Source organism: Lolium perenne, chromosome 4 (assembly GCF_019359855.2).
Source record: "Lolium perenne isolate Kyuss_39 chromosome 4, Kyuss_2.0, whole genome shotgun sequence".
Lineage (NCBI taxonomy): Eukaryota > Viridiplantae > Streptophyta > Magnoliopsida > Poales > Poaceae > Lolium > Lolium perenne.
This window is the reverse complement of record NC_067247.2, coordinates 332,574,487-332,646,575: the sequence shown is the minus strand read 5'-3', so window position 1 is coordinate 332,646,575 and position 72,089 is coordinate 332,574,487. Positions and strand designations below refer to the sequence as shown.

The 72,089-nt window shown below is 42.7% G+C and overlaps 1 protein-coding gene across 1 annotated transcript; it reads right to left on the bottom strand.

Moving 5' to 3' along the window:
- Positions 1 to 33,246: 33,246 nt before the first annotated feature.
- LOC127296490 (MADS-box transcription factor 1) lies at positions 33,247 to 42,560 on the bottom strand. Its single transcript, XM_051326583.2, has 8 exons — positions 41,996 to 42,560; positions 35,373 to 35,445; positions 34,808 to 34,869; positions 34,632 to 34,731; positions 34,153 to 34,194; positions 34,016 to 34,057; positions 33,661 to 33,803; positions 33,247 to 33,524 (listed from the first exon to the last, which is right to left on the bottom strand). Exons 1-8 carry the CDS (start codon positions 42,178 to 42,180, stop codon positions 33,428 to 33,430), a joined length of 744 nt encoding a protein of 247 aa, XP_051182543.1. The 5' UTR covers positions 42,181 to 42,560; the 3' UTR covers positions 33,247 to 33,427.
- Positions 42,561 to 72,089: the final 29,529 nt, after the last annotated feature.

Sequence of the window (72,089 nt, the reverse complement as noted above, 5' to 3'; positions counted from 1 at the left end):
GCCGGCCTATGGTCCAGGGCCCACGACCCTTTTCGCCTCCTTTTCTTCGCCAAACCCTTCGTCCCGAAGACCTAAGCCACGAGGGTACCTCGCGAAGAGTTCTGACCGCCTGCGGGGCGGAGAACACCAGAGAGAAAAGAGCTCTCCGGCGGGCAGGAATCCGCCGGGGAAATTCCCTCCGGGAGGGGGAAATCGACGCCATCGTCACCGTCATCGAGCTGGACATCATCGCCATCACCATCATCATCATCTCCACCATCATCACCGCCGTCATCACCGCTGGACACCGTCACCGCCGTAGCAATTTGGGTTTGATCTTGATTGTTTGATAGGGGAAACTCTCCCGGTATCGATTCCTACTTGTTGTTGATGCTATTGAGTGAAACCATTGAACCAAGTTTATGTTCAGATTGTTATTCATCATCATATCACCTCTGATCATGTTCCGTATGATGTCTTGTGAGTAGTTCGTTTAGTTCTTGAGGACATGGGTGAAGTCTAAATGTTAGTAGTGAACTATGGTTGAGTAATATTCAATGGTGTGATATTTAAGTTGTGGTGTTATTCTTCTAGTGGTGTCATGTGAACGTCGACTACATGACACTTCACCATTTATGGGCCTAGGGGAATGCATCTTGTATTCGTTTGCTAATTGCGGGGTTGCCGGAGTGACAGAAACCTAAACCCCCGTTGGTATATCGATGCAGGAGGGATCGCAGGATCTCAGAGTTTAAGGCTGTGGTTAGATTTATTCTTAATTACTTTCTTGTAGTTGCGGATGCTTGCAAGGGGTATAATCACAAGTATGTATTAGTCCTAGGAAGGGCGGTACATTAGCATAGGTTCACCCACACAACACTTATCATAACAATGAAGATTATTTAGCCGTATGTAGCGAAAGCATTAGACTAAAATCCCGTGTGTCCTCGAGAACGTTTGGTCATTATAAGTAAACAAACCGGCTTGTCCTTTGTGCTAAAAAGGATTGGGCCACTCGCTGCAATTATTACTCTCGCACTTTACATACTCGTACTTTATTCAACTATTACATCAAACCCCCCTGAATACTTGTCTGTGAGCATTTACAGTAAATTCTTCATCGAAACTGCTTGTCAACACCTTCTGCTCCTCGTTGGGATCGACATTCTTACTTATCGAAGATACTACGATACACCCCCTATACTTGTGGGTCATCAGATATCAAAGGCATTGTTCGTCATTACAGTTACACCACTATGAATGAGTTGCTACATCATGCAAAAAAGCTGAATCACAGTTGGCTGACAAAGCTATGGTTGAAGGTTGTGCTACGGGAGCTAGGCATTTCACGCCTCGGGCGCCCCCATCTACGGCGCCGGCGCCATCTACGCGTTCCGCACCTTATTCTACTCCGCCTAGCAAACCGGTCTCCAATGTGCCCAACACAAAGAAGTCCGAATCTGCTGCGAGTACGAGTGGTTATAGCATGTCTACTGCACGCAATCGCGATATGAATTGCCATATGATACGTCTCCGACGTATCGATAATTTCTTGTGTTCCATGCCACATTATTGATGATATCTACATGTTTTATGCACACTTTATGTCATATTCGTGCATTTTCTGGAACTAACCTATTAACAAGATGCCGAAGTGCCAGTTGCTGTTTTCTGCTGTTTTTGGTTTCAGAAATCCTAGTAAAGAAATATTCTCGGAATTGGACGAAATCAACGCCTAGGTTCCTATTTTGCCCGGAAGCATCCAGAACACACGAGAACCGCTAGAGAGGGGGCACAGGCCCACCAAACCCTAGGCCGGCGCGGCCAAGGGGGGGCCCGCGCCCCCCTATAGTGTCGTCACCTCGTTGACCTTCTGACGCCGCCTCTTCGCCTATAAGAAGCCCCTCGACCTAAAACCTCGAGACGGAAAAGCCACGGTACGAGAAACCATCCAGAGCCGCCGCCATCGCGAAGCCAAGATCTGGGGGACAGGACTCTCTGTTCCGGCACGCCGCCGGGACGGGGAAGTGCCCCCGGAAGGCTCCTCCATCGACACCACCGCCATCTCCATCAACGCTGCTGTCTCCCATGAGGAGGGAGTAGTTCTCCCCCGAGGCTGAGGGCTCCGCTGTAGCTATGTGGTTTATCTCTCTCCCATGTACCTCAATACAATAATCTCATGAGCTGCTTTACATGATTGAGATTCATATGAGTTTTGTATCACTATTCATCTATGTGCTACTCTAGTGATGTTATTAAAGTATTCTATTCCTCCTGCACGGTGTAATGGTGACAGTGTGTGCATCCGTGTTAGTACTTGGCGTAGGCTATGATTATGATCTCTTGTAGATTATGAAGTTAACTATTGCTATGATAGTATTGATATTATCTATGCCTCCTTTCTTAGCATGAAGGTGACCGTGTGCATGCTATGTTAGTACTTGGTTTAGTCGTATTGATCTATCTTACACTCTAAGGTTATTTAAATATGAACATTGAATTGTGGAGCTTGTTAACTCCGGCATTGAGGGTTCGTGTAATCCTACGCAATGTGTTCATCATCCAACAAGAGAGTGTAGAGTATGCATTTATCTATTCTGTTATGTGATCAATGTTGAGAGTGTCCACTAGTGAAAGTATGATCCCTAGGCCTTGTTCCTAAATACTGCTATCGCTGCTTGTTTACTGTTTTACTGCGTTACTCTTTGCGTTATTACTGCTTGTTTACTGTCCTGGGCAAAGCACTTTTCTGGTGCCGTTGCTACTACTTATTTATACCACCTGTATTTCACTATCTCTTCGCCGAACTAGTGCACCTATTAGGTGTGTTGGGGACACAAGAGACTTCTTGCTTTGTGGTTGCAGGGTTGCATGAGAGGGATATCTTTGACCTCTTCCTCCCTGAGTTCGATAAACCTTGGGTGATCCACTTAAGGGAAACTTGCTGCTGTTCTACAAACCTCTGCTCTTGGAGGCCCAACACTGTCTACAGGAAAAGGAGGGGGGCGTAGACATCAAGCTATTTTCTGGCGCCGTTGCCGGGGAGGAAAGGTAAAAGGTACTCACACTCCGGATCTCGGCTACTAAGCTATTTTCCGGCGCCGTTGTAAGTACTCGAAGCTATTTCCTTTAGATTCTGCAATTGCATCTTTTTGTTTCTTGTTTTTATTTTCACTAGTTAGGCATAATGGAAAACAACAAAAAAATTGGTGAGCTTTTTAATCTTTTTCCTGATTTAGAATTGTTTGATGCGAAAATTAAAAAACCTATGGAACCTTATTTGCATGCTAGTAGCGATGTTATTAGTATGAATGCAATTACTGCTAATACTCTGGATAAGTCTAAGCTTGGGGAAGCTAGTTTATATAAAAATAATCTTTTTTGCTCCTCAGCTGTGGAAGAAATATTTTGCTCTGATAATGCTTTATCTCCCATATGCGATAACTCTAATGATGCTTCTGATATTTTAAATCCACCTGCTGAAAGTATTCCGTATAAAATACCTATGAAAATTATTGAACGTGTTATGGACAACCACTATAAAGGGGATGGAACTGTCCATCCTAGAGATCATTTACTGTTTTTGCACGAATTATGCGGGTTATTCAAGTGTGCAGGTATCTCTATGGATGAAGTGAGGAAGAAGCTATTCTCTGTTTATTTGTACGGTAAAGCGGCGCATTGGTATAAATTGTTGGAGAATAGACGTTCTCTTGGTTGGGAGGAAATTGCATCTCTCTTTTATTCTAAATTTTATCCTCCTCATGAAGTGCATATTGATAGGAATTATATTTATAACTTTTATCCTCGTGATGGAGAGAGTATTTCTCAAGCGTGGGGGAGACTGAAGTTACTAATGCTCAAATGTCCCATTCATGAGCTCCCCCGTAATGTTATTGTTAACAATTTTTATGCAAGGCTTTCAGGACAACACAAGGACTATCTGGACGCGTGTTCGGAGGGATCTTTCACAAGCAAGGAGGTTGAAGCTAGGTGGGATCTTCTTGATCGGATTAAGGAGAACGCTGAAGGATGGGAGAACAATGAAGGTAAAGAGTCAGGTATAAATTATGATTATGAATGCATTGAAGCTTTTATGGATACCGATAAATTTCGAAATATGAGTGCTACTTATGGTCTTGACTCTCAAGTTGCTGCAAATCTTTATAGAGCCTTTGCTTCTCATTTTGAATTGCCTAAAAAGAATTTTGATAAGTATCATGAACCTTTTAAAGAGGCTTGCATGAAGAATGAAATTGTTGTTAATTATTGCAATAAGCATGCTCAAACTCCTAAGAATGCTATTTCCTATAAGCATGTTAATTTTTGTGGAATACATAGACCTTGTGGAATTAATCAAATCAAAGATGAATATTGTATCCATCATACTACTGAAAAAACTAGAAAGTGGCTTAGGGCTCTAGATGATCTTGGTAAAAAAGTTTGTGCCCTCTATCCTTTTATTTGTGAAGTTTGCCATGAAGTGGGTCATTTTAATTTTCAATGCTCCTCCAATGATAATTTGAACCCAATGAGTGCTGCAAATTTGTATTGTGATGGTGAAATTACTCCTAATCAGCATGATGAACTTACTTTATTTTTGGGGTGTGAAGAACTGTCGAGAAAATCTCTTTGTTACATATGAGTGATCTTGATATTGATGATGTCCTGCAAGGGTGTTTTTCTTATTGCATTGATAATAGCCATACAAATACTTACATACAAAATATTTTAGAAGATGACACCTTACCAAAATATGATAGGACCGCTGTGTGTTTTCAACTAATTAATGAAAAGGAGGGATCCTCCCAAGTTTCTTCTATTGTTTCTGAAAGTAAATCAGGTTATGCGGACAAGCCACCCTTCAAGCCTCTTCCTCCTAAAGAAGGAAATGAGGAGAAGGAAGAGAAGAAGAAGAAGAAGAAGAAGAAGAAGAAGAAGAAGGGAACGAAGAAGAAGAAGAAGAAGGAGAATAAAAAGAAAGAGGTAACGGCGTATCCCCGCGTGAATGAGATAACGCTAAGTAACCGTAAGTATGTTGCTCCTAATGATTATTGTGATAATGAATCTAAATATGATGATCTTCCTATGCCCTTTACATACATTAGAGATCATGATTTGAATGAGCACACTACTTTTGATATTGCAAATCTCTGGGAAACTAATTCTGAAAATGATGATGATAATAATTGCTATAGTGTCAGTGCTATCCATGCTTCCTCCCATAATGATATAGAAAGCTCTAAGCTTGGGGAAGAGGTGTTTGAAAATCCTTTTGCTACTGATCATTATGTGTTTGATACATCTATTTCTAATAACAACGATGGTATGGTCATAGATAAACCGACTGTGAAAGATAACTATTCTATTTCTTATGATGACACTGTGCCTCCGATCTTTGATGATTATTATAAAGAATGCTATGATATAGGTTATAACTACCCTTATGAAACTTGTCATATTCATGATTGGGTTACCAAAAACAATTCCCTTAATATGCAACTTGTTTACCATGTTCAAATTCTTGATAATAATCCTGCTCCAATTACTATTAATGAAAAGAACTCTCCTTATGCCAAAATTAATGATACTTCTATGCATATGAATCATGATAAGAATGTTTTAAGTGATGGGTATATTGTGGATTTCATCAATGATGCTACTGAAAGTTATTATGAGAGAGGGAAATATGGTTATATGCATCTTAATAATATTAAGTTTCCCCTCTTTATGTTGAGAATCTTGAAGTTACTCGTGTTTTATCCTCTTATGCTTGTCACTTTGTTCTTCATGAATTTATTTGTGTACAAGATTCCTCTTCATAGGAAGCATGTTAGACTTAAATTTGTTTTGAATTTGCCTCTTGAAGCTCTCTTTTGCTTCAAATACTATTTGCCGCGAATGGATTATTAAAACTGCTGAGCCCATCTTAATGGCTATAAAGAAAGAACTTCTTGGGAGATAACCCATGTGTTATTTTGCTACAGAACTTTGTTTTATATTTGTGTCTTGGAAGTTGTTTACTACTGTAGCAACCTCTCCTTATCTTAGTTTAGTGTTTAATTGTGCCAAGTAAAGTCGTTGATAGAAAAGTTCATACTAGATTTGGATTACTGCACAGAAACAGATTTCTTTGCTGTCACGAATCTGGGCAAAATTCTCTGTAGGTAACTCAGAAAATTATGCCAATTTACGTGAGTGATCCTCAGATATGTACGCAACTTTCATTCAATTTGAGCATTTTCATTTAAGCAAGTCTGGTGCCTCAATAAAATTCGTCTTTACGGACTGTTCTGTTTTGACAGGTTCCGCATTTTATTTCGCATTGCCTCTTTTGCTATGTGGGATGGATTTCTTTGTTCCATTGACTTCCAGTAGCTTTGGGCAATGTCCAGAAGTGTTAAGAATGATTGTGTCACCTCTGAACATGTGAATTTTTGATTATGCACTAACCCTCTAATGAGTTGTTTTGAGTTTGGTGTGAAGGAAGTTTTCAAGGGTCAAGAGAGGAGGATGATACAATGTGATCAAGAAGAGTGAAAAGTCTAAGCTTGGGGATGCCCCGGTGGTTCATCCCTGCATATTTCAAGAAGACTCAAGCATCTAAGCTTGGGGATGCCCAAGGCATCCCCTTCTTCATCGACAAATTATCAGGTTCCTTCTCTTGAAACTATATTTTTATTCGGTCACATCTTATGTACTTTACTTGGAGCGTCTGTATGTTTCTTGTTTTTGTTTTTGTTTGAATAAATACTTGTGTGGGAGAGAGACACGCTCCGCTGGTTCGTATGAACACATGTGTTCTTAGCTTTTAATGTTCATGGCGAAGGTTGAAACTGCTTCGTTAATTGTTATATGGTTGGAAACGGAAAATGCTACATGTAGTAATTGGTATGATGTCTTGAAAAACTTGATACTTGGCAATTGTTGTGCTCTTGTTTAAGCTCTTGCATCATATACTTTGCACCTATTAGTGAAGAAATACATAGAGCTTGTTAAAATTTGGATTGCATGAGTGGTTTCTCTAGAGTCTAGATATTTTCTAGTGAGGTGTTTGAACAACAAGGAAGACGATGTATAGTCTTATAATGCTTGTAAAATGTCTTTTATGTAAGTTTTGATGTACTAGTTTATGCTTGTGTTTGCTTCAAACAACCTTGCTAGCCTAAGCCTTGTATCGAGAAGGATTACTTCTCATGCATCCGAAACCCTTGAGCCAACCACTATGCCATTCGAGTCCACCATACCTACCTACTACATGGTATTTCTCCGCCATTCCAAAGTAAATTGCTTGAAGTGCTACCTTTAAATTTCTTGAAGGAGATATGCCCAAGAGGCAATAATAAAAGTGGTTATTATATATCTTTATGTTTATGATAAATGTTTATATATCATGCTATAATTGTATTAACCGAAACATTAGTACATGTGTGATATGTAGACAACAAAGAGTCCCTAGTATGCCTCTTAACTAGCTTGTTGATTAATGGATGATTAGTTTCATAATCATGAACATTGGATGTTATTAATAACAAGATTATATCATTATATGAATGATGTAATGGACACACCCAATTAAGCATAGCATAAGATCACGTCATTGAGTTATTTGCTATAAGCTTTCGATACATAGTTACCTAGTCCTTATGACCATGAGATCATGTAAATCACTTATACCGGAAAGGTACTTTGATTACACCAAACGCCACTGCGTAAATGGGTGGTTATAAAGGTGGGATTAAGTATCTGGAAAGTATGAGTTGAGGCATATGGATCAACAGTGGGATTTGTCCATCCCGATGACGGATAGATATACTCTGGGCCCTCTCGGTGGAATGTCGTCTAATGTCTTGCAAGCATATGAATAAGTTCATAAGAGACCACATACCACGGTACGAGTAAAGAGTACTTGTCAGGAGACGAGGTTGAACAAGGTATAGAGTGATACCGAAGATCAAACCTCGGACAAGTAAAATATCGCGAGACAAAGGGAATTGGTATTGTATGTGAATGGTTCATTCGATCACTAAAGTCATCATTGAATATGTGGGAGCCATTATGGATCTCCAGATCCCGCTATTGGTTATTGGTCGGAGTGAGTACTCAACCATGTCCGCATAGTTCACGAACCGTAGGGTGACACACTTAAAGTTGGATGTTGAAATGGTAGTACTTGAATATGGAATGGAGTTCGAATATTTGTTCGGAGTCCCGGATGAGATCCCGGACATCACGAGGAGTTCCGGAATGGTCCGGAGAATAAGATTCATATATAGGATGTCATTTTATGTGAATTAAATTGACGCGGAAGGTTCTATGGAAGGTTCTAGAAGGTTCTAGAAAAGTCCGGAAGAAACCACCAAGGAAGGTGGAGTCCACATGGGACTCCACCTCCATGGCCGGCCAACCCCAGTGGGGGAGGAGTCCCAAGTGGACTCCCCCTTAGGGGGCCGGCCACCCCCCCATATGGGAGGTGGAACTCCCACCTCTAGTGGGAGTCCTAGCTTGGCTAGGTTTCCCCTCCATATGGAAGGTTTTTGGTTCGGGTCTTATTCGAAGACTTGGAGACCAACTCTTGGGGTTCCACCTATATAATGAGAGCCAAGGGGAGGGGGCCGGCCACCCCAAGCACCACAAGGTGGCCGCACCACTAGATGGCCGGCGCCCCCCTCTCCCCAAACCCTAGCGGCCTCTCTCCTCCACCGCATCCCGCACGCTTAGCGAAGCTCCGCCGGATTTCTCCACCACCACCGACACCACGCCGTCGTGCTGTCGGATTCAAGAGGAGCTACTACTTCCGCTGCCCGCTGGAACGGGGAGGTGGACGTCGTCTTCATCAACAACCGAACGTGTGACCGAGTACGGAAGTGCTGCCCGTTCGTGGCGCCGGAACCGATCGTGATCAAGATCTTCTACGCGCTTTTGCAAGCGGCAAGTGAATGTCTACCGCAGCAACAAGAGCCTCCTCTTGTAGGCTTTGAAATCTCTTCAAGGGTGAGACTCGATAAACCCCTCGTTGCTACCGTCTTCTAGATTGCATCTTGGCTTGGATTGCGTGTTCGCGGTAGGAAATTTTTTGTTTTCTATGCAACGTTATCCTACAGTGGTATCAGAGCCGTGTCTATGCATAGATGGTTGCATGAGTAGAACACAATGGTTTTGTGGGCGTTGATGCTCTTGTTATCTTTAGTTTGAGTACTTTGCATCTTTGTGGCATAGTGGGATGAAGCGGCTCGGACTAACTTTACATGACCGCGTTCATGAGACTTGTTCCTCGTTCGACATGCAACTTGTATTGCATAAGAGGCTTTGCGGGTGTCTGTCTCTCCTACTATAGTGAAGATTCAATTTACTCTTCTATTGACAACACTAGTATCACCGTTGTGGTTCATGTTCGTAGGTAGATTAGATCTTACTCGAAAACCCTAAACCACGTAAAATATGCAAACCAAATTAGAGACATCTAACTTGTTTTTGCAGGGTTTGGTGATGTGATATGGCCATGATATGATGATGAATATGTATGAGATGATCATTATTGTATTGTGGCAACCGGCAGGAGCCTTATGGTTGTCTTTAAATTTCATGTTGAGTAGTATTTCAAAGTAGTTGTAATAGTTGCTACATGAGGTGAACAACCATGAAGACGGCGCCATGAACCTTGACGCTACACCGACGATGATGGAGATCATGCCCGAAGATGATGGAAATCATGTCCGTGCTTTGGAGATGAAGATCAAAGGCGCAAAGACAAAAGGGCCATATCATATCACATATGAACTGCATGTGATGTTAATCCTTTATGCATCTTATTTTGCTTAGATCGCGACGGTAGCATTATAAGATGATCCCTCACATTAATATCAAGATAATAAAGTGTTCTCCCCTCGTATGCACCGTTGTAACAGTTCGTCGTTTCGAAGCATCTCGTGATGATCGGATGTGATAGACTCAACGTTCACATACAACGGGTGTAAGCCATGTTGCACACGCGGAATACTTGGTTTTGCTTGACGAGCCTAGCATGTACAGACATGGCCTCGGGACAACGGAAACCGAAAGGTTGAACACGAGTCATATGGATGATATGATCAACATGATGATGTTCACCATTGAAGCTACATCATCTCACGTGATGATCGGTTTTGGTGTAGTGGATTTGGATCATGCACCACTTAACAACTATGAGGGATGTTGTATTAAGTGGGAGTTCATTAGTAATTAGATTAAAACATGAACTAATTATCATAAACATAGTCTGAGTAGTATTTTGAATTAATTTTGTAGTGTTGGCATCCGTTTTCTACCATGCGTTAGTCTTGTTATTGAGATAGAAATACTGTTAAAATCTGACAAGAAACTTTACGGATTGGTACCGTATTGTTAAAGAATCAAGAATTGATTAAGTCCTATTGCAAACTTTTAGTAAACCTCACATTGTTGATTCAAAGAACTATGGTTTCAATTAGTACCTAAAGTTATCTTGTCTCCGTGAAACTTGAAGTTCAAATTTGTTTGAAAAGTAAGGAGCTGAAAATTTAGTTTTCAGAAATAATCAAGGTATGAGATATATGTGATATCTAAGACCTTATTGCAAGATGATAGAATATAAATTTGGTGAGACTACATAAACTCATAAGTTTTATGGGAATGTATGAAGGTTGAAGACGCCAGGCGTCACAATCCTCCAACTATTGGGGCACTAATAATATTCGCATATCCATGAAGTTATCATCCTTAGTATGCACCGTTGCTAAGACTCGTCGTTTCGAAGCATCACGTGATGATCGGGTGTGATAGATTCTACGTGTGCATACAACGGGTGCAAGCCAGATTTGCACATACGAATACCAAGGTTAAAACTTTACGAGCCTAGCATGTACAGACATGGTCTCGGAAAGTCGTCATGATATAATGGATAAAATTATGAGTGAAATTGTTCATCATATTACAAAGTTACTAATAGTGAAATCTGAAACACTTGTCATATGATGATCAACTTAAAGTAAGAACCTCAAGGTTATTCGTATTTGACCAACAAACCTAGAAGTTAATAATGTTAAAGTGTTTTTCTGAATAATGAGGAAAGCTAAAAGAGAAACTGCAAAAAATTATTTTGGCAAAAAGAAAAGAAAAGACTAGAAAGTCTAGCCCAGGTGTATATAAATGATATACATGTTATGGTTGTATTCCTAGTTAAGTCACACTATGAAATTCTTGGGTATTAGTACTATATTGGTTGGTATGAAGTGTCATACAAAACAACGCAATACAAGAATACAATGGCCTAAGTGACTGACAAGGAATATGATAGTAATGCACGTCTGGAACAAAATAAAGTGTTATTATGTTCGTCATTAGCATTCTATCTAACCCTTAGAATTTATAATAAAGAACTTAATAATTGTTATTTTGCTCTGGTCAAATGAAAACAATGAGTTGTTTAAATTATGACATTACTCCATGTACAATGGATACATTATTATAAATCTTAATGGTGAAACACACATACATAACACCGACGCTGAAATGCCATAAGGCAAATGATTTGAATTCCACTTATTTGTGTAACCGCCATTTAGGTCATGTTAGAAAGGAACGCATGAAGGAACTCCATGCAAATGGATTTTTGGAGTCATTTGATTTTTGAATCATTTGGCGCTTGCAAATCTTTTCTAAAGAGAATGACTAAAATACCGTTTATAGGCCAAGAGTTGAACGGGCAACTAACTTAGTGAAAACATACATGATGATGTATGTGGTTCACTGGACATAGTTGTGTGCGGGAGATTCTTCTACTTCATGAAAACTTCAAACAATGAATTGAATATATATATGTGGATATATTCGATAAGGAAGAAGTTTGAAACATTTGAATAGATTCAAATAAATTTCAGCATGAAGTGGAAATCATCGTAATAGAAAAGTCAAATATCTATGATTGGATCATGGTGGAAATATTTGAATTACGAGTTTTAGCGAACATCTAAGAGAGTTATGAAGTTGTTCTACAACTCACGTTTCTTGGAGTATCATAGTGATGATGAAGTATCCAAAAGACGTATCCAAACCTTGTTGGATCAATGATGAGATAAAATATTGATGCCATTATATTTTTTGTGGATTATGCTTTAGTGACTACCGCTTTTACACTTAATAGAGCATCATCATGATCCGTTGAAATGACACCATACGAGTTATGGCATGGGTATGAATCCTAATAGTCTTTTCTTAAAATTTTGGTATGCATAGCATAAGTAAATAAGTTTACACCCAAAATCGGATGAATGTCTTTGTTGGTTATTCCAGAGAATTGATTGGGAATTCTTTCCACTATGTAGACAAAGACAAAAAGTGTTTGTCAATGTTTCTTATTTCCAAGAAATTGTTTCTAGCGAAGTATTTGAGTGGGAGGACAATAGAACTTGATAAGGTTTATGAACCTGAGCATAATGATCAGAGTAGCGCAGCATCGGAATTGGTTCCGGAAGCGGCCACGACGATCATGGCTCCCATGACTACAAAGTGTTTTAGCCATGGAGATCGAAGTACATATTGAACCTTGTAGGTATGGTTTACTTTGTGATCAAATAAATGATTTGTGGACAAAGGATTGTTTTTGAACAATGATAAACCAACTACAAACAAAGAAGTTATGATGGGCCCTGACTCCGTTAAAATGGCTATACGCCATGAAATCCAAGATAGATGAATACTTTTTGAAAGTAAATAGATCTATAAAATTGATGGACTTGGATGAAATATCCTTGAAGAAGCTTGACTTGTCGAAAAGTTGTTTACGACAAAGTTCAAAGAGTTGACTACGACAAGATTAGATCTTCCGTAGCAATGCTTAAAGTCTATATGGATTATTCTAGTAATCACTACATATTTCCTTTATGAGATATGTTAGTAGGATGGCAAAATACATTACTTATCAGAAGTGTGTATTAAAGGTGTATACAAGATACAACCAAGAGTTTTGCTGGTCCGTGAAATACTAGATAGGTATACGAACTTCAATTGGATGAAGTAAGTATCACGGAGTTGGAATCTTCACTAGATGAAATAGTCAAAGAGTTTTTGATCTCATCAGAGACGATGAAGAGGCTTGCATTTGCAAGAAATTAAGTGGGAGCGCTAAGACACATTTATAATACTTTATGTAGAAGACATATAGTTGGTTATAAATAATGTAATTATATACTTGATTAAAAGGTTTCATTGAAAAATTAACTTCAATGAAAGGATATGGACTGAAACAAATTTTGTGTCAAGATCTATTAAGATAGATTGAAACACATAATATGTTCAAGTCAAAGTACATAGAATGGATATTGAAATAGTTCAATATGGAAATATTAAGAAAATATTCTTGTCATGTGAAGGTTTAACAAGACTTGAGTGTATCTGACACTCGATGAGTAAAAACACATGAGTGATTTTAGATCATGAATAATATGTACAAAATCAGATATCTTGTGCTCTAAAAGGTTAGGAGCATATACCAGAATGATTCATGTGATGATCATTGAAAAACAGTAATAATATTCTTGAAGTACTTAAGAAGAACCAAGAATATATATATATATTTTTGTATGGAGAAATGACAAACAAATCACTGTAAGATGTTGCACCGATATTTGTTTTGTCACATATCAAAATAGAATTTCAATCTCAAATTAGACTAAGTGTTGTTTTAAAGGTAGCACAATGAGCTAGAAGTTGTCTATGTTAGATTTAGAAGAGTTCTAAATATTGTGACGGATTCTACAAACGAAGGCAGAGTATGTCATTGTTTTGACAAATGACTGAGGATGTTGAGTCAAGAAGTTCTTTGAGAACTTGGTGTAGTTCCGATAGTGTCAGAACTTTGAAGCTATATTGTATGTGACAATATTAGTGACTTATTTCAGACCGCGGAATTAAGGTTCCACCAGAAGATCAAACATATTTAATGCCAACTCATTTGGAAATGAGTGATGCGTTGAGACGCAAATGAATTACAAAATACATACGTTTCTGAGCGTGTCAGATCCGTTGACTAAAACCTATCCCGTGAGCAAAACATGATAAAACACCAGAAGGCCAAGGTGTTATATCTTTACAAATGTAAACTAGATTATTGACTCTAGTGCAAGTGGGAGACTGAAGGAGATATGCCCAAGAGGCAATAATAAAAGTGGTTATTATATATCTTTATGTTTATGATAAATGTTTATATATCATGCTATAATTGTATTAACCGAAACATTAGTACATGTGTGATATGTAGACAACAAAGAGTCCCTAGTATGCCTCTTAACTAGCTTGTTGATTAATGGATGATTAGTTTCATAATCATGAACATTGGATGTTATTAATAACAAGATTATATCATTATATGAATGATGTAATGGACACACCCAATTAAGCATAGCATAAGATCACGTCATTGAGTTATTTGCTATAAGCTTTCGATACATAGTTACCTAGTCCTTATGACCATGAGATCATGTAAATCACTTATACCGGAAAGGTACTTTGATTACACCAAACGCCACTGCGTAAATGGGTGGTTATAAAGGTGGGATTAAGTATCTGGAAAGTATGAGTTGAGGCATATGGATCAACAGTGGGATTTGTCCATCCCGATGACGGATAGATATACTCTGGGCCCTCTCGGTGGAATGTCGTCTAATGTCTTGCAAGCATATGAATAAGTCCATAAGAGACCACATACCACGGTACGAGTAAAGAGTACTTGTCAGGAGACGAGGTTGAACAAGGTATAGAGTGATACCGAAGATCAAACCTCGGACAAGTAAAATATCGCAAGACAAAGGGAATTGGTATTGTATGTGAATGGTTCATTCGATCACTAAAGTCATCGTTGAATATGTGGGAGCCATTATGGATCTCCAGATCCCGCTATTGGTTATTGGTCGGAGTGAGTACTCAACCATGTCCGCATAGTTCACGAACCGTAGGGTGACACACTTAAAGTTGGATGTTGAAATGGTAGTACTTGAATATGGAATGGAGTTCGAATATTTGTTCGGAGTCCCGGATGAGATCCCGGACATCACGAGGAGTTCCGGAATGGTCCGGAGAATAAGATTCATATATAGGATGTCATTTTATGTGAATTAAATTGACGCGGAAGGTTCTATGGAAGGTTCTAGAAGGTTCTAGAAAAGTCCGGAAGAAACCACCAAGGAAGGTGGAGTCCACATGGGACTCCACCTCCATGGCCGGCCAACCCTAGTGGGGGAGGAGTCCCAAGTGGACTCCCCCTTAGGGGGCCGGCCACCCCCCCATATGGGAGGTGGAACTCCCACCTCTAGTGGGAGTCCTAGCTTGGCTAGGTTTCCCCTCCATATGGAAGGTTTTTGGTTCGGGTCTTATTCGAAGACTTGGAGACCAACTCTTGGGGTTCCACCTATATAATGAGAGCCAAGGGGAGGGGGCCGGCCACCCCAAGCACCACAAGGTGGCCGCACCACTAGATGGCCGGCGCCCCCCTCTCCCCAAACCCTAGCGGCCTCTCTCCTCCACCGCATCCCGCACGCTTAGCGAAGCTCCGCCGGATTTCTCCACCACCACCGACACCACACCGTCGTGCTGTCGGATTCAAGAGGAGCTACTACTTCCGCTGCCCGCTGGAACGGGGAGGTGGACGTCGTCTTCATCAACAACCGAACGTGTGACCGAGTACGGAGGTGCTGCCCGTTCGTGGCGCCGGAACCGATCGTGATCAAGATCTTCTACGCGCTTTTGCAAGCTGTTATCACCAGAATTTGACCGAGTCAGAGGTGGGCCGCGATCAAGATGGACTTGAAGATTATATACGGAGGAAATACGTGAATCGGCCTTATGTGCAACGTTTGGGCTAGTGTGCCCGTGTATCTGTAATACAGTAGATCGCATCTTAGATTAAAAGATAGAGTTTAACCCGTGCACGGTTAGGTGCACGCCTAAATTAGAAAGTCCCTTGGACTATAAATATGTATCTAGGGTTTATGGAATAAACAACAACCAACGTTCAACCACAAATCAATCTCGGCGCATCGCCAACTCCTTCGTCTCGAGGGTTTCTACCGGTAAGCATCATGCTGCCTAGATCGCATCTTGCGATCTAGGCAGCACAATCTTTTTCGTTGTTCATGCGTTGCTCGTACTGAAGCCTTTTTGATGGCGAGCAACGTAGTTATCTTAGATGTGTTAGGGTTAGCATTGTTCTTCGTATCATATGCTGTCGTAGTGCAACCCTTATACATCTAGCCGCCCTTATACCTATTTTAGGTGTAGGGGCGGCACCCCGCTTGATCATTATTTAGTAGATCCGATCCGTTACGGTTGCTCCTTGTTCTTCAAGGATTAGTTTAATATCTACAATAGTTAGGCCTTACAAAGGGTTGGAGGATCCAGCGACGCGTAGGGTGTCGTTTGCTAGCCCTAGACAGGATGTTCCGAGGATCAACCTCGTGTTGGTTTTTAGGCCTTGTCTAGGACCGGCTTACGATCACTGTACGTGACCGCGAGGCCCAATCGTGAGTAGGATGATCCGATTATGCGGTGAAAACCCTAAATTGTCGTAGATCGCTTTAGCTTTATCTTGATCAAGCAGGACCACCATATATTCGTGCACCTCGTACGAATCATGGGTGGATCGGCTCCTTGAGCCGATTCACAGGACAACCTGAGAGCCGATCGAGGCTCGTATTTAATGTTTACGTGTATGCCATGCAGGAAACTAAGCGAGGCATCTCCATCACCTTCCTGACCAGGTATAGGTCAGGTGGCACGCCCTTGCACCAGCATCGGACGTGTGTACCAGAGGCTTTGCGGGCCGTCGCTCGGAGGGACCAGGGCCAGCCGCAGCCCTAAGTTGTTCCCGGCTCTACTGTGTTGCCCGTCGCTGCCCGCCGGTGGGTTTCTGACCGCAACACATTCTGGCACGCCCGGTGAGACAAGCTTCGACATCAACCACATCGCCATCTACATCTGAGATGGCGAACGGCACTCCAGTCACGTACGAGGATCTGACCGACGAGCTCAAGAAGAAGTATGACGAGGTCAAAGCAATCCTCGAAGCCGACCTCATCGGCTCTTTTCACAGAACCCGTTCACATGGCATCAGGTGGAAGGGGTTCTCGCCTGATGGTGCACTCGATGGGATAGACCTCTCTGCCCCGTCAGAAGAACGCACCAGGTCCCTACGTCAGGAGATCAACTACATGGTGGCTCACTCGCTACACCGCCACTCTGAGAACCTGGTGAACACTTTGGAGCGTGTCGCTCTCCGGGTGATCCAGGAGATCATGAGGTACCAGTACTCTCCATTAGGACCAGCTCTCGGGACACACCAAGGAGAGATGCCACTCCAGTCCCGTCCACCGCTGCCATTTGCGTTGGCAGCACCGGAAGTGCCGAATTCACCGGCATTCGTCGTCTACAAGATCGGTGGTGACCCTAGTGACTGCCAGTTCTTGCATGAGGCGCCTAAGGAGATCCCTCACGGGTACATGTGCACATACGTGCCAGACTGCGGTAACTGGGCGCTCACAAACCAGGCCGCGGCAGCAGGGACTTCTGGGAAAGCAGGAGGAACGTCAGCAACAGATCTTGAGAAGCAGACGTGGCTAGCTAAATATGCCACCCCTACGAACCTCCAGAGCTTAGCTCCTGCAGTTGGCTCAGAGCTGGAAAAGCAAGCATGGCTGGCTAAGTACGCCATCCCGGCGAATCTTCAGAGTTCGACTCCTGCAGCCAGCACCGCGGATCAGATCAGTACGATCCTGAGGGACCAGTTCGGCATGGTGCCGAAAAGGAGGACAATCGGCTATTCCAAGCCGTACCCCGATGAATACGAGTTGGTCCCGCTACCACCCAAGTATCGGCTCCCTGACTTCTCCAAGTTCAGTGGATCAGATGGTTCCAGCTCCATCGAGCATGTGAGCCGATATTTGGCACAGCTAGGAACGGCCTCAGCGTCGGATCCACTACGCGTGAGGTTCTTCGCACAGTCCCTCACGGGATCGGCTTTCGGGTGGTACACTTCGTTGCCACCGGACTCGATCCGGACTTGGAAGCAGTTGGAAGAACAGTTCCACATGCAGTTTCACTCAGAAGCTTCCGAGTCTGGCCTTGCCGATCTAGCACAGATACGTCAGAAGCGTGGAGAAACTGTGGCAGAATACATCCAGCGCTTCAGAAATCTAAGGAACCGATGCTATTCGGCTCGTGTGACTGAAAAAGAAGCAGTCGAGTTGGCAGTGGTGGGCCTTGCCTCACAAATCAAGGATATGGCTTCCCAAGCAGACTACCCTTCACTGGCGCACATGGTTCAGAAACTGTCAGCATATGAACAGCGCCACCCGGACTTGTACCAGGACAAATTCAAGCGTGCGGTAGTCCTGGTTGAGGCAGATGAAGATGAAGGCTTTGCGGGAGACCAAGAGGTAGCAGTGGCTGAATGGACTCGGGGGGCAACCCCCGTGTCCTGCAAATGGGTTAAGCCACCAGGTCCGCCCAGAGGGTTTGATTTTGACGTGACCAAAACTGAGCAAATCTTCGACCTCCTACTCAAGGAGAAGCAGTTGAAGATACCCGAAGGCCTCAAATTCCCCACGGTACAGGAGCTGAACGGAAAGCCATACTGCAAATGGCATAACTCGCTCTCCCATGCCACCAATGACTGCAGGGTGTGGCGTCAGCAGATCCAAATGGCGATAGAACAAGGACGTCTGATTTTCAACCAGTACGCAATGAAGGTCGACACCCACCCCTTTCCCGTCGTTAACATGGTGGAGTGCACTTACCCTGAAGGTTGCCAGCCAGGATCCTCGTTCAGCATCAACATGATAGGACCTGGGCACCACTCTGGCAAGGATGGAGACGAGGGCAGCTGCTCTCGTAGCAAGGACACAGAGGAGGCCGCTCCACGCGATCGGCTCCGTCATGATGGCAAGCGCTACGTCACGGAGGGAGAAGTGAAGAACATAAGATATCAGCGACCCCTCTCTGATCACCTCCTCAGTAAGTATGTGAGTCAATATAGCCAACGCCGACGATCCAGCGACGATGATGATAGAGACCGTCTGGCTAGGGACGCCAGGAGACATCGTCGGCATGATCGCAATGAGGAGGAGTACGAGCGCCGTGCCAAGGAAAAGTCGAGGGAGCAGGACGACGAAGATAGGCACTGGGACTGCCCCTTCTTCGCATTAATCGCTGGGATTCAGGAATGAGCCGATTGCCTACAATCGGCAATTGCCCAGAATGCAACTAGAAGAAGAAGGAGGCAGCCAACGTGTCCGTGTTCAAACGTCTAGGGCCTCTCCCACCACAAAGCAAACGCGCTGAGTCCCCTCGGATGGAAAATCTCGAGGATTCGGAAGACGAGGGAGAAGAAGAAGAAGACAGGTACCACCGTCCAAGGTGGTGCCCTGATGGACTCAGCCGTTCCCAAAAGCGTAGGGTTCAGCGATTGCGCGGCTTGGAGGAAGCCGAAAGGTTATATCTGCACACGCTAAGAAAGGCGCGGCCTGATCTGGCCGCGAAAATTCAGCGAACCCTGGATGAGGAGGGTCGACCACGGAAAATGGAGTGGCGCCCCAAGCAAAGGAAAGCCGATGATGAAACATCGGCTGGCACAAACATGGTGTTCATCCTTCCTTCGGAGTTCAGTGCTCCAGGATTAGACGAGGCACCTGTGGCACAACTTGACTGCGGCCCACGGCCGGTTATCTTTGAGAAGCCACGAGAAAGAAGCTACAGACATCTGAAGGCCCTGTACTTGCGAGGTTATATCGACGGGAGGCCTGTCAATAAGATGCTGGTGGACACCGGAGCGGCAGTCAACATTATGCCATACTCTATGCTATGTCGGTTGGGACGCTCTAGCTCGGATCTAATCAAGACCAACGTGACATTGAGCGATTTCAACGGCCAAGCGTCTGAAGCACAAGGTGTTCTGAACGTGGATCTGACCGTAGGAAGGAAAACTACCCCTACGACGTTCTTCATCGTCGATAGCAAGAGCACCTATGCTGTTCTGCTAGGAAGAGATTGGATCCACGCCAACTGTTGCATTCCCTCCACGATGCACCAATGCATAATACAGTGGGATGGAGATGCGGTAGAGGTCGTCCAGGCCGATGACTCAGCCGAAATTTCAACGGCTGGCATGAACGCGTGGGAAGCAGCAGGCCAAGAGCCCCTCTCAGGTATCAATTTGGACGACTGCGAGCGCATCGACGTGACGAAGGGCAGGGTTAGGCTGGTCTTATCCACTGGCCTGACCGAGTAGCAAGAACAAAACGATGAGAAACGTGGCAAGGCCGATCCTTTGGATCGGCCCCAAAGATCTATGAAGGAACATTACGAAGACTTCATTGAGCGCTTCGATCAATATGGAGGCCGATTCCAGCAATCGGCCAAAATTATCCTCACCACATGTTCTGCTTGTGTTCAGCATCAATCTACTTGGCAGCGGTTTTACATCGGCTGATGAGTTAAGAAGAATCAACATTGGTCCTACCGAAGCCGACGTGCAAACATGGTGCCTTGGCTGAACTACAGAGCCGATATCTGCAGTTACCTGACAGATTCGGCTCGGGGGGCACCTAAACCAGATGAACATGTGAACATGTGCAGGTGAACATGTGCAGGTGAACATGTGTGCAGTGAAATATTGGAGGCCGATAGAAAAATCGGCCAGTAAAAAAAAATTTTTTATGACATACAGCCGATGCAAGGGCATCGACTTTAGAACTAAGAGACAAAGCCGATGCACAACCATCGACTCTAGTAAAACTACTGGTTATGTGTTCAAAGCGCGGATCTTCACCAAGTCCAGTTCAGCTGTGGGGCCTTCTGCTTCCTCGAGGGAGTAAAACAATGAGAGCTTCCTCAGCTGCCTTGAGCCGATTCTGGTGCCTGAACCTTCTTGTCGAGGATTTTCAACCCCTTGTGCTAGTCCAGCAATGCTATCAGGGGAAATATATCGGCTTTCGAGGGAAGAAAGGTGATCGGCTTTGGCGCATCCTCACCGATATTCTCGCCTTGAGTAAGGCTCGGGGGGCAGCAGGCCTGTTAGTTGCTCTGTTTAGGAGCCGATTGGGGTACCATCGGCTGATCCTTCGTAGCAACCTTCTTCACAAAATGATGAGTGCTTGAAGAAGACCATTGGGCCTGGTTGGAGGAATTCAAAGGCTCTCTTGAAGACTCTACAGTGTCCACCAGATCTCAAGGTCATCAGTTGAAGAATTGAAGGATGAATTGTAAAGGACCGATGCGCTGCTATCGGCTCATTACGCATTGGCTAAGGGGACAAATCGGCAGAATCAGTATGAGAGGAAATCGGCTAAATTAAGCTCAAAGGAAATCGGCAAAATCAAATTGGGAGAAGTTCTTCATTGATAAGCAAGATTTCTTACATAAAGAGCTGATTGCTCTCAAAAGGAAGTACTAGGGGATACATTGCCCCATCTACTACTACTGATCCTATGCTAAAGGTCCTATCTACGGGCCGTCGCTGCCCTCGTCGTCGCCGTCGTCGCCGCTGTCGGCGCTGCTCCCGGCGGGCTCGTCGTCGCTGCTCCAGTGGCCGCCGACCGGGCCCTCATTGTCCTCATCCTCCTCGTCAGCGTCGTCGTCGTCGAAGTCGCTGAGGTTCCCCGGCCAGGGGCAGAACCGTTTGGCCGGCGGCTCATCGGAGGAGTCGTCGTCCTCCTCCTCCTCCTCCTCGGGAGAGGTGAAGTCGTCGCAGGAGAAGCGATCGTCATCGCTCTCCTCCTCCGTTTCCCCGTCGGCGAGGAAGCGGAGGTCGCTTTCCCCGTCGGTCAAGGACTTGTCGTCCTCAGACCAGACGGAGAAGTCATGGCTGGGCTCCTCCCCGGCCTCGATGGCGCGGCGGGTATTGGCTACGTGGACCTCCGCCGGGTTCGGCTCCGGCGTCGGCTCGCGGGAAGAGGAGGACTGGGTGGAAAGATCCGATGGGGCAGAGGAGGAAGAAGACATGGTGGCGCAGGAGGGTTTTTGGAGTGCTAATGCGAAGGGGATGCGGAAGTAAACTATTCGGAGCGGTTAAATAAAAGGGGATATAGTGGAAATTCAATGCCACAGTAGTTTCCGAGGAAGTGGTGCCTAAAAGAAAAAAAAACTGCCAGGTCACGCGGAGAAGTTGAGAAGGCAAGGCATCATGATGAAGGATACTGCGACGGTTCTGCCACGACATGACCCAACGAAGAAAAAGCAGAGTGATTTTGGAATTATCAATTCCAAAACCAGGGGGGCATGTGTTATCACCAGAATTTGACCGAGTCAGAGGTGGGCCGCGATCAAGATGGACTTGAAGATTATATACGGAGGAAATACGTGAATCGGCCTTATGTGCAACGTTTGGGCTAGTGTGCCCGTGTATCTGTAATACAGTAGATCGCATCTTAGATTAAAAGATAGAGTTTAACCCGTGCACGGTTAGGTGCACGCCTAAATTAGAAAGTCCCTTGGACTATAAATATGTATCTAGGGTTTATGGAATAAACAACAACCAATGTTCAACCACAAATCAATCTCGGCGCATCGCCAACTCCTTCGTCTCGAGGGTTTCTACCGGTAAGCATCATGCTGCATAGATCGCATCTTGCGATCTAGGCAGCACAAGCTTTTTCGTTGTTCATGCGTTGCTCGTACTGAAGCCTTTTTGATGGCGAGCAACGTAGTTATCTTAGATGTGTTAGGGTTAGCATTGTTCTTCGTATCATATGCTGTCGTAGTGCAACCCTTATACATCTAGCCGCCCTTATACCTATTTTAGGTGTAGGGGCGGCACCCCGCTTGATCATTATTTAGTAGATCCGATCCGTTACGGTTGCTCCTTGTTCTTCAAGGATTAGTTTAATATCTACAATAGTTAGGCCTTACAAAGGGTTGGAGGATCCAGCGACGCGTAGGGTGTCGTTTGCTAGCCCTAGACAGGATGTTCCGAGGATCAACCTCGTGTTGGTTTTTAGGCCTTGTCTAGGACCGGCTTACGATCACCGTACGTGACCGCGAGGCCCAATCGTGAGTAGGATGATCCGATTATGCGGTGAAAACCCTAAATCGTCGTAGATCGCTTTAGCTTTATCTTGATCAAGCAGGACCACCATATATTCATGCACCTCGTATGAATCATGGGTGGATCGGCTCCTTGAGACGATTCACAGGACAACCTGAGAGCCGATCGAGGCTCGTATTTAATGTTTACGTGTATGCCATGCAGGAAACTAAGCGAGGCATCTCCATCACCTTCCTGACCAGGTATAGGTCAGGTGGCACGCCCTTGCACCAGCATCGGACGTGTGTACCAGAGGCTTTGCGGGCCGTCGCTCGGAGGGACCAGGGCCAGCCGCAGCCCTAAGTTGTTCCCGGCTCTACTGTGTTGCCCGTCGCTGCCCGCCGGTGGGTTTCTGACCGCAACAGCAAGTGAACGTCTACCGCAGCAACAAGAGCCTCCTCTTGTAGGCTTTGAAATCTCTTCAAGGGTGAGACTCGATAAACCCCTCGTTGCTACCGTCTTCTAGATTGCATCTTGGCTTGGATTGCGTGTTCGCGGTAGGAAAATTTTTGTTTTCTATGCAACGTTATCCTACATTTCTATCCTCTACCTTTGCAATATATAGCTCATGGGACAAATAGCTTAAAAACTATTGTGGTATTGAATATGTACTTATGCACTTTATCTCTTATTAAGTTGCTTGTTGTGCGATAACCATGTTCCTGGGGACGCCATCAACTACCTTTTGTTGAATTTCATGTGAGTTGCTATGCATGTTCGTCTTGTCTGAAGTAAGAGCGATCTACCACCTTATGATTAGAGCGTGCATATTGTTAGAGAAGAACATTGGGCCGCTAACTAAAGCCATGATCCATGGTGGAAGTTTCAGTTTTGGACATATATCCTCAATCTCAAATGAGAAAATTAATTGTTGCTACATGCGTATGCATAAAAGAGGAGTCCATTATCTGTTGTCTATGTTGTCCCGGTATGGATGTCTAAGTTGAGAATAATCAATAGCGAGAAATCCGATGCGAGCTTTCTCCTTAGACCTTTGTACAGGCGGCATAGAGGTACCCCATTGTGACACTTGGTTAAAACATGTGCATTGTGATGATCCGGTAGTCCAAGCTAATTAGGACAAGGTGCGGGCACTATTAGTATACTATGCATGAGGCTTGCAACTTGTAAGATATAATTTACATGATACATATGCTTTATTACTACCGTTGACAAAATTGTTTCTTGTTTTCAAAATAAAAAGCTCTAGCACAAATATAGCAATCGATGCTTTCCTCTTTGAAGGACCATTCTTTTACTTTTATTGTTGAGTCAGTTCACCTATTTCTCTCCACCTCAAGAAGCAAACACTTGTGTGAACTGTGCATTGATTCCTACATACTTGCATATTGCACTTATTATATTGCTTTGCATTGACAACTATCCATGAGATATACATGTTACGAGTTGAAAGCAACCGCTGAAACTTCATCTTCCTTTATGTTGCTTCAATACCTCTACTTTGAATTATTGCTTTATGAGTTAACTCTTATGCAAGACTTATTGATGCTTGTCTTTAAGTACTACTCATGAAAAGTCTTTGCTTTATGATTCAGTTGTTTACTCATGTCATTACCATTGTTTTGATCGCTGCATTCATTACATATGCTTACAATATTATGATCAAGGTTATGATGGCATGTCACTCCAGAAATTATCTTTGTTATCGTTTACCTGCTCGGGACGAGCAGGAACTAAGCTTGGGGATGCTGATACGTCTCCGACGTATCGATAATTTCTTGTGTTCCATGCCACATTATTGATGATATCTACATGTTTTATGCACACTTTATGTCATATTCGTGCATTTTCTGGAACTAACCTATTAACAAGATGCCGAAGTGCCAGTTGCTATTTTCTGCTATTTTTGGTTTCAGAAATCCTAGTAAAGAAATATTCTCGGAATTGGACGAAATCAACGCCCAGGTTCCTATTTTGCCCGGAAGCATCCAGAACACACGAGAACCGCCAGAGAGGGGGCACAGGCCCACCAAACCCTAGGCCGGCGCGGCCAAGGGGGGGCCCGCGCCCCCCTATAGTGTCGTCGCCTCGTTGACCTTCTGACGCCGCCTCTTCGCCTATAAGAAGCCCCTCGACCTAAAACCTCGAGACGGAAAAGCCACGGTACGAGAAACCATCCAGAGCCGCCGCCATCGCGAAGCCAAGATCTGGGGGACAGGACTCTCTGTTCCGGCACGCCGCCGGGACGGGGAAGTGCCCCGGAAGGCTCCTCCATCGACACCACCGCCATCTCCATCAACGCTGCTGTCTCCCATGAGGAGGGAGTAGTTCTCCCCCGAGGCTGAGGGCTCCGCTGTAGCTATGTGGTTCATCTCTCTCCCATGTACCTCAATACAATAATCTCATGAGCTGCTTTACATGATTGAGATTCATATGAGTTTTGTATCACTATTCATCTATGTGCTACTCTAGTGATGTTATTAAAGTATTCTATTCCTCCTGCACGGTGTAATGGTGACAGTGTGTGCATCCGTGTTAGTACTTGGCGTAGGCTATGATTATGATCTCTTGTAGATTATGAAGTTAACTATTGCTATGATAGTATTGATATTATCTATGCCTCCTTTCTTAGCATGAAGGTGACAGTGTGCATGCTATGTTAGTACTTGGTTTAGTCGTATTGATCTATCTTACACTCTAAGGTTATTTAAATATGAACATTGAATTGTGGAGCTTGTTAACTCCGGCATTGAGGGTTCGTGTAATCCTACGCAATGTGTTCATCATCCAACAAGAGAGTGTAGAGTATGCATTTATCTATTCTGTTATGTGATCAATGTTGAGAGTGTCCACTAGTGAAAGTATGATCCCTAGGCCTTGTTCCTAAATACTGCTATCGCTGCTTGTTTCTTGTTTCTTTGCGTTACTACTGCTGCGTTACTACTGCTTGTTTACTGTCCTGGGCAAAGCACTTTTCTGGTGCCGTTGCTACTACTTATTTATACCACCTGTATTTCACTATCTCTTCGCCGAACTAGTGCACCTATTAGGTGTGTTGGGGACACAAGAGACTTCTTGCTTTGTGGTTGCAGGGTTGCATGAGAGGGATATCTTTGACCTCTTCCTCCCTGAGTTCGATAAACCTTGGGTGATCCACTTAAGGAAAACTTGCTGCTGTTCTACAAACCTCTGCTCTTGGAGGCCCAACACTGTCTACAGGAAAAGGAGGGGGCGTAGACATCACCATACATGTGGAGGCAAGGGTCACTTTAGGAGGGATTGTCCTAACCGCAAGGTCATGATTATCAATGAGGATAATGAGTATGAGACTAGAGATGATGTTGATCCAAATGATCCAGAAGATGAGGACTATGACACTGATGGTGTAGATGCGTATCCGTCTGAAGCTCGCACTATTGTTGTGTCTCAGCGTGCTCTTAATGTGTTGCCTAGTGCATCTACTCAACGCTGCAATTTGTTCCAAACAAACGCTTTAGTTGGTCCTAACAAGGCTTGCAAGGTCATTATTGATGGCGGGAGTTGCCGCAATTTATCAAGCAAGGAGTTATGCACCAAGCTAAAGTTGAAGTATCTACCGCACCCGCATCCATATTATATTCAGTGGTTGAGCGACAATGGTGAGATGAAGGTAAACCACATGGTGCGTGTTGAATTTGCGATTGGACCGTATAAGGATTCCATTGATTTTGATGTGGTTCCTATGACGGCGTGTCACCTTCTATTGGGTTGGCCTTGGCTCTATGACCGTTCTGTGCAACACAATGGCCGTGCCAATACATATCACTTGGAGTTCAAGGGCAAGAAAATCAATCTACAGCCTATGTCACCACATCAAATTTTCAATGAATCTCGTCAGAAAGTTGAAGTAAACTTGGAGGATGCTTCTTTAGATAGGCGAGAGAATTGTAATGTCGTGAGTGATATAACGAAAAGTGAGAGAGTGAATTCCTTAGTCTCATTAGCCACCAAAGAAGACATGAGAGAATTTAGTGAGGATCCTATAGCCATGCCTCTTGTGCTCTTGTACAGGGGTACGATTTTGGTTTCTAACGACATGACCCCTCTTCCTCTTGGTGATTCTAATGTTTTCCAGGAATTTGGTGACGTTTTTCCGGAGGAGGTACCCGCAGGACTACCACTATTGCGCGGTATTGAGCATCAAATCGACTTGATCCCCGGAGCTTCGCTACCCAATAGGGCACCATATAGAACGAACCCTGAATAAAACGAAGGAGATACAGAAGTAAGTACAAGCGCTACTCGACAAAGGTTATATCCGCATAAGCCTTAGTCCTTGTGTTGTTCCTGTTATTTTAGTTCCTAAGAAAGATGGTACATGGCGTATGTGCGTAGATTGTAGAGCGATAAACAACATTACTATTCGATATCGTCATCCTATTCCCCGTTTAGAGGATATGCTAGATGAATTGAGTGGTGCTGTTATTTTATCTAAAATTGATTTGCGTAGTGGTTATCATCAAATTAGGATGAAAGAAGGGGATGAGTGAAAAACAACCTTTAAAACAAAATTTGGTTTATATAAGTGGTTAGTAATGCCTTTTGATTTGACTAATGCACCTAGCACTTTCATGAGACTGATGAACCATGTTTTGCGTAATTTTATTGACAAGTTTGTGGTTGTGTACTTTGATGACATATTAATCTACAGCCGCAATGAATCTAATCATACTATACATATTCGACATGTTTTGCAAGTGTTCGTGATAATAAACTCTATGGTAATCTTGAGAAGTGCACATTTTGCAAAGATAAGATCATATTTCTGGGTTATGTTGTCTCTCAGCATGGAGTAGAAGTAGATGTGTCTAAAATTGAAGCAATTCAAAATTGGCCTACTCCTATGAATGTGAGTCAAGTAAAAAGTTTTCATGGTCTTGCTGGGTTTATAGAAGATTTGTGCCCAACTTTAGTACTATTGCTGCACCTTTGAATGACTTAACTAAAAAGGGTGTAATATTTGAGTGGGGCGCAGCCCAAGATCATGCTTTTGATGATCTTAAGAGATTGTTAACTTCTGCACCGTTGCTTGCACTTCCTGATTTCAATAAGCAATTTGAGATTGAATGTGATGCTAGTGGTATTGGAATTGCTAGTGTGTTGATGCAAGAGGGTCGCCCAATTGCATATTTTTCTGAGAAACTGTCCGGTGCTAAGTTGAACTATCCTATATATGATAAAGAATTATATGCTTTAATTAGAGTTCTTGAGGTTTTGCAACATTACTTATAGCCAAAAGAATTTATCATACATTCTGATCATGAAGCTTTAAAATACCTGAAAGCTCAGTCTACTTTGCATAAGCGTCTTGCTAAGTGGGTTGAGTTCATTGAGTCTTTTCCATACATTATTAAGCATAAGAAGGGAAAAGATAATATTGTTGCTGATGCTCTATCTAGGAAGAATATGCTATTAACTCAACTTGATGTTAAAATTCCTGGATTAGAAGTGCTATGTGATTTGTATGCTACTGATCATGATTTTGCTGAACCATATCGCTTGTGTGCTATTGGTAAAGCATGGGAGAAATATCACATACATGATGGGTTCTTGTTTAGAGCTAAAAACTATGTTATCCAGAATCATCTGTGCGTTTGCTCTTATTGCAGGAATCACATGCTGGAGGTTTGATGGGTCACTTTGGGCGTGAGAAGACGCTACTCATGCTAGCTGACCACTTTTATTGGCCAAAGATGAGGCGGGATGTGGATAGGTATGTGAAGAGGTGCATTACTTGCAACAAGTCCAAGTCCAAGCTGAAGCCTCACAGTTTGTATACCCCTTTACCGGCACCTACTACACCCTAGGAGGATATTAGTATGGATTTTGTGTTGGGTTTACCGTGTACTAAGAGAGGCCATGATTCTATATTTGTGGTAGTGGACAGATTTTCTAAAATGTCACACTTTATTGCCTGCCACAAGAGCGACGATGCGTCGCATATTGCTAACCTGTTTTTCAGGAAAATTGTACGACTACATGGAGTCCCGAAGACTATTGTTTCTGATCGTGATGTGAAGTTCATGAGCTACTTCTGGAAGACACTTTGGGGAAAGCTGGGGACAAAGCTACTTTTCAGTACTACTTGTCATCCCCAAACTGATGGTCAAACTGAGGTGGTGAATCGAACATTGTCACAACTGTTGAGATCCATGATCAAGAAGAACCTGAAGGAGTGGGAAGAGTGTTTGCCACATGTGGAGTTTGCTTACAACAGGGTGGTACATTCTACCACGGAGTTGTGTCCTTTTGAGGTGGTGTATGGTTTCAAACCCATTACTCCACTTGACTTGTTGCCTTTGCCCATACATGAGAGAGTTAATATGGAGGCATCCAAGAGGGCAGATTTTGTACGGAAGATACATGTGAAGACTAAAGAGTTGATAGAAAAGAAAGGCAAGAGCAATGCTGCAAGGATGAACAAGAAACGCAAGGAGATGTTTTTCAAGCCTGGTGATATGGTCTGGGTTCATTTTCGCAAGGATAGGTTCCCGAAGCTGCGGAAGTCCAAGTTGCTTCCTCGTGGTGCTGGTCCTTACAAAGTGCTTGCCAAGATCAATGATAATGCATACTTGATAGATCTTCCACTTGATGAGTTCGGTGTCAGTAATTCTTTCAATGTTGCTGATTTGACACCATATGACGGAGAAGACCTTGGAGCGTCGAGGTCGACGCCTTTTGAAGGGGGAGAGATGATGAGGACATCCCTACCACACTACTACCTCCATCATTACCAAATGAAGATGAAGCTGCTGTGAAGCTCAAGTCCAATGAAGTTCGGATTGGACCTATTACAAGGACTCGTGCGAAGCTACTTAAACAACAAGTGAACTTGTTCCTAAACGATACTTTGATTGATGTTTGATTGATGAGAACTATATACTGCCTAAGTCCTGTTACTTATGTATCATCAGGTATGAAGAGGAGACAAGCATCACACGAGGAGGAGAGGAGCAGCTGGACGTGAAGATGGACGTGAAGCTGGACATGGAGCTGGACATGAAGATATTCCATGGACGCGTGAGGGAGGAGCGAGAGACTGGCCCGGTCCGACCGGTCGGTCCGCCGGATCCACCCCGGCGCCAACCGGGTGCCCTGCTGATGCCAACCGGACGGGCTACTGCGCGATAATTCCAGCCCCCGGTTGCCACCCGGTCCCTGGCCCGGTTTGAACCGGCCAGCCCGGTCCCTGGCCCGGTCGACCGGCTCCTAGACCGGCCGTGTCCGAGCCTGTCTCGACCAGATCTATTCTGGGTCGGTTATTTTTGTACTTTTTCGACCTGAGGTCGTCCCGGACGCCTATATAAGTGCCCAGGACGCCCCCAAAGTTGCTTTAGACCATGTTTAAGATAAACCCTAGTTCTTAGTTGTTTGCTCTGCAAAACTATTGAATTCCCTACACCATATTGCTTGATATTGTGTAGATGTCAAAGTCTTGTGTAATCTGCTGTTCCATTGGGAATTAGAAGATTGCAACTTACCGCTTCGTGGTCGGCGGCTACGTGCGCAAGTGTGTGGATTTGTGAATATCTTGCAGGGTTGAGAGCTGTTGCATTGGCGACAGGGACCAATCGAGAGATCTCGTTGCATCATACAAGTTATCATCCACTTCATCAAGTTACGTCCGCTGCAATCACCCCGTGATCATCATCACAACCATTGCTTACTGAGAAGATCGTGCCACCCCTTATCACTGCTATCCCAAATTCTCTTTCAAATAATAGTGAACTACTCCTTCGGCTCCTCTACAGAATGACATCGTATGTTCCTAACATATAGGTCAAGACATCATAAAAAGAGCAAGAAACAAGCTCATAAATGGTCATAATGGAAAAATAAAACTTACCAAGTGATGTCTCCCAATTGCAGGAGATCAATTGTAGTACCTTTCAATAAGAAAAAGGTTGTTAAACCCACGAGAAGCTAAAGGTATTGGTTAAAAAGTCTGACGGGTAAAATAATGAAAGATGGGTTTTGTGTTTTTAGTATATAGTTTGCAGGAAAAGTAAATTGATGAAAGTAAATTGCAATAAAGTAAATGCACTTTTTAGAAAAAGCTCAATCCTCTATTCAGTAAGAGTACAACCTCAAGTGTGTATACTTATATAAAAAACGTTCTCGAGGGCAACATGGATAGACTTGGGATGGAGATTTCTAAACAGCATGATAAATATTTTATCAAGTTTAATTCTTTATTGGATGGAGCCTAAATTAGGTGCAATCATATATATGGGAAATGCACCCCTTGTGATTGGTCTTAAAGCCAATTTAATGAGGAAACTCAGAAATCATTAAGACATAAATGTCCAACCACAACAGTTAGTTCTAAGGTCCCCGGTATAAGTCGGCTGCGAGGGAGACGATGGCACTACGCTGCCGCCCGAGCTCACCATGGCGCTCTCCTGCATAATGGGAGTGGAGGCGCCCAGGTCGCTCCCCGTGTCTCCGGCACCGTCTTCATCTTCCTCTTCCGAGCTCTCACCCCTCAGAGCCCAGGGATGAGACCACTGGAATCAGCTGAGCGATGAGAGTGGGGAAGACGGTGAGGAAGGAGAGCGGAGCGGCACACTCTACGCCACCTGGCAGTCACACAGCACGTGGCCCCAGCGCTTCATGAGACACAACCTTGCGACTGTTCGAAGGATAGCACCTCCACCTCCCCTTTGTGGTTTTTTTGCACAAATCACAGCTGCTCATATTTGAGTTTCAAGTTTTACACGTTCATACGAGTATCTACTTTCCACGCGCATGATTTTTTCGTATATTTTCATCTTTTTTTCGCGAGGAAAGATCAAGTGATATTATACCAGGAAGCTTACAGAACAACCCAAAGAAACAAAGAAATTACAAGCCGGTCCTGCAAGCAAACGAAGACGACAACAACAACGAAGACGTACTACGGCGCGCCGCCGCCGCTCCTCCACTACAGCCCTGGAACGGAAGGAGACCCCTGGCGGACGGGAAGTCGACAGAACTCGGCTCCGAGGAACCTCCACCTTGCATCGCTGACGCCATCCTCGATCTGGTACGGTACCACCTTCACCTTCAGCAACTCCGGCCAGATCCGCGCCCCGCAGCATCCGGCAGTGGGGAAGTCGAGGCCAGCAGCTCCGTAGACCTGCAGGCTCGACGGAGACGGTAGATCGACGCAAGGACTCCGGAGAGCACCGCCGTCGAAGGGAAGAACCACCGCCTGCAAAACCACTCCGGCCGCGCCGCTTCCGCCCCGACGCCACCGGCTGGACACCATATGCACCCCTACTATATACACGGAGCGAGACGAGGCTCCCCCTCCCTCCCGCCGCCGGAGCGGCCGGCGGAGGCGGGAGGCCGAGGGACCCGATGAATCCGCGCCGGCGAAGTGGGAAGCCTACGGGATTTCACAAATCGCCTCTGGTTACTGTGGACGGGGAGAGGTTGAAAATACGATTTTCTGCTACTTTTCTAGTGTTTATCTTTCGGTCCAGCAGAGTCCCCGTTCCAAAAAATCACCCTACCATGATCGGCCGCATTGTGCTCAGCTGCGCTTATAATCAGCAAAGCTCTTGATCACGCACGGTTCCAAGATAGAAAACAACTTAGCAAACCGCACGCGCTTTGGATGTGATGGTTAATTTATTCACCATAGAAAACAACAGATGTCATGTACAGTAGTGTTATCTATCAATATACCACGCAATATGATTGTCAAGAGAAGAGAAAAATGAAAAAAAAAGAGGTGTGTGTCACGCAAAACTCAAAACTGATCCCATGTGCATATGCACCTGGTATCCGGTATGTACAAAACATATTTTAATGATTTAGAAATTTTAAAAAAAAAGATTTTGCATGTAGAGAAATATGTTATATGTGTGCACGTAAAGTTTCACATAAAACCGACTTCTCGAGATATTTTTTTATCCTTTTTACACATGGTACAAAACATGTCAGTTTTTGCTGAAACAATTTTGTGAGCATGTAACTTGTCAAAATATACACGAGACTTTTTTGTATTTTTTAATATTTTTAAATATGTTCAAAATGCTTTTCAGATAAAGGGTGCAGATTCACCCGGGTGCAGAAACCTTACTCCGTATCTCCTACTGAGGAAGATAAATCAGTTTTCTACATTGTACAAAATGTATTATTTTAATCATGGAAAAATTCAGGAGCACACAAACATTAACTGTCCAGGATAACACTTGTGTGAGATATTTGTGTCTTTAGACGACATTTTATTTTGTAAGTTAGATTGTTTAATCAATCATTTTATATGCCCTTAGCATAGTAATACGGTAGATACAAACCACGTTGACCACACGAAAATATAAGAACTGGCATCCAGATTTAGCTACACACGGCACGCAGGGCCAGACCAACCAATCATATCCAACCTGCAGACGATCCAGGCTGTGCATTAGGGTGCTGAGAAGCCGTGTGATCTTCGTTGTTCAGCTGGTCCATGTAGTTTTGATGATACCTTCACAGCGGGAATACAATTCATTTAATCTTTGGGCCGATCAATCGATGAATGATATAATCGAGTTCTGGACACGTACTAAAGTTTGTAGGGCAGAGTTACAGCTCATTCTGAATTAGCAAGCAGAAAAACATACCCAATTTGCATGGAGGATTCATGTTCCTGGTGTTGAAGGAGTCCCGCATAAGGATCAATGCCATTCCCATTGGAGCTACTCTGCCCTCCTCCGTCTTGCCAGGACATATGGACCGCATTCTCTCCACAGCTCGTATCTTGCAACTGGCGCATACAAGAAATCATGTGTCAAAGAGTTCTTATTAGCTACTACGCATTTCGATCATCTTTCCTCCCTTAAAGTCATATATGTTTGTATGCAGTGTAGTTTGAAAACTTCATTGAGCATAGGCAGGTAAGCTGTATTAACAAAAAAGTTATCAAAGTTCTATATAGGGATCGAAAAAACTGTAGCTTGTAAGATCATTGATATTTACCTTCTTCCTCAGGTCTTTGTTTTGATCCAGCAATTCTTGCTCCTGCAAAACATCATTTTAATCAGCCATTAAATACACACTAGCAACATAAGGAGTGTGTAATGTTAGAATTAATTTGATCTCAAGTTCATCCTTGCCTTGCTTTTCAGATCAAATAGCTGATCAAGTAATACTTGATTCTGCAAAACATATGACAGTCAATTGTCATAACTCAGCACATATCACAATAAAAAAAACGCACATGTTTACGATAAAACTATAGAAAAATGTATATAGTAGAGAAGTATCACGATTTCAATCTTAAAATCTCTCATACATTTATGCCAAACTGTATGTTTAACCCTAACAGTGATGGAATTAACACCATTTGAATGATCTGAAGTCTGAAGTAGATAATTTTTTCATTCGTCATAACTCGTCATATGGTCCATATATTGTAATGCCTTTGCAATAACTCGTCATCTTTAGATGCAGACTGGAGGAGAATGTAATTTACCCCATTTTATTTGTTTTTCTCTTCTATTTCAATGTAAACAGTATACGTCTATAAAAGTAAAAAAACATCTGAAGCTGGTGACCTTTAACTTTCGTAACTAGAGATGTTCAAGTTTTCTACCTTTCTAGACCTGATATGCTTCAGGGATACATCTATTTGGTTCTCAATCTGCTCAAGGTCTTTCATGCTAAGTGGACCCAGATCTTCACCCAGAATATTTCTGTGATATGAGAACGAGGGCCGGTAAGTAAGAGCAACAGTGTAAACAGCAAAAGTAACTACTTAGCACCATCTACCTTTGTGAACTCTGAAGAAATTCAACTCTGGTCTTCAGCTTCAGATATTCCTGGTAATTAATCTAGTTTCAACAAGAATAGAATGGACCAGTACATGGAGCGTTAGTTCACATGATATAACAATTACAGGAAAATGAAGAATCTAAAAGGTGCAGAACAATACACATATTGCAAAATAAACAAGATAGTAGAAAAATAATGTGGTGTCCCAACAAATGGGAAGCTTAGAAGTATTAAGAAATAAGGAACTGCATGGTAACTCCATGTTTCACTAGCTCTTTTGTTAATAATAGTCCGAAAACGTAAGGTATTGCTCTAGATATTATTCCATGAGATAAAAAAAATATGATGTAGTGAATAAATGGTAATAATATATCATTATTATTTAGCATAAAAATGAATGTTTAGCATGAAACAAACATATAATAGTAACATATTAGAAGACAGAGGAATAGTGTACAGAAATAATTGTCATCAAAGAGACATAGCTGGTTTCTAACTAAACTCTGGAGTCTCTTACATAAATGCATTATATCTAGGAACTAGTGGCACTTATGAGGCTTACTTCATTTTCCACCGGAGGTCCTTCCTGTGAATTGTAGTTGCAGGTGCGGTATCTCTCAAGTGTTTTGTACATGCTGATCACATAAAAAATCAAGCAAAACAAATTATACTGTGGCCATTGGCACATGCTTTTTGCTCCTTCGCTGATTGATCTTGATCCTATTAGATCCGTGAACTGTAATAATTATAACTATGCTATCAATAAGGAAATGAAAAGGCCATCTGCATTGTTTTGATGATGAGACTTGGTTGTGCCCCCATTTCAAAAAAAAATTATACTGTGATCTGTGCAAAAATTTAAATACATTTCACGCCGAATACACATATAGGAAAAGCTAGTAAACTGGAAATTGTAAGGTATACTTCCATATAGCATATGAATTTTTGTGATATTTGACTACTCATACGGCCTTTATGTAAGAAAGATATATTCTAAATGGAGTTGTCACCTTGCATGAAACTATCCATGAGTAACATCGTAAAAAGATAAATGGTGTAATCCTAAAAATTGACTCTGAAAAAGCTTATGATAAATTTAATTGGTCTTTCCTTCAGCAAACACTCATGATGCAAGTTTTTTAGCTAAGTGACGCGAGCTCTAATCCATAACTTTATTTTCGTAGAAAGTGTTGCCATCAGAGTCAATGATGACGTTGGTAAGTACTTCCAGACGGAAAAAAAATTAAGGAATGGCGACCCATTATCACCCGTATTTGTTATTTAACATTGTGGCTGATATGCTAGCTATCATTATAGAGTATGCCAAGGCTGATGGAGAAATTAAAGGGGTATCCCTCACCTTGTTGATGGTGGACTATCTATTCTGCATTATGCCGATGATACGACTATGTTTATGAAACATGACATTGAGAAAGTGAGAACTCTAAAATTAATTATAACAGCTTCCGAACAATTATCAGGGTTGAAAATTAGCTTCCATAAGAGTGAAATGTTTTGCTTTGGTGAGGCCCAAGATGATGCCAACCTATATGATAAGCTTATTTCTTGTGTTATTGGTCAGTTTTCAATTAGCTACTTAGGCATTCTGATTCATTTTTGGTGGCTTAAAACTGTTGAATGTAAGCATGTCAAGGAAAAACTTCAGATGCGGCTGATAGGAAAATTACTATCTTTGAATGGAAGATTGGTCCTCATTAATTTGGTACTAACCAATATGGTATTATACATTATATCATTATTCCAGTTTCCCAAAGGAGTCTTGCATCAATTGGACTATTTTCGATCAAGGTTTTTTTTTTTTGGCAAATGGATAGTGAGAAGAAGAAATACTGGTTTACAAAATGGAATGTTGTTTGCCGTCCAAAATGCCAAGGGGGACTTGGTGTTCATGACCTTGAGGTTAATAAAACAACTATGTTAGAAAAATGGTTGGCTAAACTGCTAATGAAGATGTGGTTTGGCAGACAATACTAAGATGAAATTATGTTGGCTCACTTGTGATTTCTCATGTTTTTTTTTTGAAACATGGGGATTCACACTTTTTGGCTAGCCTTATGGCAACGAAGAGACACTTATTCCCATTTGTCTCTTTCTCTATTAAGGATGAATCTGAGTTTAGATTCTGGGAATACAAATGGCTAGGTAATGCCACTCTCCGAGAACAATATCCAGCTATATACAATATTGTGCGTCGCAAGGGTGATATCTTAGCTAAGGTGATGGAATCTAATCTACCGTGTGTGACTTTCAGAAGAGATCTTAGCAGGCCCCACCGGATAGATTGGAACGCATTCCTACATCATTTGGCTTTCGTCCAACTGTCAAATGGAGCAGACGAGTTCCGCTGGAATCTAGCGGAGAATGGAAAGTTCTCAGCGGATTCAATATATAGAGCGTTGATTCACCCTTAAAATCCAGTAAATAATATTATGAAAATATGGAAGATGAAGATACAATTACAAACAAAGGTTTTCGTATGGTACCTTCGTCGTGGGGTAATCCTTACTAAGGACAACCTTGCAAAACACAACTGGCAGGACAGTAAAAAGTGTGTATTTTGGCATCACGATGAGACAATAAAGCAGTTATTCTTCGAATGCCATTTTGCAAGATCTATATGGTCAATCATCCAATTAGGTTCTACCTTATACGTGCCACAAAGAAATGCCAGTATTTTCGACTAGTGGCTTAATGGGGTGGATCTTAGTTTTAAACTACTTATTAGGGTGTGGGAGCTTGCCATTATTTGGTTGTTATGGATGTGTAAAAATGATAACATGTTTAATGATAAAACAATTCTTCTCTTATGCAGTTTACCTACCGGTGCAGTGCTTTGCTCCGTTCATGGTCGTATCTTCAGCGTATGGAGAACTGCGACCTCTTTACGGAGGTGTCTACATGGTTGAAGGGCACGGCGAGGGAGTTTATTATCCAATATGGATGACATCATAAGCTCGGGAATGGTCCTTCGTCACCTCAGGAGTCGATACAACATCACGATGTTTGTGTATCAAGACTTTTATTTTGTTGTTTCGTTCTATGGATGTGCAAAATCTCAAAGGTAAATTATTACTGACACACTTAATTTTCATCGGCATAGTCTTTGTCGACACTTAAGGTACTACAGTGGGTCTCCGCCACAAGAAGAAGCATAGACTGACTCCTTGGAACATCATAAGCTCTCTTTCTTTGAAATACCAAAAGGGTTAGGAAAAGACTGAATTTTTTTAGATCAAAGTTTTTTTTGGCAATGTGATGACCATAAGAAGAAGTATATACTGACTCGTTGGAACATCATATGTCGACCCAAAGATCAAGGTGCCCTAGGTGTGGAAGCGCCGGAGATAAAAAAAAATTGTTTACTCAACAAGTGGCTTTTTAAACTGCTAAATGAACAGGGTGTATGGCAAGAGCTTATAAAAAATAAATATGTTCATTCAAAATCGCTATCCCAAGTTAAGACAAAGCCTATGGATCCCTCCTTTTTGGCGCGGTTTGATGAAATCGAAAGATGATTTTTTTCAAACGCAGGTCCTTCACGGTAGGTAATGGAGAAGAAACTCGTTTCTGGGAAGATACATGGCTTGGGAATACGCCTTTCTCCCAACAATATCCCTCCCCATATAACATTGTCCAACGGAAACAAGTTTCGGTTCCTTATGTTATGTCACAGGTACCTTTAAACATAGGTTTTAGAGAGGCACTTGAGGGAAACAGGGAGGATAGATGGACACACTTATGCAGCCGCTTAATCAGTGTTAATTTGACCACACAACCAGATGTTTTATCTGGAAGTTAACAACATCTGGCATTTTTTTGGTCAAATCTTTGTATCTAGATTACATGAATGACCACACAAAGTTTCTTCGTAAATACATTTGGAAGATGAAAGTACCACTTAAAATTAGAATTTTTATGTGGTTCTTGCATAAGAAAGTTTTGCTTACTAAAGATAATTTAGCAAAGAGGAACTAGCAAGGGAGTCGTACATGTTGTTTTTGTGATCAAGATGAAACAATACAACTTTTATTTATCGCTTGTCCCTTTGCAAAAATGGTATGGCGTGTAGTCTATATGACTTTTAATATTACCCCCCCCCCCCCACCCCCCCGGCGCAAATATTACGAACTTGTTTGGGAATTGGTTAGCGAAGATAAAGTGCACGTCAGAGTTGGTGTATGTGCTTTATTACGGGCCATGTGGAATACTCGGAATAATTATATTTTTAACAATGCAAAATCAACTTCTTTATGCAGGTAATACCAATGGCTACGAATTGGATCCGTATGTGGTCCTTCCTACAACCAATGGAGAAACGCAGAGATTTGGATATTGGGTGCAACTGACTAGAGAAGATTGCACGGGATATATACAACCAGTTTAGCTGGCGTTTTGATCTTAGATTAACATGGTAGCGCAGAGTTGCCACATGTTTTCTCTTGTTTTTAGATGGTTGATTCATGTCCCAACCCTATGTGACCCATGATGTAATCTTTTGTGATACTTACATTTAAACTTAATAATCATCAATAAAAGTTGTATGCATCACTCAATGCAGAGCCTGGGTCGAGAGTCTCCATTTCAAAAAAAAACATTGGGTCTCCGCCAAGTCATAATGAAACCCTCGTAAGAGCATGTATAATGGTAGAGAAGCCTCGGTTTCTCTTAGGTGTCCACGTCACCACGAGAAGACACTAAATATAGGTGTTACAATACATATCTCTTATTGTCATATCTAGAAGTTAATGGGAATCTAGTAGGAAATTAGATTAATAAGGGAAGACATATAGTACAATATATGGAGAAAATATCCTCCTCTTATTTTCTAAGAAAATAGCCTTCTCTTGTTTCGAGTTATACATACTGATTTATTCGAACACTGCTATTTTACTTTAATATGTTTAGTAATATTTAGATTAAGTGTACACATAACATTATACTACGACATAATGTGGCAGATTTTTGGTTGTAGGAATATATTTCACTAGAAATGAGTTCACCGCGTAAGTGCTTAAAATGACATGTATTATGAACTACAACAAGCTAGTATGGTTAAAAACTGTAAGGACCTAAACAAAAGCAAGCATATCTATATCTATATATCTATATTTATATATATGCATATAATTCACAAGTATGGTGTCATTCAAGAGATATATTAGTATTCTAGAGAGAGAGTACTCGGTGTTGGAGCGTGGCATGATGTACTCGCGCAGGATGGTGGTGTTGTCTTGTGCCATGGTGACGCCGATGGCTAGTCTAGCAATGTTAATACTTTTATCCTTGTCCTGGAGTTGGGTTAGTGATTGATGGTGTCGGCGACTTCTGGAGCATGTGCATCGATGGATGTTCAGGGTCCGCTGGGCTGTTTTTTGCTCCCGCTTTGTGTAGCCTCCAGTTTTTAAAATGATGTGTGTAGCTACAAGGTCAAGGAAAGCGGATCCTACATGTTCACCCCCTTCATCAAGCTCATAGGTGTTGCGAGAATTGGAGTTTTAATTTATCTAATTGACTGGAGGGTGTGGTACAAGTGACTCTATGTCAAGCAACTGGTGCATGTTCATTTAGAACAGTGACCTAAGCAGAACTTTATTTCATGACCTATGAGCTAAACAGAACTTCCAATCCCATTCAATTTTTTATCATCAAGTATTAGGAACAAAGGAAAAAATATAATTCAGCACTAATTGTAGTATAATAAGTGAAGCATGAACCTGAAGGTGCCGATTTAGTACATCTCTCAGAGATTTATGGTTTCAGCAGAAACTCAAATCTTGTTTGTAATGCTTAACGTGATAAGATCAGCCTTTTACGGAATCATGTGGAGATTCAAGGTTTCCATTTTATTAATCTACACACCATTCAGATTATCAGGAAGGCCAGCCATAGTTGCTTAGGATAAAGCAAATTCCATCAAGGATCGTGAATTTCTGAAAATGTTGTGCACCTGAAGTGTTTTTTCAAACTGGCTTTCCAATATACACGATTTTACAAGGCTAAGTGTTGCGCAAGATGGTTATAATAAATACCTCAATTTCAAACAGCTGTGATCGATCCTCATTAGAAAACGAAACAAATCCGAACGGACGTTGTTCTTCATGCACGTAAACTTCAAAGTAGTATTGTACGTGCCTGCATCTATCAGTTTCATCACGTGGGTACAAACAACCCATTCCAATCAGTATATTGCATGCAAAGCTGGGCTGCTAGCTATGCTTGACATGACGTTCGATGGAAAATGTCACTTGATATCTGATGTACGGTTGGGCAGTCAGAGAGAGCACACAGCACCGAGTGGATCTACACAGGGCTCAATGAAGATGGGTGAGATTTTTGGGCTGCAGCTGCTACCTTCAATATGGAACAGTAATGATGGAACAGTAAGATAGACTACGTACCAACTTAATCTGAGCTTTGTGTACGGCTAGAACAGAAACTTGGGGTCTGTGTAAGTGTTACGTACATGCATGGGCACACGTGCGGGGTTGCTTGTTTTAGCACTGGATGCATGAGTGAGCAAAGTAAAGATGGATCAGCGGGTAAGCATAAACGGGTACTGCAAAGGACCAACGAAACAGAAGCTCTAAAGAAGGAAGGAAGATGCGGCAAGTTTACTCGAAATGGGCTTGCCGATTATAGCAAGCGCTCCAGGGTGTGTACTTCTTTTGATGTGTGTACGTGCAGGTCAGCTATCTGGTACAAATCTACCTCAGGTTCGATCTGATTTATACAGATCGGTCCAGTGCCTAATATAACCGGTTTGATTTTTAAAGCTCTGATAATCAGGAAAAAAATCTTAACAAGTAGATCTTGCCGCTTATCAAAAGGAGGCCAAAATAACCACAGAAAAGATGAACAGATATGGTAGAAACGAAGGATATACTACAAAATAGAGTGAGAGCGTGTACGATAAAGATCGATCCAGATGCAAGTGATGAATCTAAAACACAAGCCAAATTTGATAATCCTTGAAACCTGCTCCCATAAAGGCAAGCAAATAAACCAAAGAGGGGAAAGTACTGGCTAACTAATAAAAGGATTAAAGGGGCATTTCGATGATACAGCCCAAACATGGATGTGTTTTCTGTTAGCTGTGTTACTTACTGAGGACGGAGGCGACCGATCTATGCATGCACGGAGGTTTCAAAGGGCGTTGGTACGTACCACGATGAGCTGGAGAACTCGAAGAGGCGGCCGCGGCCGGAGAAGATGATGAGGGCGACCTCGGCGTCGCAGAGCAGCGAGAGCTCGTACGCTTTCTTGAGCAACCCGTTCCGGCGCTTGGCGAACGTCACCTGCCGGCTGATCTTGTTCTCGATCCGCCTCATCTCCACCTTCCCACGACCCATCTTCCTTCTTCTTCCGCTCTCTCTTTCTCTTCTCCTTTCTTCTCTCTCTTTCGTGTTACTTTACCACAGGCAGCAGAGAGGGGTCTGATCATATGCTTGTTCGGTGCGCCTTAAGTCCCTCTCTCTCTGTACTCACATGCTCCATGCCTCTATCTACTCAATCATATCAGAAATTAACTCTGAATCAGCACAAATCACTAGCTCGACCACCCGTTTGCGTCTGTCTGTCTCTCTCAGTACTGTAGCTTTGTGGGTGGTGGTAGGGTGGGGCAGGGTGCGTGAGTTGATTGATGAGTAGTTCGGCACCCACACGCGAGACCCCTCGCTGGCGCCCGAACAGTACGTAGCGATGATAATTTCCACGGCTTGGAGAAGGAGCAGGATAGAGGCGAGAGAAGTGTTTGTACGAACGAATGGCAGTATTAAAGGTAGCCGCACGTCATGCATCCCGATCGAGCTGGCAGATGGTCAGATGGATAACTCGAGCTCGATCTACCGAGAGGCGGGAGAGGACGGGCGGCACGTGTCGACGAGCGTGTGGATGAACAGCCGAACCCACGGCCTCCCTGGGAGCTAGGGCTTTAGCTTCGTAGGACTTCGATCGCTGGTAGTAGGACTTGGATGGTGGGGCTTTGCTATCTGTCAGCGCTGTGAACTATCTTCCTTTTTCACTCTGGCAATAGCTCTCTTTTGCTGCTAGCTGTTCGACAGTGATCCTGTTGCTTGTTTTTATCGTCTGAAATAAAAGCCACAAAGTGCAGGATGCCTGACAGGTTTCCGGGATTTATGGGCCTCCTTGGGTTAAGGAGTACTACGAAGGCATATCCCTGTTTGAAAGGGGAAAAAAAGAATTTCTTTTTGAAGATTCTCAAAAAGGAAACAGACCCTCTTCCAAGACATAGTTTTTTTTTTGAATGGTTTCCAAGACATAGTTTCGGCCACATCCATCATGCAACCATATGTCAGTGACTATAGCTAAATCAACTCAGAGGCTGTCATTCTCCATCTCATTTTAAAAAATATTTGCATCAAGGTAGAGGCTTGGATCAAATGGTTCTTAATGTTGACCTAATAGTTACTTCTTGTTGCATGTCCTCCGAAAACTAGATAAAATTACATCCCTTAGATGAATACAACAGAAACATTACAGGTCAATGTTGACAAACTATTTTTTCGATAAAGGGAATATATTAATATCATAAGATACCAATTACACCCAGCCTTTGCAACAACGCAATACCCTAATGGTATAGATGCACACAACTAAAAAAGAGGACTAAGAAATAAAAGCCCCGCTACAGTATTCCAGCATCTAGCAACAGAAATGCTACCACCACCAAGACAATACCTGAATTTCAGACTCTCCAAAGCGACGCCTCCAAGAAGCGAACAGTGCACCAGCATCGTCATCGCCCGATCAAAGATCTTAGGTTTTCACCCGAAGATAGTCCCCACTCTCAGAATAATGGCTTCAACAAGATCATTGCCAGGCACAACCAATTAAGCCCAGACCTTGGATTTTTACCCTGAAAGGTAGGACTCTGAACTTCACATGTGTTGTCGACCCCAGTTACATACCACTGTTGTGAAGCCCAGGACAACAAGAAAGTCCCTCAATAGCGTAGAGAATCGAACCTCCCTTAGCTAGTCCTCCAATCCGGCCTTCATGATATTCTCTTCTTCTGACTTCACCATGTATCAATGTCACTTGATGACAACACAGAACAGAGCTTCCCGCCACACCCTCGAGAACCAAACGGTCGGAATAAAAGCATGGGTATGCACGACAGAATACCACCCAATCCAGCAAACTCCAGGCATAAGGTGCACTGTTCCATTTGCTGGCGGAGCCTTTTGGAACTGATCACTTCGGCCAGATCAAGACGGACATACCTCAGGAGGTCTTCATCTTCACACAAGAAAGACCCATAGGACCGCCACCATTATTCAGGCCGGGCCCCAACGCCGCCGACCATCCCAGGCTGGCCGAGGCAAAGCAGCGACACCAAGCAAATGAGCAACTCCTTGCACCCGGCCGACCCTCCACCGGCAAAAATCTGGATGGCCATGCATTAACATGCCACCAACCCGCCGTGAACGCAGTCATGGCTCGGCCATCGCTGGCTACCATGCCTTCCGCCGCGCCGCCGGGACTCGGTGACGGATCGTTAGACCCACCACACCATCCTCTGGTCGACCATTTCCGGCAAAGAAGAGGGCCGCCTCCACCATCATACCCAGGGTTGCTGCCCTAGGCGTCCTCGAGCTGCGGGAGAATCCCAGGAGCACCACCTCGCGCCATCGGGAGGCGGGGAGATGCATCAGGATTTGCAGCATAGATAGAAGACCTGTGCGGCACCTACTGGCCAGCGCCTCCAGACACCCCCAGCATGTCGTTGCCTGAGAAATGGATCGACCCCGACGAGATCTGCATCGCTGATCAGGTCGCCACCATCCCTACCCTCCATCGCCAGCATCGAGGGAGGTCCTGGCCGCCGCCTCCCCACGCAGCAGGAGGAGAACCGCCGCCACCGCCACGCCACGCGGTCTTTGCCCAGCGGCGCTACCGGCGGCGGGAGGGTTGGGTGCGGGAGGGTGCGGTTGGGTTCGTGCGGAGACTCAACAGTTAGCTCGCTGACAAACTATTTATTACATGCCAAAATTAAATAAAGGTTCAAGGTCCTCCTCAGTTCACTAAGTAGGCAACACTTGATACAACGAAACTATTATTGTTACTACAACAATCAATACCATGCTACCTCTACCATTTATTTAAGATTATGATACACTTATCGTATTCTACAACTTGTTTATCATATGTCGCCCTTAGCTCCATATGCGATGAAGTACTCGACTCCACCTGGTAGATTTGGTTCTTCATAGTAGACCTCCTCCTCTTGCAGAGGAATCTTGTGTACTTCCTCTTCAGCCATCAGCTTAACCAGAGGTTATGGAATATATAGAGGCAAGTACATGCGTACTTAACAAGTTTAGATTGGAGATGAGGGTTTCAATGATCTAGCTACAGTTGTGAATATAAGTCATAGATATGCGTTTTTTTTTGTGATCATTTGTTGAAAAGTCAAGTTTTATTCAGAAAATCTATGTTCGCACAGATTGTTGGAATCTCAGATGGTTCATTTCTCGCATCGATTAAAGTTCCTTCGGAACAAGAAATGACTTCTCACGATTCTTTATGCTCTACATAGGTGCTCCACTTTATCCACAAGTGCATCCTTCGCCTTTCTGGTTTGAAAACCCTAAACCCTTGGTGTGTGTACAATTCTAAGGCTCTATGACATGTACCGCCCTTCCCCCATGACACAGCATATTCGTCAAATTATAATGTGGAATCTTCCACAATTACCCCTCTGAGCCAACATTTGTTGTTCTTCTTAGATTCATAAACCTGGCACAGTGGAACCTCCACCTCAACAATAAAATTAATGGTCTCATTGGCCACAGCATAGTAAATTGATAGGAATAACTAGAAGTTCACTTGACGGAAGCAATAGCATGACATAGTTTGCAAATAGCTTGATAAAAGTAATTAAATGACATGAGAAAGAATGAACTTGTCTGGTAACTACAGGATAGTGCAGTTCAAGGCTTTGGCTAGCAATAGAACTTCGGGTTCTAAAACTTGCATCATCGATCTAGAAGTAAAAAATGTTCGAAGAGTTGGCAATATCCTATTATGCATAAATAATGACATGCCTGTGGTTTATTTCCAAATTAGTCACCAATGTCAGTAGTAGAATTTAAAGAATTACGCCGACTATTAATTTTATATTTTTATTTATTTCAATCGACTATACTCGGTTTTCTTAATAATAAATAAAGATCTTATATAATCAAATAATATTACATAAAATACATATATAAATTTAAATTTTTAATTAATATCTATTTAATCAAATAATGATTTATTTTCATTGAAGCATGGATAAGTTTTTATTTTCACAATTTAAGTGTTTATCATAATTAAATTTTGATTAACATTCCTATTTTATAGAAATTAAAATAATACTTTAATTATATTTTAACTATTTTAAGGAATATTTAGAGTAAGTAAAACTATAGGGTTGATTATTTAAAATTTTAAGAAAAATTAAGGGTTAAGCGATCCTATTATCTTAATTGGGGCAGGGACCATTTGGTCCAACCCGAGCCCAAATTGCTTGCTCTATTACCCTAACCCTGCTCCACCCACACTGTTCCTCTTCCCTCTAATTCCGGAACTCCTCCCTCAATACCCTTTCCTCGACTACCATAATTGGTGCCTTCGGGACGAGTCTGGTCGCTCCTTGTGTCATCGTTCGCTGGAGCGTCTCCGTCTCACTGTCCTCCACCAATTCCATGATCACGTTGTACAGGTATGTGCATGAGCACGACACCACGGCTAAATCTATCCTGTGGCTCATGCTCAATAGTGTGGATTTGATCCAGTGATGCCATGGTGTTAAAATGGTGCTTTTATCTCCTTGGTGACCTCCTGGTGTTGCTCCTCAATATTGTCCTTTCCTTGCTCTTTTGGTAGTGTTATGATGGCAATGGGCACCTCTCGGGGATGAGCATGCATGAATTCTTTACTTTTGTTGGGATATGGATAGGCCATATTGAGGGAAACAAATTATGTATTCACCAACTCAATGGAACTGCAAGCGCAAAGTATTGTACCAAGCGGACTTTTTCCCACAAGAGTGACTTAGGGTTAATATTGAACTCTCGGGGAAATAGTACATTTCTCTCTTCCTCTTATTCTAACAACCTTCAAAACAAAGATGATGTATTGTGTCCCTAATTCCACCGTAGTGGTTGTGGTTATCAAGCACACAACATACGTGCAAGCGGGATGAAAACAAAATAAAGTAAATAAAATAAAATAAATAGTAAATGTAAATGAAATGTTGCTAGAAAAGTGTTGTTGTCGTGGGTCTAGGATGCAAATTATAAATGAAAGCAAAGTAGATATTTTTGTATTTTCAGAATAAGTAATTATAGAAAATAAAAGTGTGTGCAAAGTAAAGTAAAGTAAAGTAAAATGTGTTTCTTTTGCATAAAAATAGACCAGGTTCATGGGTTCACTTGATTACCCTATCATAAACGTGTGGCACAAATACAACTTTTCTAGACAAGATTATATCGATGCAACTTCTATGTAGTGTTTTATTCGCATTCATATGATCATTACGAACCAATAAACAGAGATGACGCAACACATCTCCCTAATACTCCCCTAGTAAGAGAAAAAATATAAATACTAAGAATTAAGTGGCTGAACTTTCATGAGTCAGAAAATATTGCTTTAGGACTTTGACATGATGTTGAATAATAAATATGATACCCCATAACAAACAATATCACCTTTGTTGTCACTATAAATTAGAACACATGTATTCATTTATCCCTACTGGGGTAAACAATGGAAAGGTAAAAAAACATAGTAGTTACTAGATTTTTTATCACTATCCAGTTGTTACTAGTAGTTTACTCCATCTAGCATACTAGTTGATCAATACATATACACATGAACGGGTTAATAATATGCATAAGAACATAATGAAAATTACAATATCATAACTCATCACATAATCAAAAGGTCCAATTTAGGGGAATTAAATAGATGGCCATATTAATGTAGGGAAGATCATATGGTTCTGAAACACTGATAGTAAATACAGAGAGAGATAGAGATCAAGCTACTGCCAAGAATCCGTAGTCTGAGGTGGAATACTACATCTTCATCATGTAGGAGATGGAGACGGTGTTCTAGGAGTCGAAGTAGCAACCAATGACGACTCTGGCAGCATTTCCCTCTCCAATCTTCGGTGCTTCTATCTTTTTTGTTTTGTTTCTATGTTCTCGGCAACCTCCTTGGGAATTCGCGAGTACTAGGAATTACATAGTTTTTTAGGTCCACACCAAGACATGGGGATTGAAATCAAGTCCATCATAACAACCGAGGCACCAGTCCGAACCATGGCGTGGCCTAGGTTTGTGTTGGCATTGTGGGCTTCACACGGCGGCTACTCGGTATTCTAGTGAGTTTGTTCGTCACCAAGTCTCGTATTTCCCGGAAAATGATGTTGAAAAAATCCTAGGTCCGTTTACATGAATCCTTCACTTTAGTGTTATAACCCAAATAAATTGAATTTTGTGGGAAATACCATAAAATATTAACACATGGTGGAAACTCTAATTATGACGCAGTTATATTGGAATGTCACATAATAAACTACAAAGTTCATGGATACACCTTACATGTATCATAGACTAGAATAATTAAAATGTTTGAATTTTATCTTCATGTCCCACTAAGGCTTCTATTGCTCAGTTTTCCTCATGGGTGCTAACTTTCCCCGCTTTTGCCCTCCTCCTTCGAAACTAGCCTCAGAATAACCAAACGATGTGTTTTCGTTAATCCACATCCTTCGACTGACCGTGGACTAAGGTCAGGCTGTAGAACCCACTTAAAGCTTACAAGTGGGGTTAGGTATAAGCTTACATGCAACATATGAACTGTAGGATAACGTTGCATAGAAAATAAAAAAATTCCTACCGCGAACACGCAATCCAAGCCAAGATGCAATCTAGAAGACGGTAGCAACAAGGGGGTATCGAGTCTCACCCTTGAAGAGATTCCAAAGCCTACAAGATGAGGCTCTTGTTGCTGCGGTAGACGTTCACTTGCCGCTTGCAAAAGCGCGTAGAAGATCTTGATCACGATCGCTTCCGGCGCCACGAACGGGCAGCACCTCCGTACTCGGTCACACGTTCGGTTGTTGATGAAGACGACGTCCACCTCCCGTTCCAGCGGGCAGCGGAAGTAGTAGCTCCTCTTGAATCCGACAGCACGACGGCGTGGTGTCGGTGGCGGTGGAGAACTCCGGCGGAGCTTCGCTAAAGCTACGCGGGAGATATGGAGGAGAGGGGGGGCGGCTAGGGTTTGGGAGGGGGTGGCCGGCCACTTCAATGGGGCGGCCAGCTTGTGGTCTTAGGGTGGCTGGCCCCCTCCCTTGGCCCCTCATTATATAGGTGGAACCCCAAGTGTTGGACTCCAAGTCTTCGAATAAGACCCGAAACCAAAACCTTCCATATGAAAAGGAAACCTACCTAGGGTGGGAATCCCACTTGGGGTGGGATTCCCCCCTTCCATATGGGGGGGTGGCCGGCCCTCTAAGGGGGAGTCCACTTGGGACTCCTCCCCCACTAGGGTTGGCCGGCCATGGAGGTGGAGTCCCACCGGGACTCCACCTTCCTTGGTGGTTTCTTCCGGACTTTTCTAGAACCTTCTAGAACCTTCCATAGAACCTTCCGTATCATTTTAATTCACATAAAATGACATCCTATATATGAATCTTATTCTCCGGACCATTCCGGAACTCCTCGTGATGTCCGGGATCTCATCCGGGACTCCGAACAAATATTCGAACTCCATTCCATATTCAAGTTCTACCATTTCAACATCCAACTTTAAGTGTGTCACCCTAGAGTTCGTGAACTATGCGGACATGGTTGAGTACTCACTCCGACCAATAACCAATAGCGGGATCTGGAGATCCATAATGGCTCCCACATATTCAACGATGACTTTAGTGATTGAAAGAACCATTCACATACAATACCAATTCCCTTTGTCACGCGATATTTTACTTGTCCGAGGTTTGATCTTCGGTATCACTCTATACCTTGTTCAACCTCGTCTCCTGACAAGTACTCTTTACTCGTACCGTGGTATGTGGTCTCTTATGAACTCATTCATATGCTTGCAAGACATTAGACGATATTCCACCGAGAGGGCCCAGAGTATATCTATCCGTCATCGGGATGGACAAATCCCACTGTTGATCCATATGCCTCAACTCATACTTTCCGGATACTTAATACCACCTTTATAACCACCCATTTACGCAGTGGCGTTTGGTGTAATCAAAGTACCTTTCCGGTATAAGTGATTTACTTGATCTCATGGTCATAAGGACTAGGTAACTATGTATCGAAAGCTTATAGCAAATAACTTAATGACGAGATCTTATGCTACGCTTAATTGGGTGTGTCCATTACATCATTCATACAATGATATAACCTTGTTATTAATAACATCCAATGTTCATAATTATGAAACTAATCATCCATTAATCAACAAGCTAGTTAAGAGGCATACTAGGGACTTCTTTGTTTGTCTACATATCACACATGTACTAATATTTCGGTTAATACAATTATAGCATGATATATAAACATTTATCATAAACATAAAGATATAAATAATAACCACTTTATTATTGCCTCTAGGGCATATCTCCTTCAGTCTCCCACTTGCACTAGAGTCAATAATCTAGTTTACATTTGTAAAGATATAACACCTTGGCCTTCCGGTGCTTTATCATGTTTTGCTCACGAGAGAGGTTTTAGTCAACGGATCTGACATGCTTAGAACCGTACGTATTTTGTAATTCATTTGCGTCTCAACGCATCACTCATTTTCAAATGAGTCGGCATTAAATATGTTTGGTCTTCTGGTGGAACCTTAATTCCGCGGTCTGAAATATGTCACTAATATTGTCACACACAATATAGTTTCAAAGTTCTGACACTATCGGAACTACACAAAGTCCTCAAAGAACTTCTTGACTTAACATCCTCAGTCATTGTCAAAACAATGACATACTCTGCCTTTCGTTTGTAGAATCCGTCACAATATTTAGAACTCTTCTAAATCTAACATAGACAACTTCTAACTCATTGTGCTACCTTTTAAACAACACTTAGTCAAATTTGAGATTGAAATTATATTTTATATGTGACAAAACCAATATCGGTGTAACACCTTACAGCGATTTGTTTGTCATTTCTCCATACAAAATTATATATATATATACTTGGTTCTTCTTAAGTACTCAAGAATATTCTTACTGTTTTTCAATGATCATCACATGAATCATTCTGGTACATGCTCATAACACTTTTAGAGCATAGGACATCTGATTGTGTACATATTATTCGTGATCTATAATCACTCATGTGTTTTTACTCATTGAGTGTCAGATACACTCAAGTCTTGTTAAACCTTCACATGACAAGAACATTTTCTTAATATTTCTTTATTGAACTACTTCAATATCCATCCTATGTACTTTGACGTAAACTTATTTATGTGTTTCAATCTATCTTCATAGATCTTGACACTAAATTTGTTTCAGTCCATATCACTTTCATTGAAGTTAATTTTTCAATGAAACCTTTTAATCAAGTATGTAATTACATTATTTATAACTGATACGTCTCCGACGTATCGATAATTTCTTATGTTCCATGCCACATTATTGATGATACCGACATGTTTTGTTCACATTTTATGTCATATTTATGCGTTTTCCGGAACTAACCTATTGACGAGATGCCGAAAGGCCTCTGCTGTTTTTGGTTTCAGAAATCCTAGTAAGGAAATATTTTCGGAATCGGACGAAATCAACACCGAAAGTCTTAGAATTCCCGGAAGCTTCCGGAACACCGAAGGAGAGTCGGAGGCGGGCAGCAGGGGGCCCACACCATAAGGCGGCGCGGGTGGCCCCCTGGCCGCGCCAGCCTATGGTGTGGGGGCCCCAGCCGCCTCCTTGCGCCGCCTCTCCGCCTATATATTCGTCCCTGACCTAAAAACATCGACCAGTTCGACGGAAACAGAGAAAACCATCCAGAGCCGCCGCCATCGCGAAAGTCCAATTCGGGGGACAGAAGTCGATGTTCCGGCACCCTGCTGGGACGGGGAATTGCCCCCGGAGCCATCTCCACCGCCGTCTTCACCGCCATCTTCACCGCCATCGCTGCCTCCATGATGAGGAGGGAGTAATCCACCCCCGAGGCTGAGGGCTCCGCTGTAGCTATGTGGTTCATCTCTCTCCCATGTACCTCAATACAATAATCTCATGAGCTGCTTTACATGATTGAGATTCATATGAGTTTTGTATCACAATTTATCTATGTGCTACTCTAGTGATGTTATTAAAGTAGTTTTATTCCTCCTGCACGGTGTAATGGTGACAGTGTGTGCATCCGTGTTAGTACTTGGCGTAGGCTATTATTATGATCTCTTGTAGATTATGAAGTTAACTATTGCTATGATAGTATTGATATGATCTATGCCTCCTTTCTTAGCATGAAGGTGACAGTGTGCATGCTATGTTAGTACTTGGTTTAGTTATGTTGATCTAACTTACACTCTAAGGTTATTTAAATATGAACATTGAATTGTGGAGCTTGTTAACTCCGGCATTGAGGGTTCGTGTAATCCTACGCAATGTGTTCATCATCCAACAAGAGAGTGTAGAGTATGCATTTATCTATTCTGTTATGTGACCAATGTTGAGAGTGTCCACTAGTGAAAGTATGATCCCTAGGCCTTGTTCCTAAATACTGCTATCGCTGCTTGTTTCTTGTTTCTTTGTGTTACTCTTTGTTGCGTTACTCTTTGCTTGTTTACTGTCCTGGGCAAAGCACTTTTCTGGTGCCGTTGCTACTATTTATTCATACCACCTGTATTTCACTATCTCTTCACCGAACTAGTGCACCTATTAGGTGTGTTGGGGACACAAGAGACTTCTTGCTTTGTGGTTGCAGGGTTGCATGAGAGGGATATCTTTGACCTCTTCCTCCCTGAGTTCGATAAACCTTGGGTGATCCACTTAAGGGAAAACTTGCTGCTGTTCTACAAACCTCTGCTCTTGGAGGCCCAACACTGTCTACAGGAAAAGGAGGGGGGCGTAGACATCAAGCTATTTTCTGGCGCCGTTGCCGGGGAGGAAAGGTAAAAGGTACTCACACTCCGGATCTCGGCTACTAAGCTATTTTCCGGCGCCGTTGTAAGTACTCGAAGCTATTTCCTTTAGATTCTGCAGTTGCATCTTTTTGTTTCTTGTTTTTATTTTCACTAGTTAGGCATAATGGAAAACAACAAAAAAATTGGTGAGCTTTTTAATCTTTTTCCTGATTTAGAATTGTTTGATGCGAAAATTAAAAAACCTATGGAACCTTATTTGCATGCTAGTAGCGATGTTATTAGTATGAATGCAATTACTGCTAATACTATGGATAAGTCTAAGCTTGGGGAAGCTAGTTTATATAAAAATAATCTTTTTTGCTCCTCAGCTTTGGAAGAAATATTTTGCTCTGATAATGCTTTATCTCCCATATGCGAGAACTCTAATGATGCTTCTGATATTTTAAATCCACCTGCTGAAAGTATTCCGTATAAAATACCTATGAAAATTATTGAACGTGTTATGGACAACCACTATAAAGGGGATGGAACTGTCCATCCTAGAGATCATTTACTGTTTTTGCACGAATTATGCGGGTTATTCAAGTGTGCAGGTATCTCTATGGATGAAGTGAGGAAGAAGCTATTCTCTGTTTATTTGTCCGGTAAAGCGGCGCATTGGTATAAATTGTTGGAGAATAGACATTTTCTTGGTTGGGAGGAAATTGCATCTCTCTTTTATTCTAAATTTTATCCTCCTCATGAAGTGCATATTGATAGGAATTATATTTATAACTTTTATCCTCGTGATGGAGAGAGTATTTCTCAAGCGTGGGGGAGACTGAAGTCACTAATGCTCAAATGTCCCATTCATGAGCTCCCCCGTAATGTTATTGTTAACAATTTTTATGCGAGGCTTTCAGGACAACACAAGGACTATCTGGACGCGTGTTCGGAGGGATCTTTCACAAGCAAGGAGGTTGAAGCTAGGTGGGATCTTCTTGATCGGATTGAGGAGAACACTGAAGGATGGGAGAACAAAGAAGGTAAAGAGTCAGGTATAAATTACGATTAGGAATGCATTGAAGCTTTTATGGATACCGATAAATTTCGAAATATGAGTGCTACTTATGGTCTTGACTCTCAAGTTGCTGCAAATCTTTATAAAGCCTTTGCTTCTCATTTTGAATTGCCTAAGAATAATTTTGATAAGTATCATGAACCATTTAAAGAGGCTTGCATGAAGAATGAAATTGTTGTTAATTATTGCAATAAGCATGCTCAAACTCCTAAGAGTGCTATTTCCTATAAGCATGTTAATTTTTGTGGAATGCATAGACCTTGTGGAATTAATCAAATCGAAGATGAATATTGTATCCATCATATTAATGAAAAAACTAGAAAGTGGGCTAGGACTCTAGATGATCCTGGTAAAAAAGTTTGTGCCCTCTATCCTTTTATTTGTGAAGTTTGCCATGAAGTGGGTCATTTTAATTTTCAATGCTCCTCCAATGATAATTTGAACCCAATGAGTGCTGCAAATTTGTATTGTGATGATGAAATTACTCCTAATCAGCATGATGAACTTACTTTATTTTTGGGGTGTGAAGAACTGTCGAGAAAAATCTCTTTGTTACATATGAGTGATCTTGATATTGATGATGTCCTGCATGGGTGTTTTTCTTATTGCATTGATAATACCCATACAAATACTTACATACAAAATATTTTAGAAGATGACACCTTGCCAAAATATGATAGGACCGCTGTGTATTTTCAACTAATTAATGAAAAGGAGGGATCCTCCCAAGTTTCTTCTATTGTTTCTAAAAGTAAATCAGGTTATGCGGACAAGCTACCCTTCAAGCCTCTTCCTCCTAAAGAAGGGAATGAGGAGAAGGAAGAGAAGAAGAAGAAGAAGGGAACGAAGAAGAAGAAGAAGAAGAAGAAGAAGAAGAAGAAGGAGAATAAAAAGAAAGAGGTAACGGCGTATCCCCGCGTGAATGAGATAACGCTAGGTAACCGTAAGTATGTTGCTCCTAATGATTATTGTGATAATGAATCTGAATACGATGATCTTCCTATGCCCTCTACATATATTAGCAATCATGATTTGAATGAGCACACTACTTTTGATATTGCAAATCTCTGGGAAACTAATTCTGAAAATGATGATGACAATAATTGCCATAGTGTCAGTGCTATCCATGCTTCCTCCCATAATGATATAGAAAGCTCTAAGCTTGGGGAAGAGGTGTTTGAAAATCCTTTTGCTACTGGTCATTATGTTCTTGATACATCTCCTTCTAATAACAATGATGGTGTGGACACAGATAAACCGACTGTGAAAGATAACTATTCTATTTCTTATGATGACACTGTGCCTCCGATCTTTGATGATTATTATAAAGAACGCTATGATATAGGTTCTAACTATCCTTATGAAACTTGTCATAGTCATGATTGGATTACCAAAAACAATTCCCTTAATATGCAACTTGTTTACCATGTTCAAATTCTTGATAATAATCTTGCTCCAATTACTATTAATGAGAATAACTCTTCTTATGCCAAATTTAATGATACTTCTATGCATATGAACCATGATAAGAATGTTTTAAGTGATGGGTATATTGCGGATTTCATCAATGATGCTACTGAAAGTTATTATGAGAGAGGTAAATATGGTCGTATGCATTTTAATAATATTAAGTTTCCCCTCTTTATGTTGAGAATCTTGAAGTTACTCGTGTTTTATCCGCTTATGCTTGTCACTTTGTTCTTCATGCATTCATTTGTATACAAGATTCCTCTTCATAGGAAGCATGTTAGACTTAAATTTGTTTTGAATTTGCCTCTTGAAGCTCTCTTTTTGCTTCAAATACTATTTCCTGCGAGTGGATCATTAAAACTGCTGAGCCCATCTTAATGGCTATAAAGGAAGAACTTCTTGGGAGATAACCCATGTGTTATTTTGCTACAGTACTTTGTTTTATATTTGTGTCTTGGAAGTTGTTTACTACTGTAGCAACCTCTTCTTATCTTAGTTTTGTGTTTTGTTGTGCCAAGTGAAGCCTCTAATCGAAGGTAGATACTAGATTTGGATTTCTGCGCAGAAACAGATTTCTATCTGTCACGAATCTGGGCTGTTTTCTCTGTAGGTAACTCAGAAAAATATGCCAATTTACGTGCGTGTTCCTCAGATATGTACGCAACTTTCATTAGTTTTGAGTTTTCTGATCTGAGCAACGGAAGTATTTATTAAAAATTCGTCTTTACGGACTGTTCTGTTTTGACAGATTCTGCCTTTTATTTCGCATTGCTTCTTTCGCTGTGTTGGGTGGATTTCTTTGTTCCATTACCTTCCAGTAGCTTTGAGAAATGTCCAGAAGTGTTAAGAATGATTGTGTCACCTCTGAACATGTGAGTTTTTGATTATGTACTAACCCCTCTAATGAAGTTTATGAGAAGTTTGGTGTGAAGGAAGTTTTCAAGGGTCAAGAGAGGAGGATGATATACTACGATCAAGAAGAGTGAAAAGTCTAAGCTTGGGGATGCCCCGGTGGTTCACCCCTGCATATATCGAGAAGACTCAAGCATCTAAGCTTGGGGATGCCCAAGGCATCCCCTTCTTCATTGACAAAATTATCAGGTTCCTTCTCTTCAAACTATATTTTTATTCGGTCACATCTTATGTACTTTACTTGGAGCGTCTGTGTGCTTTCGTTTTTGTTTTTGTTTGAATAAATGCTTGTGTGGGAGAGAGACACGCTCCGCTGGTTCATATGAACACATGTGTTCTTAGCTTTTAATTTTCATGGCGAAGGTTGAAACTGCTTCGTTAAATTGTTATATGGTTGGAATTGGAAAATGATACATGTAGTAAATTGCTATAATGTCTTGGGTAATGTGATACTTGGCAATTGTTGTGCTCATGTTTAAGCTCTTGCATCATATACTTTGCACCTACTAATGAAGAAATACATAGAGCATGCTAAAATTTGGTTTGCATATTTGGTTTCTCTGAAGTCTAGATAATTTCTAGTATTGAGTTTGAACAACAAGGAAGACGGTGTAGAGTCTTATAATGTTTTCAATATGTCTTTTATGTGAGTTTTGCTGCACCGCTTCATCCTTGTGTTTTTTTCAAATAGCCTTGCTAGCCTAAACCTTGTATCGAGAGGGAATACTTCTCATGCATCCAAAATCCTTGAGCCAACCACTATGCCATTTGTGTCCACCATATCTACCTACTACATGGTATTTCTTCGCCATTCCAAAGTAAATTGCTTGAGTGCTACCTTTAAAATTCCATCATTCACCTTTACAATATATAGCTCATGGGACAAATAGCTTAAAAACTATTGTGGTATTGAATATGTACTTATGCACTTTATCTCTTATTAAGTTGCTCGTTGTGCGATAACCATGTTCCTGGGGACGCCATCAACTACCTTTTGTTGAATTTCATGTGAGTTGCTATGCATGTTCGTCTTGTCTGAAGTAAGAGCGATCTACCACCTTATGGTTAGAGCGTGCATATTGTTAGAGAAGAACATTGGGCCGCTAACTAAAGCCATGATCCATGGTGGAAGTTTCAGTTTTGGACATATATCCTCAATCTCATATGAGAAAATTAATTGTTGCTACATGCTTATGCATAAAAGAGGAGTCCATTATCTGTTGTCTATGTTGTCCCGGTATGGATGTCTAAGTTGAGAATAATCAATAGCGAGAAATCCAATGCGAGCTTTCTCCTTAGACCTTTGTACAGGCGGCATAGAGGTACCCCTTTGTGACACTTGGTTAAAACATGTGCATTGCGATAATCCCGGTAGTCCAAGCTAATTAGGACAAGGTGCGGGCACTATTAGTATACTATGCATGAGGCTTGCAACTTGTAAGATATAATTTACATGATACATATGCTTTATTACTACCGTTGACAAAATTGTTTCTTGTTTTCAAAATCAAAGCTCTAGCACAAATATAGCAATCGATGCTTTCCTCTTTGAAGGACCATTCTTTTTACTTTTATGTTGAGTCAGTTCACCTATCTCTCTCCACCTCAAGAAGCAAACACTTGTGTGAACTGTGCATTGATTCCTACATACTTGCATATTGCACTTATTATATTACTTTATGTTGACAATTATCCATGAGATATACATGTTATAAGTTGAAAGCAACCGCTGAAACTTCATCTTCCTTTGTGTTGCTTCAACGCCTTTACTTTGAATTATTTCTTTATGAGTTAACTCTTATGCAAGACTTATTGATGCTTGTCTTGAAGTACTATTCATGAAAAGTCTTTGCTATATGATTCACTTGTTTACTCATGTCATATACATTGTTTTGATCGCTGCATTCACTACATATGCTTACAATATTATGATCAAGGTTATGATGGCATGTCACTCCAGAAATTATCTTTGTTTATCGTTTACCTGCTCGGGACGAGCAGGAACTAAGCTTGGGGATGCTGATACGTCTCCAACGTATCGATAATTTCTTATGTTCCATGCCACATTATTGATGATACCGACATGTTTTGTTCACATTTTATGTCATATTTATGCGTTTTCCGGAACTAACCTATTGACGAGATGCCGAAAGGCCGATTCTTGTTTTTCTGCTGTTTTTGGTTTCAGAAATCCTAGTAAGGAAATATTTTCGGAATCGGACGAAATCAACACTGAAAGTCTTAGAATTCCCGGAAGCTTCCGGAACACCGAAGGAGAGTCGGAGGCGGGCAGCAGGGGGCCCACACCATAAGGCGGCGCGGGTGGCCCCCTGGCCACGCCAGCCTATGGTGTGGGGGCCCCAGCCGCCTCCTTGCGCCGCCTCTCCGCCTATATATTCGTCCCTGACCTAAAAACATCGACCAGTTCGACGGAAACAGAGAAAACCATCCAGAGCCGCCGCCATCGCGAAAGTCCAATTCGGGGGACAGAAGTCGCTGTTCCGGCACCCTGCCGGACGGGAATTGCCCCGGAGCCATCTCCACCGCCGTCTTCACCGCCATCTTCACCGCCATCGCTGCCTCCATGATGAGGAGGGAGTAATCCACCCCCGAGGCTGAGGGCTCCGCTGTAGCTATGTGGTTCATCTCTCTCCCATGTACCTCAATACAATAATCTCATGAGCTACTTTACATGATTGAGATTCATATGAGTTTTGTATCATAATTTATCTATGTGCTACTCTAGTGATGTTATTAAAGTAGTTTTATTCCTCCTGCACGGTGTAATGGTGACAGTGTGTGCATCCGTGTTAGTACTTGGCGTAGGCTATGATTATGATCTCTTGTAGATTATGAAGTTAACTATTGCTATGATAGTATTGATATGATCTATGCCTCCTTTCTTAGCATGAAGGTGACAGTGTGCATGCTATGTTAGTACTTGGTTTAGTTATGTTGATCTATCTTACACTCTAAGGTTATTTAAATATGAACATTGAATTGTGGAGCTTGTTAACTCCGGCATTGAGGGTTCGTGTAATCCTACGCAATGTGTTCATCATCCAACAAGAGAGTGTAGAGTATGCATTTATCTATTCTGTTATGTGATCAATGTTGAGAGTGTCCACTAGTGAAAGTATGATCCCTAGGCCTTGTTCCTAAATACTGCTATCGCTGCTTGTTTACTGTTTTACTGCGTTACTACTGCTGCGTTACTACTGCTTGTTTACTGTCCTGGGCAAAGCACTTTTCTGGTGCCGTTGCTACTATTTATTCACACCACCTGTATTTCACTATCTCTTCGCCGAACTAGTGCACCTATTAGGTGTGTTGGGGACACAAGAGACTTCTTGCTTTGTGGTTGCAGGGTTGCATGAGAGGGATATCTTTGACCTCTTCCTCCCTGAGTTCGATAAACCTTGGGTGATCCACTTAAGGGAAAACTTGCTGCTGTTCTACAAACCTCTGCTCTTGGAGGTCCAACACTGTCTACAGGAAAAGGAGGGGGGCGTAGACATCAATAACCAACTATATGTCTTCTACATAAGTATTATAAATATGTCTCAGCGCTCGCACTTAAATTCTTGCAAATGCAAGCCTCTTCATCGTCTCTGATGAAATCAAAAACTCTTTGACTATTTCATCTGGTGAAGATTCCAACTCCGCGATACTCACTTTGTCAAGCTTTTCGACAAGTCAAGCTTCTTCAAAGATATTTCATCCAAGTCCATTAATTTTATAGATCCATTTACTTTCAAAAAATATTCATCTATCTTGGATTTCATGGTGTATAGCCATTTTAACGGAGTCAGGGCCCATCATAACTTCTTTGTTTGTAGTTGGTTTATCATTGTTCAAAATCAATCCTTTGTCCACAAATCATTTATTTGATCACAAAGTAAACCATATCTACAAGGTTCAATATGTACTTCGATCTCCATGGCTAAAACACTTTGTAGTCATGGGAGCCATGATCGTCGTGGCCGCTTCCGGAACCAATTCCAATGCTGCGCTACTCTGATCATTCAGGTTCATAAACCTTATCAAGTTCTATTGTGCTCCCACTCAACAACTTCGCTAGAAACAATTTCTTGGAAATAAGAAACATTGACAAACACTTTTGTCTTTGTCTATATAGTGGGAAGAATTCCCAATCAATTCTTTGGGATAACCAACAAAGACATTCATCCGATTTTGGTTTAGACCAAAATTTAAAGAAAGGACTATTAGGGTTTATACCCATGCCATAACCTGTATGGTGTCATTTCAACGGATCATGATGATGCTCTATTTAGTGTAAAAACGGTAGTCTCTAAAGCATAATCCATAAAAAAAATATAATGGCATTAATATTTTATCTCATCATTGACCCAACAAGGTTTGGATACATCTCTCGGATACTTCATCATCACTATGGTACTCCAAGAAACGTGAGTTGTAGAACAACTTTATAACTCTCTTAGATGTTCGCTAAAACTCGTAATTCAAATATTTCCACCATGATCCAATCATAGATATTTGAATTTTCTATTAAGATGATTTCCACTTCATGCTGAATTTATTTGAATCTATTCAAATGTTTCAAACTTCTTCCTTATCGAATATATCCACATATATATACTCAATTCATTGTTTGAAGTTTTCATGAAGTAGAAGAATCTCCCGCACACAACTATGCCTAGTGAACCACGTACATCATCATGTATTTTTCCACTAAGTTTGTTGCCCGTTCAACTCTTGGCCTATGAACGGTATTTTAATCATTCTCTTTAGAAAAGATTTGCAAGCGCCAATTTATTCAAAAATCAAATGACTCCAAAAATCCATTTGCATGGAGTTTCTTCATGCGTTCCTTTCTAATATGACATAAATGGCGGTTCCACAAATAAGTGGAATTCAAATCATTTGCCTTACGGCATTTTAGCGTCAGTGTTATGTATGTGTGTTTCACCATTAAAATTTATAATAACTTATCCATCGTACATGGAGTAATGTCATAATTTGAACAACTCATTGTTTTTATTTGACAAGAGCAAAATAACAATTATTAAGTTCTTTATTATAAATTCTAAAGGCTAGATAGAATGCCAACGACGAACATAATAACACTTTATTTTGTTCCAGACGTGTATTCCTATCATATTCCTTGTCAGTCACTTAGGCCATTGTATTCTTGTATTGCGTTGTTTTGTATGACACTTCATATCAACCAACATGGTACAAATACCCAAGAATTTCATTGTGTGACCAAACGAGGAATACATCCATAACATGTATATCATTTATATACACCTGAGCTAGACTTTCTAGTCTTTTCTTTCTTCCTGCCAATAATCTTTTGTAGTTTCTCTTTTAGCTTTTCTCATTATTCAGAAAAACACTTCAACATCAATAACTTCGATGTTTGTTAGTCAAATACCAATAACCTTGAGGTTCTTACTTTGAAGTTGATCATCATATGACAAGTGTTCCGGATTTCACTATTAGTAACCTTTGTAATATGATGAACAATTTCACTCATAATTTTATCCATCATATCATGACGACTTTTCGAGACCATGTCTGTACATGTTAGGCTCGTAAAGTTTAACCTCGGTATTCGCATGTGCAAATCTGGCTTGCACCCGTTGTAAGCACACGTAGAATCTATAACACCCGATCATCACGTGATGCTACGAAACTACGAGTCTTAGCAACAGTGCATACTAAGGATGATCACTTCATGGATATGCGAATATCGTTAGTGCCCCAATGGTTGGAGGATTGGGACGCCTGGCGTCTTCAACCTTCATACATTCCCATAAAACTTATGAGTTTATGTAGTCTCACCAAATTTATATTCTATCATCTTGCAATAAGGTCTTAGATATCACATATATCTCATACCTTGATTATTTCTGAAAACTAAATTTTCAGCTCCTTACTTTTCAAATAGATTTGAACTTCAAGTTTCATGGAAACAAGATAACTTTAGGTACTCATTGAAACCATAGCTCTTTGAATCAACAATGTGAGGTTTACTAAAAGTTTGCAATAGGACCTAATCAATTCTTGATTCTTTAACAATACGGTACCAATCCGTAAAGTTTCTTATCAGATTTTAACAGTATTTCTATCTCAATTACAAGACTAGCGTATAGTAGTAAACGGATGCCAATACTACAAAATTAATTCAAAATACTACTCAGACTAAGTTCATGATAAATAGTTCATGTTTTAATCTAATTACTAATGAACTCCCACTTAATACAACATCCCTCATAGTTGTTAAGTGGTACACGATCCACATCCACTACACCAAAACCGATCATCACGTGAGATGATGTAGCTTCAATGGTGAACATCAACATGTTGATCATATCATCCATATGACTCGTGTTCAACCTTTCGGTTTCCGTTGTCCCGAGGCCATGTCTGTACATGCTAGGCTCGTCAAGCAAACCCAAGTATTCCGCGTGTGCAACATGGCTTACACCCGTTGTATGTGAACGTTGAGTCTATCACATCCGATCATCACGAGATGCTTCGAAACGACGAACTGTACAACGGTGCATACGAGGGGAGAACACTTTATTATCTTGATATTAATGTGAGGGATCATCTTATAATGCTACCGTCGCGATCTAAGCAAAATAAGATGCATAAAGGATTAACATCACATGCAATTCATATGTGATATGATATGGCCCTTTTGTCTTTACGCCTTTGATCTTCATCTCCAAACCACGGACATGATCTCCATCATCTTCGGGCATGATCTCCATCATCGTTGGCGTAGCGTCAAGGTCCATGGCGCCGTCTTCATGGTTGTTCACCTCATGTAGCAACTATTACAACTAATTTGAAATACCTCTCAACATGAAATATAAAGACAACCATAAGGCTCCTGCCGGTTGCCACAATACAATAATGATCATCTCATACATATTCATCATCACATTATGGCCATATCACATCACCAAACCCTGCAAAAACAAGTTAGACGTCTCTAATTTGGTTTGCATATTTTACGTGGTTTAGGGTTTTCGAGAGAGATCTAATCTACCTACGAACATGAACCACAACGGTGATACTAATGTTGTCAATAGAAGAGTAAATTGAATCTTCACTATAGTAGGAGAGACAGACACCCGCAAAGCCTCTTACGCAATACAAGTTGCATGTCGAACGAGGAACAAGTCTCATGAACGCGGTCATGTAAAGTTAGTCCGGGCCGCTTCATCCCACTATGCCACAAAGATGCAAAGTACTCAAACTAAAGATAACAAGAGCATCAACGCCCACAAAACCATTGTGTTCTACTCGTGCAACCATGTATGCATAGACACGGCTCTGATACCACTGTAGGATAACGTTGCATAGAAAACAAAAAATTTCCTACCGCGAACACGCAATCCAAGCCAAGATGCAATCTAGAAGACGGTAGCAACGAGGGGGTATCGAGTCTCACCCTTGAAGAGATTCCAAAGCCTACAAGATGAGGCTCTTGTTGCTGCGGTAGACGTTCACTTGCCGCTTGCAAAAGCGCGTAGAAGATCTTGATCACGATCGCTTCCGGCGCCACGAACGGGCAGCACCTCCGTACTCGGTCACACGTTCGGTTGTTGATGAAGACGACGTCCACCTCCCGTTCCAGCGGGCAGCGGAAGTAGTAGCTCCTCTTGAATCCGACAGCACGACAGCGTGGTGTCGGTGGCGGTGGAGAACTCCGGCGGAGCTTCGCTAAAGCTACGCGGGAGATATGGAGGAGAGGGGGGCGGCTAGGGTTTGGGAGGGGGTGGCCGGCCACTTCAATGGGGCGGCCAGCTTGTGGTCTTAGGGTGGCTGGCCCCCTCCCTTGTCCCCTCATTATATAGGTGGAACCCCAAGTGTTGGACTCCAAGTCTTCGAATAAGACCCGAAACCAAAACCTTCCATATGAAAAGGAAACCTACCTAGGGTGGGAATCCCACTTGGGGTGGGATTCCCCCCTTCCATATGGGGGGTGGCCGGCCCTCTAAGGGGGAGTCCACTTGGGACTCCTCCCCCACTAGGGTTGGCCGACCATGGAGGTGGAGTCCCACCGGGACTCCACCTTCCTTGGTGGTTTCTTCCGGACTTTTCTAGAACCTTCTAGAACCTTCCATAGAACCTTCCGTATCATTTTAATTCACATAAAATGACATCCTATATATGAATCTTATTCTCCGGACCATTCCGGAACTCCTCGTGATGTCCGGGATCTCATCCGGGACTCCGAACAAATATTCGAACTCCATTCCATATTCAAGTTCTACCATTTCAACATCCAACTTTAAGTGTGTCACCCTACGGTTCGTGAACTATGCGGACATGGTTGAGTACTCACTCCGACCAATAACCAATAGCAGGATCTGGAGATCCATAATGGCTCCCACATATTCAACGATGACATTAGTGATCGAAAGAACCATTCACATACAATACCAATTCCCTTTGTCACGCGATATTTTACTTGTCCGATGTTTGATCTTCGGTATCACTCTATACCTTGTTCAACCTCGTCTCCTGACAAGTACTCTTTACTCGTACCGTGGTATGTGGTCTCTTATGAACTCATTCATATGCTTGCAAGACATTAGACGACATTCCACCGAGAGGGCCCAGAGTATATCTATCCGTCATCGGGATGGACAAATCCCACTGTTGATCCATATGCCTCAACTCATACTTTCCGGATACTTAATCCCACCTTTATAACCACCCATTTACGCAGTGGCGTTTGGTGTAATCAAAGTACCTTTCCGGTATAAGTGATTTACATGATCTCATGGTCATAAGGACTAGGTAACTATGTATCGAAAGCTTATAGCAAATAACTTAATGACGAGATCTTATGCTAAGCTTAATTGGGTGTGTCCATTACATCATTCATACAATGATATAACCTTGTTATTAATAACATCCAATGTTCATGATTATGAAACTAATCATCCATTAATCAACAAGCTAGTTAAGAGGCATACTAGGGACTTCTTTGTTTGTCTACATATCACACATGTACTAATGTTTCGGTTAATACAATTATAGCATGATATATAAACATTTATCATAAACATAAAGATATAAATAATAACCACTTTATTATTGCCTCTAGGGCATATCTCCTTCATGAACGTGGAAAGATTTCACACCTAGGACCGTGGCGCTCTTGGGAGACGATGAGGTCAGCGAGGATGCATAGCTGAAGATGAGGCCATCAACGGGACATCCGCATCGAGACTCCTCCATCGATTGGGAGGATCTAGCCATGGCATGGAGAACGTGGTATGGGAGGCGAGGCGGGCAACAACGCAGAGCAGAAGATGAGGCCATCTGGGGGTCCGCATCGGGTATACTCCTACCAATGGGTTGATTTGGGTGCACTTAGGAGGAGGCCGGAGGCAAGGCTGAAGACGACGTGGATGAGAATCCGAAGCCAAACGGATGCACAGGTTGAGTGTCATAACACGTAAAAGAATATGAGGCCGGCCACACCATAGGATGAAGATCCTGACCTCCTACCAACTCTAACGTATAAATTATTGTTGGGGGGATGACCCCCGGTATGCCAAAGGCATGTCAAACCGGATGGTTTGAGCCATCAAAGTACCGGTTTAAAAGTTATTCTGGATAACAAGCGTTGGTTCTAAGCAAAGTGAATCATACCGGTATCCCAGGAGGGGGATACCGGAACCGGCTAAGAAGGTACCGGAGTACCGGTACAGGCTACACTGTAGCACGTCGGCAAGACTGGTCAAAGATGCTCTCCGGAGCTAGAAGACAAAGATGAGTGAAGCACTTCAGCTTTAAACGAAGCCCTGACGCCAAAAGCAAATGATGACGTGAAAGGTACCGGAGGATGTCATCGCTCCTGATTAAAGACATACCGGCATCATCGGTAGCTAAAGTGGCTTTGTAAAGTAGTTTGTCTAGTCAAAGATCCCATTAGGGTTTCCTAGGGTTTCTTCCCCTGTAAGCCACCATCTCCCCTATATAAGGAGAGGGGGCACACCCTAGCGCGGGCACGTTCGAGGAGAGAGGCTGTGAGCTATCCTATACTCAGAAACCTGTAACCTTACATGAACAAGAAATAGAGAGATCTAGAGGTGATATTGGTCTAGTGTTCTTCTTCTCCTACCTCTGACCAAGGCCAAGTTCTTGAGGAATCCATACGGAATCCACTTCATCCATACCAAAACCCTCCCCTGAATCCTCTGGCGCACATTCGGCCCCAAGATAAGCCATCCCATGGCATCTGTCTGTTCACCACGACGACAGTTGGCGCCCACCATGGGGCCAGCAGCTGTGCTTGTTGGAGTTCATATTCGGGCGGGCCTCCTCACCATCACCAGCGAGCGTGTCATCACCGCGCTCGTCGACCGCGTCCTCAACATGGACTTCATCAACGACAACACGGGCTGCTTCGCCAATGGAGGTAAGTTCCCCAAGAACGGCCGCGTCATCGAGTTTGGGAGCCTCCGCGTCTACTACGGCACCGTCCCCGAGCACCAGTGCCTCTCGCCGGTGCTGGTGGCTCCGGACCCGCCAAGGTCTGCGCTTCGCAGCGGCCATGCCGCCGGCATCGTCGAGGTGCTGGTGGTTGGCACGGCTGACGCCGGCAAGGGAGCTGCAGCGGAAGGCGCGGGACAGACGAAGTCCACGCGCACGGCCAAGCCGCCGACCGAGCGTGACCAGGTGGTTGCGGGTGCATCTACAGCGCCACCGGAAACTCCTCTCCAAGCGGCCATGAGCGTGCTGGTGACGCCCATCGCGCAGAACATCGATCCGGTAGCGGCTCAGGCGGAGCTGGAGGCACAACAGCAGAAGCTGCTCGCGAACGGCGCCGACATCGTCCGGGCGCAGCGCGAGCTGAACCTAACCCTACGTGAGTTTAACGCTGCCCATGGCTTTGCTTCTGTTAGCGCTCAGGCTGCAAGGATACCGGAAAACCGCCTTAGAGCTCGTAACTTAGACCAGGATCTGCGTAAAGAGATTCTTGCCGGAAAAAGTACCTCTGCATCGCCGAGCATTGTAGAGAAGCCTAAGTATAGCAGTCCGGATAAAATCATAAAAGTTGCTAGGGCTGCAGTAGAGCTGTGTGAATCGCTTACCGGAGATGCTTTGGCAAAACAGCAGGATCGTGTTAGGGAGTTGCTTAACATGACCGAAGAACAAAATGCCGAGCAGCTTGCTAAGATAAACAAAGCTGCGGCTTCAAAATCTGTGTGTTCAATAAAGAATGTCGGAAGCAAGTCCCATGGGCAGGCATCGTCCCCCCATCCGGACAAAAGAAAAGAAAAAGAGATGAATGCACAGCAAATGACTGTGTACGATCCGGTGCTTGCCGGAAAACAACAAGCTGGGCGACACGAGGCCGGTAGAAAAAGCCAAGGGGAAGGTCGTGGCTATGCCAGATATGGCTATGCCGGAGAAGAGTATGCCGGTAGAGGTGAAACCGGGAAAAATTATCGTGCACCAAGAGCTGCTTATGTAGAGGAGGAGATTCCTCCGCAAAGGTACCGGTAGGCAAGAGCCGCGGTACCGGAAAGATACGATGAGGCTGATTCAAGAACCAAAGAATTGCAGCCTACCGGAACCCTTTGGGGGAACGGTTAGGAGAAATATGCCTACCAGACCGGGATGCGAGGCACAGGCTGGATAGGATGTACTTATCTGAGATGGTTGAGGCAGAAGGTCCTCCGGGTCCCAAGTGTTTTGGCCCACGGATCTTGAAAGAGGAACCACCGGTTCGCAACTTCACGTTGCCCCGTGATACAAAAACATATGATGGCACCACTAAGCCGGAAGACTGGCTCGCAGACTACGTGATCGCAGTTTACGTTGCCGGTGGCGGAGGAACTGTCACTGGTGGAGGAAACCGGCGCTGGGCCATGAGAATTGTACCGTCTTTCCTGGTAGGACCAGCACGCATCTGGCTAAACAACTTGCCGGCAAGAAGCATAAATGACTGGCTGGACTTTGAGGAAGCTTTTGTGAGCAACTTCAGCAGTACCTACCGGAGGCCAAACAGGCCGCAGCAGCTCGCTTTGTGCGTGCAGTGCTCCAATGAAACAGACCGGGATTACCTGATCCGGTGGAACTCCACAAGGAACTCTTGTGAAGGAGTGATTGAAGCACAAGCCATTGCTTAGTTTTGCAATGGCTGCAGAAGAGGCTCGCCGCTGTGGCAAAAGCTACAGAGAAACATGCCAACAACTTTGGCAGAAATGATGCCTGTGGCGGATAACTATGCATTGGGAGACCCAATGCAACCGGCAGTACAGGCCGATCCGGCACAAACAAGCCAACCGCGTCATGATCAATAGCCGGGATAACCGGCACAACAAAAGAAGGGAAGATTTTCCGGATCGGAGGTACGGTGCGCAGCAAGTAGCCGCTGTGCAGGATAACTCCGATGCCAGTGAAAGCCAGAGGCAAAAAACCGGATCGCAGCCATGGGCGGGTCCTAAAAAACAATGGATTGAAAAGAAACCGTGGGGCCAGAAAAAGAATTGGCAAGAGCATGCAAAATACACCATGGAATCGGCTATGGAACAACCATGCCGGTGGCACACTCCGAATCCGGCAAATCCGTCTAATCATCTGACGAAGGATTGTTCTTGGACCAAGTACCCGATGTTGAAGGGTGCGGTAAAAGATGCGCAAGCACAAGGCTGTACCACGATCCTGCCACCATCACAAGATATGTTGCACCAACAACTACCACCACCACCACCGCTTACCGGAGCGAACGCTCTACCGGTACAGCCTCAGCCAAACCAGCAGCAGCACCAGCAAGTTCATCAGGTGGGAGATGGCAATGGCCAACCGCCACCACCGGCACCTTTAGGCCGGAATGTTTACCAGGATCCGGACCTGTGCTGTGTTGTGTTTGTTACTGAGCCTACAGATAGGCAAAGCATGCATCGTCGTTCCATGGAAGTGAATGCGGTGATGCCGGCAGTACCAAAGTACATGCTGTGGTCAGATCAGGAAATCACCTGGTCGTTCAAGGATCATCCGAAAATAATGCCTAATCCGGGTGGTTATGCTCTTGTTGTGGACCCTATCATGCATGGGACAACGACTCGAGTGCGGTTCAGCAAAGTGCTGCGACAATGGAAGCAACATAAACATCATGTACTGGCACACCATGCATATGCTGGGAATAACTGAAAACATGCTACAGCCAACCCACACTACGTTCCACGGAATCGTGCCGGGCTTGTCCTGCTCGCCCATGGGAAAAGTCCGGGTGGATGTGTCATTTGGAGGACACGATAATTGCCGGGTGGAAAATGTTCTGTTCGAGGTGGTGGACTTAGACAGTCCTTACCATGCGCTCCTAGGGAGACCGGCGTTGGCGGCATTTATGGCCTCAACCCATACGGCGTATCTCAATATGAAGATGCCGGCACCTTCTGGACCCTTAACTGTGGTGGGAAACTACAAAGTCTCACTGGAAACCGCTTCCGCCGGATCAAATCTGGCCGAATCGCTGGTAATTGATGTCTACGGGAGCTTCTATTCTTGTAGACAGTGTTGGGCCTCCAAGAGCAGAGGTTTGTAGAACAGCAACAAGTTTCCATTAATTGGATCACCCAAGGTTTATCGATCTCAGGGAGGAAGAGGTCAAAGATATCCCTCTCATGCAACCCTGCAACCACAAAGCAAGAAGTCTCTTGTGTCCCCAACACACCTAATAGGTGCACTAGTTCGGCGAAGAGATAGTGAAATACAGGTGGTATGAATAAGTATGAGCAGTAGTAACGGCACCAGAAAAGTGCTTGCTGGCGTGTAGTTGATGGTGGTAATATTGCAGACAGTAGAAACGCAGTAAAACAGTAAACAAGCAGCGATAGCAGTATTTAGGAACAAGGCCTAGGGATCATACTTTCACTAGTGGACACTCTCAACATTGATCACATAACAGAATAGATAAATGCTAGACTCTACACTCTCTTGTTGGATTATGAACACCACTAATTGCGTAGGATTACACGAACCCTCAATGTCGGAGTTAACAAGCTCCACAATATTCGATGTTCATATTTAAATAACCTTAGAGTGCATGACAGATCAACACAACTAAACCAAGTACTAACATAGCATGCACACTGTCACCTTCACGCTACGAAAGGAGGCATAGATCACATCAATACCATCATAGCAATAGTTAACTTCATAATCTACAAGAGATCACAATCATAGCCTACGCCAAGTACTAACACGGTGCACACACTGTCACCATTACACCGTGCAAGAGGAATAAACTACTTTAATAACATTACTAGAGTAGCATGCAGATATATTGTGATACAAAACACATTGCAATCATAGAGAGATATAAATAAGCACTTCACTATGCCAATCATAACCGTGAATAAGTATTCTGTGAAATATAGCCTAAGAGACCCACACGGTGCACACACTGTCACCTTTACACACGTGGGACAAGGAGTCTCCGGAGATCATATAAGTAAAATTCACTTGACTAGCATAATGACATCTAGATTACAAGCATCATCATATGAATCTCAATCATGTAAGGCAGCTCATGAGATTATTGTATTGAAGTACATAGGAGAGAGATGAACCACATAGCTACCGGTATAGCCCCGAGCCTCGATGGAGAACTACTCCCTCCTCATGGGAGACAGCAGCGTTGATGGAGATGGCGGTGGTGTCGATGGAGGAGCCTTCCGGGGGCACTTCCCCGTCCCGGCGGCGTGCCGGAACAGAGACTCCTGTCCCCCAGATCTTGGCTTCGCGATGGCGGCGGCTCTGGATGGTTTCTCGTACCGTGGCTTTTCCGTGTCAAGGTTTTAGGTCTGGGACCTTTATATAGGCGAAGAGGCGGCGTCAGAGGGTCGAAGAGGCGGCGAGGGGGTAAGGCGGCGCGGCCAGGGCCTGGGCCGCGCCGGCCACCCTCCTGGGCCCATGTGCCCCCCCCCCCCCTCTGGCGACTCTCGGGTGTTCTGGAAGCTTCGTGGAAAAATAGGATGCTAGGCGTTGATTTCGTCCGATTCCGAGAATATTTCCTTACTAGGATTTCTTAAACCAAAAACAGCAGAAAACAGCAATTGGCCCTTCGGCATCTCGTCAATAGGTTAGTTCCGGAAAACGCATAAATATGACATAAAGTATGCATAAAACATGTCGATATCATCAATAATGTGGCATGGAACATAAGAAATTATCGATACGTCGGAGACGTATCAGCATCCTTAAGCTTAGTTTCTGCTCGTCCCGAGCAGGTAAACGATAACAAAGATAATTTCTGGAGTGACATGCCATCGTAACCTTGATCATACTATTGTAAGCATATGTAGTGAATGCAGCGATCAAAACAATGTAAATGACATGAGTAAACAACTGAATCATAAAGCAAAGACTTTTCATGAATAGTACTTCAAGACAAGCATCAATAAGTCTTGCATAAGAGTTAACTCATAAAGCAATAACTCATAGTAGAGGTATTGAAGCAACACAAAGGAAGATTAAGTTTCAGCGGTTGCTTTCAACTTGTAACATGTATATGTCATGGATAGTTGTCAATGCAAAGTAATATAACAATTGCAATATGCAAGTATGTAGGAATCAATGCACAGTTCACACAAGTGTTTGCTTCTTGAGGTGGAGAGAAATAGGTGAACTGACTCAACATAAAAGTAAAAGAATGGCCCT

Excerpts from the sequence above, each read along its gene's own strand:
- LOC127296490 (XM_051326583.2), bottom strand. The coding sequence starts at position 42,180 with ATGGGTCGTGGGAAGGTGGAGATGAGGCGGATCGAGAACAAGATCAGC. Across the intron at positions 34,870-35,372 it reads GACCTCCGGTGGAAAATGAA|ATTAATTACCAGGAATATCT; the intron begins GTAAGCCTCATA and ends TGTTGAAACTAG. Across the intron at positions 34,732-34,807 it reads TTTCTTCAGAGTTCACAAAG|AAATATTCTGGGTGAAGATC; the intron begins GTAGATGGTGCT and ends CTCATATCACAG.